Source organism: Mobula hypostoma, chromosome 6 (genome assembly GCF_963921235.1).
Source record: "Mobula hypostoma chromosome 6, sMobHyp1.1, whole genome shotgun sequence".
NCBI lineage: Eukaryota > Metazoa > Chordata > Chondrichthyes > Myliobatiformes > Myliobatidae > Mobula > Mobula hypostoma.
Window position 1 is genome coordinate 98,449,296 of NC_086102.1, and position 72,089 is coordinate 98,521,384.

The following is a 72,089-nucleotide window of genomic DNA, read 5'->3' on the forward strand; positions in this document are numbered from 1 at the left end:
GTGAGAGTGTTGCTCTGTGGGTGTGTAACTCGGTACTGTGTGTATATAGTGAAGTGACTGTGTTGTTCTGTCGGTGTGTAAGGAGGTGAATGTGTAACTCTACTGTGTGTGTATAGTGAAGTGACTATATTGCTCTGTGGGTGTGTAACTCTGTACTGTGTGTATAGTGAAGTGAGTGTGTTTCTCTGTGGGTGTGTAACACTGTACTGTGAGTGTATAGTGGTGACTGTGTTGCTCTGTGGGTGTGTAAGGAGGTGACTGTGTTGTTCTGTGGGTGTATAGTGAAGTGAGTGTGTTGCTCTGTGGGCGTGTAACTCGGTACTGTGTGTATATAGTGAAGTGACTGTGTTGCTCTGTGGGTGTGTAAGGAGATGACTGTGTTGCTCTGTGGGTGTGTAACTCTGTACTGTGTGTATAGTGAAGTGACTGTATTGCTCTGTGGGTGTGTAACTGTACTGTGTGTGTATAGTGAAGTGAGAGTGTTGCTCTGTGGGTGTGTAACTCGGTACTGTGTGTATATAGTGAAGTGAGTGTGTTGCTGTGTGGGTGTGTAAGGAGGTGACTGTGTAACTCTACTGTGTGTGTATAGTGAATTGACTATTTTGCTCTGTGGGTGTGTAACTCTGTACTGTGTGTGTCTAGTGAAGTATGTGTGTTGCTCTGTAGGTGTGTAAGGAGGTGATTGTGTTGTTCTGTGGGTGTATAGTGAAGTGAGTGTGTTGCTCTGTGGGTGTGTAACTCGGTACTGTGTGTATATAGTGAAGTGACTGTGTTGCTCTGTGGGTGTGTAAGGAGATGACTGTGTTGCTCTGTGGGTGTGTAACTCTGTACTGTGTGTATAGTGAAGTGACTGTGTTGCTCTGTGGGTGTGTAACTGTACTGTGTGTGTATAGTGAAGTGAGAGTGTTGCTCTGTGGGTGTGTAACTCGGTACTGTGTGTATATAGTGAAGTGAGTGTGTTGCTCTGTGGGTGTGTAAGGAGATGACTGTGTTGCTCTGTGGGTGTGTAACTCTGTACTGTGTGTATAGTGAAGTGACTGTGTTGCTCTGTGGGTGTGTAACTGTACTGTGTGTGTATAGTGAAGTGAGAGTGTTGCTCTGTGGGTGTGTAACTCGGTACTGTGTGTATATAGTGAAGTGAGTGTGTTGCTCTGTGGGTGTGTAAGGAGGTGACTGTGTTATTCTGTGGGTGTGTAACTCTGTACTGTGTGCGTATACTGAAGTGAGTGTGTTGCTCTGTGGGTGTGTAACTCTGTACTGTGTGCGTATACTGAAGTGAGTGTGTTGCTCTGTGGGCGTGTAACTCTGTACTGTGTGTGTATAGTGAAGTGTCTGTGTTGCTTTGTGGGTGTGTAAGGAGGTGACTGTGTTGCTCTGTGGGCGTGTAACTCTACTGTGTGTGTATAGTGAAGTGTCTGTGTTGCTTTGTGGGTGTGTAAGGAGGTGAATGTGTTGCTCTGTGGGTGTGTAACTGTACTGTGTGTGTATAGTGAAGTGTGTGGGTTGCTCTGTGGGTGTGTAACTCTGTACTGTGTGTGTATGGTGAAGTGACTGTTGCTCTGTGGGTGTGTAAGGAGGTGATCGTGTTATTCTGTGGGTGTGTAACTCTGTACTGTGTGCGTATACTGAAGTGAGTGTGTTGCTGTGGGCGTGTAACTCTACTGTGTGTGTCTAGTGAAGTATGTGTGTTGCTCTGTGGGTGTGTAACGAGGTGACTGTGTTATTCTGTGGGTGTGTAACTCTGTACTGTGTGTATAGTGAAGTGACTGTATTGCTCTGTGGGTGTGTAACTGTACTGTGTGTGTATAGTGAAGTGAGAGTGTTGCTCTGTGGGTGTGTAACTCGGTACTGTGTGTATATAGTGAAGTGAGTGTGTTGCTCTGTGGGTGTGTAACGAGGTGACTGTGTTATTCTGTGGGTGTGTAACTCTGTACTGTGTGTATAGTGAAGTGACTGTATTGCTCTGTGGGTGTGTAACTGTACTGTGTGTGTATAGTGAAGTGAGAGTGTTGCTCTGTGGGTGTGTAACTCGGTACTGTGTGTATATAGTGAAGTGAGTGTGTTGCTCTGTGGGTGTGTAACGAGGTGACTGTGTTATTCTGTGGGTGTGTAACTGTACTGTGCGCGTATACTGATGTGAGTGTGTTGCTCTGTGTGTGTGTATGGTGAAGTGAGTGTTGCTCTGTGGGTGTGTAACTGTACTGTGTGTATAGTGAAGTGACTATATTGCTCTGTGGTGTGTAAGGAGGTGACTGTGTTGCTCTGTGGGTGTGTAACTACTGTGTTGCTCTGTAGTGTGTAAGGAGATGACTGTGTTGCTCTGTGGGTGTGTCCCACGCCCGCCCCTTGAGTCGTGATGACGGCCGTGTCGGATTACCCCGGAAACTGGTGGCTCCTCCCCCGCCCCATCCAGTGTGCCGGCGGCGAGCTGATGGCGGCCAGGCTGCGGGATGGTTGGGGTCGTTTAGTGCGGCCGGTGCCCAGCTCGGGGAAACCGCATGCAGACTGGATGGGCTGCCTCCCACCGGCGCTCTGTGACTTGCCCCTCGCCAATCTGGCCGTGCCCGGTAAGTGTCCGCCCGAGGCGAGGTTCCGATATTGCCTGGTGACCGAGTCTAAACTGGGATTAAACTGGCTGTGCGCAGTGTATGTACCGTGTACAACCTGTGCAGACCAGCACCCACACAATGCATTACGTGTAACCTGTCACTATGGACACAGCAGTTACATTTGCTAATATGTATGTGCTGCGTGTTGTCTGTGTCTCTACATTATCCGGCCTGCGTTTGTACCGTCTACCCCTGCGTGCCATTGTGTATTGTAGTATATTGTATGTAGCTGTTTATTAGCTTCAGTTTATCAGCGTTAGCTGTAGGTGTTTGTCCAGTGTTAAAATGCATCTGATCAGTTCAGCTCTGTGGGGGTAAAGGTGCCTGGCAGTTGAATTGTTGCTGATTGTTACCTGCCTGTGCTGGTATTATCTGGCGAATCTTCTTTATGAATTATCCCGTGGCTCTTTCTTGTTCCAGACTGTGCAATCTACAACCATTACACCAATGTTCTATTTAGGTTTACTGCCACTTCTCTAGTTTTATTCTGCTCCGTGCTAACTTTGACAGCATTGCCTTTTTGCTGGCAGCGTTGTTTCGTGTCGCTGTTGCAAGTAAATAGTGTGTTTCTGGGGTGCACCATCTCTGACCGACTCCTTAATTCATATTAGAACTCCTTCCTCAGCAGTAGAAAATTATTGACGAGCAAAGAGCCTGTACTTTTAATACACATTTTTAATAAAGATAATGTTTCAGGTACTTACAACCTACTGTTAAATATTTTGTAAGCAAACACAAATGACAGCACAATAAGGTGACATTTTTAATTGTTAAATTTGTCTGAACTTTCGTACTGACGGTATGCGATCAACTGGAACGCGTTGCAGTATTCTTCAGGTAATTTTAGTAATTCAGGTAAGGGGCAGAGATTGTTTTTCGGTGTCGTCTGTCACAGGTATCAGTTTTACACTGATAACTAATTAGATCGCGTTAGTATTTTGTGTCCTGCTCCCTTCCGACAGATGGTCGCAGTCAGTCACCTCCTCGTTTCAACACTGATTGTCCCCCATGGAACTCATTTGAAGGAACTGTTGAGAAACAGTGGGTGTTTGTGTGCGGTTTGATCTTGTGCTCGTTAATGAATGCGGTTGGTAAACATGAGGATGTACCAGTTAATTAGAAGCCGAGTGATACGTGTGTCCTTGCAACCTGTGCAAAAGTAGGAATTCCTGCTCAGGTAAAGGCAGAAAATGCTGGAAATACTTAGCAAGTCAGGTAGTGTCTGTGGAGAGAGAGGGAAGGTTCACATTCGGATTGATGACATTTCCTAAAACTGACAACGATTAGAGGACAAGTGTAGAATATAGTACAAAACTCACAGTGTGCTGAACTCATCATTTAAATGCCTGACTAAGCTAATCCCTTCCATATCCTTCCATTCTCTGCCTGTGGCTGTCTAGAAGCCTCCTCAATGCCTCTATCACATTTGCCTTTACCACAACCACCCCTGGCAACATATTCCAGGCATCTGCCTCTCTGTGTTTTATTTAAAAAACTTGTCCCATATATCTCCTTTGAACTTGCCCTCCCTCACCTCAATACATGGCCTTAATATTTATTAATACTCATTTTAACGGGATTGAAATTCAGAAGCAACCCCGGAGGTACTAGAGCTGATTACTGAGGCCACAGGATATAATTTACAGGACCTGTGGGATCATTGGAGTATGTTTTTAGTATGCAGTGAGGGAATCTTTGTTGTAGGACCATTGTCAGTCTTTTCTCATAGAAATCATTCCAAGCAAAATAGCACTGCTGTATATTTGTAGGAACTCACAGACAACTACGCTCAGTACTCCCAAGTGTGGCCACATCGGAACCCTATACAACCCCAGCAAGAGTTAAACGGAAAATGTTGCAGATACTGGATCTGGAATTGAAAACAGAACATTCTGGAAGCAGTCAGCAGGTCAGGCAACACAATCAGAGAGAGAAATAGTTAATGTTTCATCACAACGGAGAAACATTAGAAACTGAGCATACTTTAGCAGAAAAGTGGAAACACAGAGAGAACAAACATTGTTTGTGGTGGAGTGACTGAGAGGCTGAATGACTCGGAGTGGGTGGTGATGGTGTAATTGTTAATCTGAGGGGAAGATCTGATGGTGGACAGTGTAATTGTTAATCTGAGGGGAGGATCTGATGGTGATAGTGTAATTGTTAATCTGAGGGGAGGCTCTTCTTTCAGTTAGTTCTGACGAAGGGTCTCGGCCCGAAACGTCAACTGTACCTCTTCCTAGAGATGCTGCCTGGCCTGCTGCGTTCACCAGCAACTTTAATGTGTGTTGCTTGAATTTCCAGCATCTGCAGATTTCCTCGTGTTTGCGTTTTTAAAAAAACGAGATGAAAACTCTTTTCTCAATTCTTGGACCATATTCACAAAAATGCCTGGATCTTGATCTTTACTTTTTTGAAAAGTGGGAAAATGTGCACAATTTCCTTTTTGAAGTTGACACTCCCACATTTGCAGCTTTCTTTCAAAGACCACAATGTGACCATACATCTCACGTATCAGCTGATTTTTTCCTTGAAGTTGTAAATTCAAGTTATTTAAATGAGATCTAACGTCCACAAGAAATGCCAAGGTTGCAAGCCAATCAGGATCACGAAAATGTGAAGCATCCTCATTTTTGCTTTCAAGGAATATTGCCACCTCTTCATGCAATGCAAATACTCTTTCCAGCATTGACCGTCAGCTAAGCCAGTGTACATTGCAGAAATAAGCCAGGTCCGCATATTCTGCCTCCGTATCCAACAAAATCTGCTGAAACTGGCAATGATTCAATCCATGAGATAGGATCAAATTCATTGCCTTCACAACAATGTCCATAACATCCTTTAATTTCAAAGACTTGGCCCATAATGCCTCTTGATGGATAATGCAATGAATTTTAACCAGTTTCTGTGCGATTCCAAGGTTTTCCATTTGTCTTTGCAGCAATGCGAAGATGCCTTTTTTCTGTCCCACCATTGCTGGTGCCCCATCAGTTGTGATGCCAATTAGCTTCGACACATTAAGTTTCATTTTTGACATCATTTTCAACAAAGCTTCAAAAATGTCTGCTCCAGTAACCGTGTCCTTCATAGGAATTAATTGAATAAACTCTTCAAAAATTTGAAACGTTGAGGTTACTCCTTGCACAAACACTGCAAGTTGAGCAGTGTCTCTCAAGTCTGTGCTCACATTAAGCGCAATTGAAAAAAATTGCAATTCGTTGCAGGCATCCCTTAAACAACTTTCAACTGGCCGTGTGATCGTTCTTGCTGACAGACTGATAGATGCAAATAAAGATTTCTTTTCAGGACAAGCAATATCCACCACTGCCAGTTTCTTTGACAAACTCTCCACCTGGAAAGGCTTCATCCTTTCTGCAATATGTTTTGAGACTTCGTAGCTGGTACGGGTATTTCCTTTATTTTCACTGCTTTTCTTGGCAAAAAATTACGTTTGTTTTCCGAAACTAGCTTTCATTTGCTCAACTTCATCTTTCCTTGCTTGCCTAGTAAATTTGTTTAAATTTCCACTATGGCAGGTCTTGTAATGTCGCCTGATATTCGCCACCTTCTTCACAGCAACATTTTCTAGGCACACCTGCGCATGCACAGATTGTATCTAATACATATTAATAAGGTAGTCTGCCTTCCCGTCATTCGTATATATCAGTGTTTGGTTTGGAACAAAATGGAACCTGGGGCCAGTGTAACAAGATGCCATGCATGTCCATCAGTGTGGTCGCGTGAAACACTCAGAATAAGGAAAAATCGCTCGCGGGCCAGATAAGCATAGTATCCCAATACAGTATTTGCTGGTGGGCTGGTCAAAATAACCCCGCGGGCCGTAGGTTGCTTACCCCTGTGATAGTGAATAGTGTAGTTGTTGATCTGAGGGGAAGATCTGATGGTGATAGTGTAATTGTTGATCTGAGGGGAAGATCTGATGGTGATAGTGTAATTGTTCATCTGAGGGGAAGATCTGATGGTGATAGTGTAATTGTTGATCTGAGGGGAAGATCTGATAGTGATAGTGTAATTGTTGATCTGAGGGGAAGATCTGATTGTGAATCTCCTTCAAGATGACAGAAAGGGAGCTGGTGGGGTCAAAGGTAAACTTTTTCATTGCTGGGAGGGGAAGGACAGATATCAACAAGAATGAGCCGGGAATGAATGGTTTAACTCATGAGGAGAGTTTGATGCCTCTGGGCCTATACTCATCAAATAGAACACACACACAACAGTACATCACAGTACAGGCTATTTGGCTCACAGTGATGGGCTACACCAAGGTCAATATAACCCTTCCTTTTCACCGAGCCCTCCATTTTTTATCATCCATGTTTCTAGCTAGGAGTCTTTACCTTTACCTCTACCTCCACCCCAGGTAGCACCTTATATGTACTCTCTGTGTTTCCAAAAAAACTAATCCCTCCCCCCTCCCTCCCCCTCATACTTTCCCCCAATCACATTAAAATTATGCCCTCTCTTCTTAGCCATTTCCACCCTGAGGAAAAAGTTTCTGGCTATCCACTTGATCTTCTACACTTCCATCAAGTCACGTTTCACCCTTCACTCTGGGGTGAAAAGCCCCAGCTCACTCAATCTATCCTCATATGAAATGCTCCAGGCAGCATTCAGTAAATCTCTTCTGCATCCTCTCTTAAGCTTCCACATCCTTCCTATAATGAGGCAAGCAGAACAGAACGCAATATTCCTAGTGTGGTCTGACCAGAGTTTTAGAGAGCTGCATCATTACGTTGTGACGCTTGAACTCAATCCCTGACTGACGAAGGCCAACACACCATATACCTTCTTCACCACCCTATCAACTTGTATGGCAACTTTGAGGGATCAATGGACATGGACACCGAGATGCCCTGTTCCTCCACACTGTTAAGAATCCAGCCATTAACCCTGTATCCTGCCTTCAAGTTTGACTTTCCAAAGTGAATCACTTCACATTTTTTCGTTGAACTCGTCTGCCTCTTCTCAGCCCAGCTTCATGTCCTATCAATGTCCTGTCATACAGACATCCCACCTCTCCCAGAAGTTCTGGGAGTCTCCCGCATATTAATAGTGGCTCCCTGATGCCTGCAAATTATATACAATATCACGGAAATCAATTTTTTTGAGAGTGAGTGAGAAGAGAAAGCAAGAGCGAGCGCACGAGCAAGAGAGAGAGGGAGCGCAAGAGTGACCACGAGAGAGAGAGAGAGAGAGAGAGAGCACGAGCAAGAGCGTGCCATGGCACAGTGTTCCAAAAAAAAGAAAATATAAAATGTACGTCACCCCAGACTACACTAAAGTGTACCCCTGCCTAATAGGGGTCAAAATAGTGACAGTGTTGCTCGCTGCGCTGTTTGCAACAGTGACTTTTCTATTGCCTAAATGACTGTAAGAGACATGTTGAGGTGAGTTTAACAGGTGTCATTTGTTCATTAGCATAGCTAACGTTATTTAAACCAGCTGGCTAGCTGCTAACATCTGTTGCAGACATCCCACCTCTCCCAGAAGTTCCGGGTGTCTCCTGCAAATTGATGGTGCTACATCCCTGAAATGAGTTTCTGCAGGGTGGGATGTCTGTGTCATAACATATGACGACTTTCTACACTATCCACAACACCACCAATCTGAAAACTTACTAACCCAGCCCTCTACTTCCTCATAAGGGTCATTTATAAAAATCACAAAGCACAGGGGTCTGAGAATAGATCTCTGGAATGCCACTAGTCAGTGATCTTCAAACAAATTTATTATCAAGGTGTGTATATGTCACCAAATACTAGCATGAGATTCATGTTCTTGCAGGCATTCACAGTAGAACAAAGAAATAGAACAGAATCAGCCCAAAGAGTGACAAACAACCAAAGTGTAAATAAATAAATTAATAGATAGATAAATAATACTGAGAACATGAGGTGTCACGTCCTTGGTGAGTCAGTTCAGATTTGAGGTGAGTGAGGTTATCCACTCTGGTTCAGGAGCCTGGTGGTTGCAGGGTGATAACTGTTCCTGATGTCGTGGGACCTAAGTTTCCTGTACCTCCTTCCTGATAACAGTTGTGAGAAGACAGCCTGGTCTGGGTGATCAATTTCTTGATAGATGCTGCTTTCTTGTGGCTGGGCCTCTTCTGATGTGGTCAGTGGTGTGGAGGGCTTTTCCTGTGATGTCTGGGCTATATCCACCACTTTTTGTAGGCTTTCCTGTTTTTGGTTATCAGTAGTTCCATCCCAGGCTCCACCTATTATCACCCTCTGCCTTTTGTGGGCAGTCAATCCTGAATCCACACAGCCAGGTTCCCCTGGAATCTTGGAAGCATCCTGGTAAATCTCCTCTGCACCCTCTCTAAAGCTCCCACAGCCTTTCTATAATGCAGCGACTAAAACTGAACACAATATTCCAAGTGTGGTCTAACCACGGTCTTATAGAGTTGCAACATTACCTCATGACTCAACTCAATCTCCCGATTAGTAAAAACCAACACACCATATGCATTCTTAAGCAACTTGTGCGGCAACTTTGAGGGATCCATGGACGTGGACCCCAAGATCCCTCTCTTACTCCACAGTACTGAGGATTCTGCCATTAACCTTGCATTCTGTCTTCAAATTCAACCTTTCTATGTGAATCACTAAATACTTTTCTGGGCTGAATCTCTGCCCATGTTTCGTTGTAACCTATGACAACATTATACACTATTTACAACTCTGCCAAACTTTGTGTCAGCTGCCAATTTACTAACACAGCCTCCACTTCCTCATCCAAGTCATTTATAAAAATCACAAAGAGTAGGACACCCAGAGCAGATCCTTGAGGAATACAACTGATCACTGACTTCCAGACAGAATCTAACATCACCCTTTGCTTTCTATGGAGAAGCCAATTCTCTTTTTTTGTAGTTTATTTTTTATTGAATTTCATCATCAAACAAACATTTCCATAAGATGTATTTCAGATACTGTACATATATATCATATAGTCATATTTGTCACAAATCTCCACATAATATTTATCTGAGGTATACATTTAGAGAAAGGAGAGGAAAGAAAGAACAATCGAAAGAAGAAAACTATGTACAGAGTAGGGAGTGATCTTTTTTACAACATATTCATTGACTTGTGAGAATAAGATCAGGCTTTGAGGTGTTATGTAGTTAAACCATTTTTTCCAGTATGAATAAAGTTGTTTCAACTTATGATTAACAGATGCTGTTATCTTCTGCATTTTGTAAATGTCCATTGTAATTTCCATCCATTCATTTAAAGTTGGGCTCTCCTGTGATAACCATTTCCTGGTAAGGGTCTTTTTACCAGCCATCAGCTGGTGAAATTCATTAAATATTTATCTCTTTTCAACCATTCCTGAGGGATATACCCAAAATATATGGTCTTACTCTCTAAAGGTATTTCACATTTAGAGACGTCTTGTCGGGCATTATGTATCCCACTCCAATAGTCTTTGATAATGGGGCATTTCCAGAAAATATGATAATAGTTCGCATTTTGATTTCCACAATTTCTCCAGCAAACAGGGAGGTTACTATCATAATGGAATTTCTGAGAGGGTGTAATAAAATATCTTATCAAGTTTTTCCACCCGAACTCCCTCCATTTCTGTGAACTGGTACACTTCCATTGATACCTCCATATTATTGTCCAGTCTTCCTCAAATATTATTATCCCTCCTTCCTTCTCCCATTTTGTTTTAATGTATGAAGTTGAATGTGTTTTAAGATTTGACAAACCCTTATACACGCTTGAAATTATTTTACTACCGTTGTCTGAATGAGAAGCCCATTCTTAATCCACACAGCCAATTTTCTCTGGATCGCACCTCTCCTGATTTTCTCAATGCACCTACCATGGGAAGCATTATCAAACTCCTCATTAAAATCTATATACACTACATCCACTGCCCTACCTTCATCAATATGCGTCGTCACAACCTCAAAGGCATGACCTGCCCCTCTTGAAGCTACCCCTAATCAGACTATGCTACTCCAAATGCTCATAAACCCTCTTCTAAGAATTTAATCAAATAATTTGCCCACCACTGGTCTGTAATTTCCAGGGTTATACCTATCCCCTTTATTGGACAAAGGAATAACATTTGCTCCCTCCGATCTTCCTATGACCAGTGAGAACACAAGGCTTTGGGGTTCTAATGTTTTTCTGTCATTCATTCTTTGGGGGTTTTTATTGTTTCGTGGATGTCTGTGAAGAGTAAGAATTTCAGGTTGTATTCTGTCTACATTCTCTGAATTTAAATGGAACCAATGAATCCACTGAAGATCATTGCCAAAAGTGCAGCAATCTCTTCCCTCACCTCCTGTAGTAACCTGGAGCATCTCCTATTCAGCCCTGGAATTTAGTACATTCTCCTCCTTAGCAGGAACCTGCTCTAACATATCATTTTGCTTTATGCTGTCCTCACAAATGTCAAGGTCCCTTTCAATGATGAATACTGAAGCAAGGTATTCATTACAGACTTCCACTACCATCTTTGACTCCAGGCACATTTTCTTTTTTATCCTCGATCAGTCATATCCTCACTCTAGTCATCCTTCCGTTCTTCACATACATGTAAAACATTTTGTGGTGTCCTTAATCGTACTTCTGCCCCCTTTTAGCTCTCCTTGGTGTACTCTGAAATTTCTTCCTAGCTACTTTGTAACCCCAGACCCATGGCCAATTTTTGCTTCTGAAGATTTCACCCTGTGCCTCAGTGGGACAAACCTGTCCAGAACCCTATGCGAGTCCCCTCGAAATAACCTCCCACATTTCCATTGTGAACTTTAAATGTCTGTACTTACTCCTAGTTCAGTTTGGTACCTCAAGTTAAACTCTACGAGCCAGTATCCTCCTTGAGGTTAGTCAGTTTTCTAATCTACATGTTCTACAATAATACAACTTCACAACCAAATTTGATAAATATAAGATTTTAAAAAACTGGAAATTTTCAGCAGGTGTGACAAAGAAACTGAGTTTAATTTTCAGGTCAATGGTCTTTTAACAAAACGAGAAGGGTTAGCCACAATCCTCCAGCTAATAGTTCTCAATAATTGCCAAGCCTGTCTCTGTAGGCTTTCGTCTTTGCGGTTCAGTCAATCTGAGTTGTAAACTGTCTCTCATAATTAAGACACTTACAGTACAGCCTACCAGTCAGTCATTGGTATTGGGTTACTATTGTCACACCTACCATGATACAGTGAAAAGCTGTTTGTTTGTGTTTTTTCCAGACAGACTATTCCATAAATGACACTGAGGTGGTATAAAAGGGAAGAAAACAGTATGCAGAATAGAGTGTTACTGTTACAGAGAAAATGCAGTGTAGTTAGGCAAATGAAGTGCAAGAGCCACGAGTAGGTAGATTGGCAGATGAAGTGTTCATTTTCATTGCACAGGAGTTTGAGAACAGTGGGATAGAAGCTGTCCTGAGCCAGGTGGTATGTGTTTTTGAGCTTTTGTATCTTCTGCCCAATGCAGGGGGAAGCGGAAGAGAGAATGACCTGGGTGGGGCTGATCCTTGATTATCTTGGGCAACATGAAGTGTTGTGACTGTGAGTAAGTCACTGGAGAAGCTGGTGGATATGAAAGGCTTTATTCATCACGACAAACAAACATTCTCTTGGAGACTTTCTTGATGGTTTCTCCCAAACTCAACATATATCACATTCTTATACCCTTCAGATCAAAGGTATGACAGGTGATCCAATACAATCACCATAGATACAAATTGTTCCTTTGAGGAACATATTTATAGTGGAAACATGTTGTAATCGGTAGACACCTCTGTAAATGCCTTTGTCCTGGACAAACTAATTCACACAGATATTCTTAAAAGTTCTGAGGACACAGATCCAGACTCCTGAGATTATTGTGAGGGTTGACTCTCTGAGTTCTGAAATCCCCCCAACGATTCACAGATCATAAACACAAGAGATTCTGCAGATGCTGGAAATCCAAAGCAACACACACAAAATGCTGGAGGAACTCAGCAGGTCAGGCAGTGTCTATGGACATGAATGAACAGTCAACTTTTGGGGCCAAGACCCTTCTTCAGGAACAGAAAGAAAGGGGGAAGATGCCAGAATAAAAAGGTGACGGGGAGGGGAAGGAGGATAGCTGGAAGGTAAGAGGTGAAGCCAGGTGGGTGGGAAAGGTAGAGGGCTAGAGATGAAAGAATCAAATAGGAGATGAGAATGGACCACAGGAAAAAGGGAAGCAGGAGGGGACCAAGGGGAAGGTGACAGGCAGCAGAGAAGAGGTAAGAGGCCAGATTGGGGAATAGAAGGAGGAGGGAGGGGGAGGGAAAATAATTTTACCGGTAGGAGAAATTGATATTCATGCCATCTGGTCGGAGGCTACCTGGATGGAGTATAAGGTGTTGGTCCTCCACCTGAAGGTGGGCTGACCGTGGCACAAGAGGAGGCCTTGGACGGACATGTGGCAATGGGAATAGGAATAAAAAAAGTTTGGTCACCAGAAAGTTCCACTTTTGGCAGATGGAGCATAGATGCTCGATGAAGAGATCCTCCAATTTATGATGGGTCTCACCAATCCAGATTGGGAGCACTGGATACAATAGATGATGCCAGCAGAGTCGCAGGTGAAGTATTGCCTCATCTGGAAGAACTGTCTGGGGCCCTGAATGGAAGTGAAGGAGGTTGTTGCTCTTTGGCTGCTTGCGTGGATAAGTGCCGGGAGGGAGAAAGGGGCAAGGGAATCACGGAGGAAGCAATCCCTGTGGAAAGCAGAGGGGTGGAGGGGTAAAGATGTGTTTGGTGGTAGGATCCCTTTGGAGACAACGTAAGTTGTGGAGAATGATTTGTTGAATCCGGAGACTCATGGCGTGGTAGGTGAGGGCAAGAGGAACTCAATCACCATTAAGGCAGCATGAAGATGGGGTGGGCATCCATGTTCAGGAAATGGAGGAGATGTGGGTGAGGACAGTATCAATGATGGAGGAAGGGAACCCCCGTTCTTTGAAGAAGAAGGGGATCTCTGATGCCCTGGAATGGAAGGCCGCGGCCTGGGAACAGATGCGGCAGAGTTGAATAAATTGACGAAAGAGAATGGCATTTTTACAAGAGATGGGGTGGGAAGAGATATAATCAAGATAACTGTGGGAATTGGTAGGTTTATATAAGATGTTGGATGACAGTTTGTTTTCAGAGATGGAGCCAGTGAGATCGAGAAAGGGGAGGGGGGTGTCAGAAATGGACCGAGTGAACTTAAGGGCAGGGTGGAAGTTGAAGGCAAAGTTGATGAAATTGACGAGCTCTGCATGGGTGCATGGAGCAGCACAAATGCAGTCATCAATGTAGTGGAGAAAGAGTTGGGGAGCATTACCAGGAAAGGCTTGGAACAAGGACTGTTGTACGTAGCCAGCAAAAAGGCAGACATATCTGGGGCCCATGGCTACCCTCTGAGTCTGGAGAAAGTGGGAGGAGCCAAAGGGATCCTTGTCGAGGGCGGGGACTGGTTCTGCGGTCGTTGTCGAGGGTGGGGACCGGTTCTGCGGTCGTTGTCGAGGGTGGGGACCAGTTCTGCGGTCGTTGTCAAGGGTGGGGACCGGTTCCGTGATCGTTGTCATGGATGGGGATCGGATCTGTGGTCGTTGTCGAGGGTGGGGACTGGTTCCGTGACCGTTGTCGAGGGTGGGGACCGGTTCTGCGTTCGTTGTCGAGGGTGGCGACCAGTTCTGCCAGACAGAGGAGGCTGGTGGTGGAGGGGACCCAGTTGGTTCTTTCATTGATACAGAAGCGGAGAGTTTCAAGGCCTTAATGGGGTATTCAGTGTATAGGGACTGGACATCCATGATGAAATGAGGCGGTCAGGGCCAGGGAATGGAAAGTTACTGAGGGGATCGAGAACGTGAGAAGTGTCGCGGATGTGGGTGGGAAGAGACTGAACCAAAGGGGGAACTGAACAGAATCGAGGAATGAGGACACGAGTTCAGTGGGGCAGGAGCAGGTGGAGGCAATAGGCCTACCTGGACAGTCAGGTTTGTGGATCTTGGGTAGGGGTAGAATCAGACAGTGCAGGGTAAGGGGACTACGAGTTTGGTGTCAGTGGGTAGGAGTTCTCCAGAGTTGATGAGGTCTGATATGATGGTCCGGAGAACGGTCCCCTTCGAGGGGTAGGTATGAAGAGGTGTCCAAGAGTCGCCGCCTGCCCTCAGCAAGGTAGAAGTCAGTCTGGCACACTACAACAGCTACCCCTTTGTTTATGAGATTAATAGTAAGGTTAGGATTGGTGCCGAGACAGTGAGGGCAGTATGTTCAGAGGGGGATAGGCTTGGGGGAGGAGAAAGAAGTGCTGAAGGCAAATTGGTTGATGTCTTGTTGGTCATTTGAGATGAAAAGATCCACAGCAGGCGGGGAGTCAGAGTGGAGTGTCTAAGAGGAGGAGGACTGGAGATGGGGGAAAGGATCATCAGTTTGGGGTGGGCAATTCTTGCCAAAGAAGTGGGCTTGGAGGTGCAGGCTATGGAAGAACTCAGTATCATGGCGGGCGAGGAACTCAGTAAGATGCGGGTGAAGGGGGCCAAGGGTAAGGCGCTTGGTGAGGACTGAACGTTCTGACTCAGAGAGGGGGAGAGGTGAAGAAACAGGAAGGAGTAGAGCTGGGATCAGATCAGCTATTTGATGTGCTTAGTGATAATATCAGTCTGGTCTGCAAGCTTCCTGAACTTGCTTACAATAATGCAAATAACTGCAGTTTTGCCATAAGATGGTTTCTGTGGTGCAACTGTAAAGGTTAGTGAGGGTCATTGGAGACATTCCAAATTTCCTTCACCTTCTGAGGAAGCAGAAAGACTGGCACACTTTCTTGGACATAGCATCCTTGTCGTCGGACCAGGACAATTGTAAGTGATACTTACACCTTAGAACTTGAAGATCACAACCACTTGCACCTCCGAGGCATTGATACAGACAGATGTTTACTCCTACCTGCTTCCTGAAGTTAATGACCAGTTCCCTTGGTTTGCTGACATTGAGGGAATGTGTTTTGTTTGACACCAGGTCACTGTATTCTCCAACTCCTTATTAGACAGTAACTGCAGAAAACAAGGACCAATAAAGACCAGTGAGATTGTTATTTTCTATCACATTAATTAGGCTACATTCCATTGACAAATGTAAGGTGGTGTCTGCTTGTAATATGTATGCAAAATTTCCATATGCAGCTGTAGTCATTCATCCATTATTTGTATGTGCAGTCACTTAAATCACTAATTAACGCGTCTGGACCATGGAATAATACTTATGTCTCAACCATCCACACCTGTTATGCCACATTTAGTCAGCAGGCATCTACTCCCTTTCGGAAAAAGTGTAGGATGAGTCATTCCCAATGAAGAAGGGGGAATGACTTACCTTGATGCCAGGCTCTCTCCACTCTGTCAGACCTCTGAGTCCCACTGGTCTGGTTCGACTGAACTCACAGCCTGTTTATATCAAAAGTCAGTGTGTTTTCAGTGTATTTAAACTTGAAACAATGCAATAATTTGTAGCAGGTAAACAATCATTCAAATTTCTATATTTTGTCATGTTACTCAAAATCTCTTATTTTTTTGCGTTCTGATCTTCCAATTGTTTAAAGTTGCTCTTGCATCAGGTGCCAGTTATGTTTTGTTAGCGTGTGTGTGTGTGTGTGTGTGTGTGTGCGTGTGTGTGCGTGTGTGTGCATACGCACGCGTATGAATTTCATGAGTTGTGGATCTTCCTTCCAAAGGTAGTGGAATCAGAGAGGTGCAGCATGAGAACAAGCCTTTCAGCACATCAACTCTGTGCTGACCACTCATCTTACATTCCCGTCAACTCCCTGCACACATCGGGCAGGTACATTGTTGAGTTAACCTGCATTTGGGAGGAATGCAGAACACCGTGGTTTCCTCCCACAGTCCAAAGGTGTACTGATTAGTGGGTTATTTTGTGTTGTGATTAGGTTAGATTTAAATCAGTGAGCTGCTGGGCAGCACAGCTTGGTGTAAATAATTAAATGTAATCTGTATTTTCATGTACATGTTTGTATGTTGTGGCAACTTCACACAGAATGAAGCCTCAGTTCATGTAGGTTAACACAAAGTGTGGCTGCAGTTGTTTTACATACTATTTCCATATTACCGTATTTCCATGAGGAAAATGCAGCCTGATTGTGTTCCTGGTTCCAGGCCGTGGTTTTGTAAGTCCTTTTCTGATGGCCATTCCTGTCCGTTGAAGATTTAAATCAGGGGTGCAGCCTCCCTGAGATACTCTGTCATCAAATTGCAATGATGAAAGCCTCCCTGTTCGAATAACTTTTGGCAGCATTTTTTTGACGGTTTTTACTTATTCAAATCTGCTGACCTGAAGGCTTTACTTAAGGAAATCCAATTCGTGAACGCTAAAAAGAAAATGTTATTTTCAAATACAGCAACTCCAGGAGAGTCAGTTTAATCTTAAAATCTTCTTGCAAGTGTTGCATTACCTCTTTTTACAAAGGTCGAAGCCTGTGGATTATAAAGGTTGTTGCAACTTGGATAGAAAATTGGCTGAATGAGGAGAAAAAGAGATGAGCAGTGAATGGTTGTTTTTTCAGACTGGGATTGAAAGGGGTGGGTAGGAGTGTGTTGTGGATCCCCAGGATCCAAGTTATTTCATGACTTGGGCTTGGATATTCAGAACGCTATTTTCATATTCGTCTGCAATCTCGGAAGCATATTGGAGTGTGAGAAGTATATCGACTTCAAGAGCTTAGCAGTAGATTGGTGGGTAAATGGCAGATTAACTTTATGCAAAAAATCTTCTAGTTTGTCCAGAAAGATGAGAAGTGGCAGTATAAATCTAAGTCCAGAAGAGGCCTCACAGCTCATTGGGATAATAAGGAAAGCATATGGCATGCTTGCCATTGTTGGTTGATGCACTGAGTTCAAAACTCTATAAGTTCTTTATAAAACTGGTTAGGCCACATTTGGAGTGTAGCATTCAACTCCTGACAGTTGAACTAATACAGGCAAACGTGTTATTACAGGAAGGACGTGGAGGCTTTGGGGAAGAGGTTCACCACGACGCTGCCACGACGCTGCCTGGATTAGAGGGCATTTACTATGAGGAGAGGTTGTACAAATCTGGGTTGTTTTCTCTGGGGTGGCAGAGGCTGAGGCCTGATAGAAGTTTGTAATGTGTGAGAAGCGCAGAATCCTTCGCCCAGGACACAAGTGTCTAACACTTGAAGGCATGTTCTGATAGTGAGAGAGAGAGAGAGGGAACATTAAAAAGGCAAGTATTTTTTACATAGAGAGTGGTGGGTGCCTGGAATATGCTGCCAGGGTTAGTGCTGGGGGCAGATACTCTAGAGGGATTTAAAAGTTTGCTGAATATGCACAGAATAGAGGGATGTGAGCAGATATACATGGACACTGCACAGGCAGAACAGATTAGTTCAGTTAAGCTTTTAATCACTAACTTAATTAGTTTGGCTGTAAGGCCTGTTTCTGTGTTGTACAGAACAGTTGAAAGGAGATCCACTGGACGCTACTCAATAATCAGCAGGAGTGGAATTTGGCTTTCAAAAGTGATCTAAATCAATTTCATGTTTATTGTCATGGGCATGCTTACCCAGCCGATGAACTTTTTACTGTATTGCAGCAGCACAGTGCAGTGCAAACATGTCAGACATAAGTACACACAAACTATATGTAAAGTTGTACTTATTTTTCATAGTTTACACTTATAGACAAGTGTTTGAAAGGTAAAGGAATTGCAGAGCTCTGAGGAGAGTTAGAGTAGAACTCGCTGAATTTGTCCTGACGTTTAAACTACAGGTCCGGATGAAGGGTCTCTTTGTTTCTTTCCGCAGATGCTGCCTGACCTGCTGAGTCCTTCAGCATTTTGAGGGTGTGTGTAACCTCAGGTTTTGGCTCTCTCTACATGCTACAACTTCTCCATCAGTCCGCAAGTTGCTGCATCAATGTTTTCCCACTGACCTTTGACAAATAATGTCATGTGTATTGGGGTACAGTGAAAAACTTGTCTTGAACACCATCCATCCAGATCAATTCATTACAATAGTGCATTGAGGCGTACAGTATAAAACAGTAACAGAATGCAGAATAAAGAGTTATGGTTACAGAGAAAGTGCAGTGCTAGTAGACATTAAGGTGTAACGTTGGGATGGAGGCCGGCAGTTACATGCTTTCAGACTTTTGTGCTTTCTGCCTAATGGGAGCGAGGAGAAAAGTGAATTTCCGGGGTGGTTGGAGTCAGGTGACTCTGACCAAGCGGGGTTCTGTCCAGCATCTTACTGCGGTTTGAGTCCATGTTGAGTTTTGATTTTGGGTCACAAAGAAAATGAAAGATTATTAAATTGAGACCGGGTGTTGTGTACCAAGAGTAAGCTGCATCTTCCCCGTTTCCTTCACAGGATCGCATGACTCCTTCAGCTTTTGGATTGATGAGACATCCCCTGTTGGTCTGGATCAGCCAGTTGTGGTTAGGCATCTGGCTGGAATCTTCCGCTCTCTCTGGAAGAAAACGATGAAGAAGTGGTCTGTGACGCAGAGCTTGACTTTCAGAGAGCAGCTGGAAGCCGGCATCCGCTACTTTGATCTCCGAGTCTCCACAAAACCAGGAGAAGAGGGCGAGCTTTATTTCATCCATGGGTTGTTTGGCAACAAGGTTTATGATGGACTGATAGAAATTAACAATTTTTTGAAATCTCACAGCAAGGAGGTAATCTTTCTGGATTTCAATCACCATTACGCAATGGAGGACTCAAATCATGAATACCTCATCGAAATGCTTAAAAAGATATTTGGATCCAGACTCTGCAGGGCCAGTCTGGTTCAGGAAATAACACTTCAGTATTTATGGGAACACAAGTACCAGGTTTGTCCTTGCAGCTTTTGTGTAGATTAGTAATTGTGTTTTTTTTTAATTTTCACTTGCACCAAGATGGAGTAAAAAGCTTTTGCTTGTGTTCCATCCAGCCCGATTATTCCTTACACAATAAAAGAGTGGAGAATATAGTGTTACAGAAACTGTGTAGTGCAGGTAGACAAAGTGCAAGGGTAGATTGGGAGATCAAGAATTCAACTTTATCACTTGTCAACTTGATAAAGTGTCTCAAAAGATGCCCTTGTGGTACATGTTCACAGACCTTTCTGTCTTCTGCCCGATCAGACGGTATGGTACTAAAACCTGAAATCATCCAGATATGTGTCTAGCCACACAGCAGAGTAGTGTTGAGCAATGAATAATGCAATAAAGTAGTGGAGCTGTGACACAACATGTTGTAGGTATGTAGAGACACAGAAATATGACACCGAAGCATAGCATAATTAGGCTGTTCTGCGGTCCATGTCAACATTTTTACATCGGTAGATTTCCAGTCTTTTTCCCTCAAGGTAAAGGAGGCCCAAACTAAAGCATATAGGTTTAAGGAGAGAGGGAAAGATGTAAAAGAGACTGGAAGGGCAAAGTTTTCCACACAGCCTGGTGCATACAGAGACAAACTGCTAGCGGAAATGGTTGAGGCAAGTATAATACAATGTATAAAGGACATTTAGACAAGTACACGGATAGGAAAGGTTTAGAGTAGAGGTCCACAGAGCCCAGTTAATGATACGGGTACATGGCATTAAAAAGGTTGGGAACCCCTGGTTTAGAGGGATGTCGGACAAATGCAACCTCTTGGTCAGCATGGATGTATTGAGCTGATGGGCCTGTGTCCATGCTGTATGACTATGACCCTAACCCTACTGTTGGGTATACATCTGCAGACAGATATTTGTCTAACCATACTGTTGGGTATAAATATGCAGACAGATATCTGTCTAACCCTACTATTGGGTATAAATCTGCAGACAGATATCTGTCCAACCATACTGTTGGGTATAAATCTGCAGACAGATATCTGTCCAACCATACTGTTGGGTATAAATCTGCAGACAGATATCTGTCTAACCTTACTGTTGGGTATAAATCTGTAGACAGATATCTGTCTAACCCTTCTGTCGGCTAAAAATCTGCAGACAGTTATCTGCCTAACCCTACTGTTGGGTATAAATCTGCAGACAGATATCTGTCTAACCCTAATGTTGGGTATAAATCTTCAGACAGATATCTGTCTAACCTTACTGTTGGGTAAAAATCTGCAGACAGATATCTGTCTAACCTGTCTAACCCTGGCTCTAACCCTTCTAGTGGCTAAAAATCTGCAGACAGATATCTGTCTAACCTGTCTAACCCTTCTAGTGGCTAAAAATCTGCAGACAGATATCTGTCAGACCCTACTGTTGGGTAAAATTCTGAAGACAGATATCTGGAATATGCCAAGACCAGTGGACAAAACAAATATCTTGGTTTTCGCTAGGTGGTGCAAGAAGTGGAGGCTGTCATTTCCTGAATTTACTTTTTCAGCATTGAAGCACTTGGAAGGAGGCATAACAAATTCCCTAACAATAATCTGCTAATCAGAGATCATTTCCAAATAAGAAATTATTTGTAGAAGCTCCTCGATAAGGCAGAAGAAAACAGGCTGATAAGAGGAGTTGCCTGTGTCTGTGAGTTGAAATGGCCAGAGCCTAGTGCCTGATTTGAAGAGGCTATAATTAGAGTGAAATGGTCTGATTCACTACAAAACGATGAAGAACTGGCATCAAAGATACGTGGGGAAGGGGCGCTACCTGTAGCCTTGTGCTAGAGCCAATAAGGGACTGGCTTGATGAATCAGAGTCCACAGAATCAAAGTAGAGCAATGTAGAACTAAGAAGGAAAAAGTATAATAACAGTTTTTGGAGGTGAGAACGAGTGAGAACTCTGGGGAGACCAACAATCACATGAAAGACCATAGTGCCTAGGTTAAGGAGAAAGAAAAGTTGTTGGTTGGACAAGAAGTCATCCCCTATTTGGTGTAAGTGAGTTTGGGTGAGTCTCTGTCCATGAGGAACAGTAGTATTCAGGAATTAAGCAAATATTTTAATTTGATTTGGTAAGTTGATATATTAAACTTCTGAGTAGTTTGAATTAGTTTGTGTGGTTCTTCACCTAACTTAAGTGACCAAGTTAATGGTTATCATATTTGGCATCCCTGGATGGGCTTGAAAGGAGAGATAGTCCAGCACCATGTTTGGAGTTGGTTAGCAGGTTTGGATATTAAAATAGGAAATTACTTGTATAGTTATTTAGGAAGCAGATGTGATTACAGGAAATAATGAGAAAGAGAAAACCGAATGAAATGCTGCAGGATCTATTTAGTAAAATTCAGTGTGGAGTGTAGAAAGGGAAATATGGAAGTAGAGAAATGGAAATGGTAGAGTCAGGGTTTAAGGATTGCCATGAACGTCATGCAGAGTTGGCACTGGAGTAGAGGAGAAGTGCTGACCACACCCAGTGTAATGAATAGAAAAGCAGTAAGATTGCTCTGCAGCTTAGTGAGGAGTAATATGTGCATTTGAGGAAGGACTAATGATCGATTGGGGTGATTTGGCAGACAAAGGCAACAAACTACAGTAGTGAGGATGATTAGCGTTATGGTCAGGCTCCCTCAGGGTGCCCAACACACCCCTCCCTGGCCCCAGTGGCACTTGTGATAACAGAAAGAGACACTGGTGTCAGGGAGACTGGCTGTGACATGGTACTCTACTCCTTTTGATGTGGCCCAATTAAGCACCATAGCTGTAAGAAAACCAAAACGTGGACTGGGGGACAAGCCTAGAGAACTTCATCAGCGTATTCAATAGTGCAGGTAATACATAGTCTGAATGAAGGTGAGGAGCGAACGTAACCCTTGTATAACTTCACTGCTGCATTCACTCCTGCAGAAAGAGCTGGCACAAGCCCAGGAGACTGGGTGATTTACAGGCGGTTTTGGCAGAAGCTGCAGCGGTTAATCAGGGTAACCTGGTGGAGGCTCTGCACAAGTGTAGGCAGCAAAAAGGCTGGATCCCTCAACATCTGCCGCAAGATTAAGCGTTTCTGGTCCTGGATAGAAGGAATTTGACTCAACAACAGAGTAGAATGTGGCTTAGGATCCTGGTGTTCCTAGTACTGAGGAGGCTAAGATGTGTTTGATTATACAGATCCTATGGGTCCTTAGAAGGATGGTATGGGAAAGGGAGAAAGGAAGACCGACATAAAATGGCCCTTTTGAGAGAACGACGTGTGCAGCGACAGAAAGAAGGGGTATGAGCTGCCGATCAAGGGATGCTGCCTGCCAACGTACTCAATAGCTCAACCCCTTCGAGGGGCTGTGGAGGGCATGGGTGGACTACCTATAGTTCTTCTCTTGGCTGCTGTAGTGACCAAAATCCTGTTGAATATTCTCAATGACTGTGTACCCCAGCTTGCAGGGTTAGAAAATTCTCATAGTTCTCTGTCGGATTAGTTAGATATCAACCCCTTTTCACGCCGCAGATTCTATCCCTGTTTAGTGACTAGAGTTCAGACTGGATAAACAGACTTCCCAGCATCTTCCCTTCAAATCTCAAAGAATGTTAAATATTTAAAGGGAACATTGTAATTCTTCTAAACCCCAGAGGATATTGGTCCATCTACTCAACCTTGGGTTGTGTTGTAGAAAGACCAGGGAGTCTAAAAACATGGTTCCGAGAAAATGGTGTCACGGGTGGACAGGGTGGTGAAGATCTCTTTTGGCACGCTGTTCTTCATCAGTTGGGCATTGAGTATCGCCGAGAGGATGTTATGTTACGGTTGTGCAAGGCCACACTTGGAGTTTGTGCTCAATTTTAGTCACCCTGCTCGAGGAAAAGTGCTATAAGGCTGGAAAGAGTACTGAAAATATGAGGATGTTGTCCACTCGAGGGACTGGGGTGAGCTTGCACAGCCTGGTACTTTATTCCGTGGAGCACAGGAGACTGGCGGTTGACTTGTGGAGTGTAGGAAATAATGAGAGGCATAGATAGAGTGAACGAATGCACAGTCTTTTTCCCAGGGCTGGGGAAACAAAAACTAGCAGGCAAAGGTTTCAGATCAGAGGGGAAAGATTTACTAGGAACCTGAGGGGCAACCTTTCCACACAGAGTATACGAAACATGCTGCCAGAGGAAGTGGTTGAGGCAGATATATAATTGACATTTGGTCAGGTACCTGGATAGAAACAGTTTAGAGGGGTATTGGTCAATGTGGGCAAGTGAGACCTGCTTAGTTGGGAAGCTTGGTTGACGTGAATGATTGGTCTGTTTCCATGTTCTACAACTGCACAGATGTACTTGCACCTTGCCTTTTAACAAAAGTACCACAGTTTTTGTTCTTGCTGTAATTTCACAGCAACCTTTTTCACAACTTCCATCTGCCACTTTGACATGCACAATGGCCTGTGTCTCCTTATTCTCTAAGCTGATGTAACACCCAGTTTTGTCAGTAGCTGAGGAGCTGGTCTCCTCACCGTGTTTGATGACATAGACTGTAGGCAGCAGGACTACAAGCAGTGATCCTTGTGGCATTTCAGTATTTACACCCTGCCCTCTTGAATATATCCCATTTATACCTACACCTTGTTCCTTGTGCTGCAGCCAAGATTTAATCTGCCCCAATCCTTATGAGGCTTAACTTGATCAACACTATCGAATGCCTTCTGAGTATCCAACTATACTATGTCCGCTCTTTCCCATATCTAACTCCATGAATTTGCCACATTTTCAATGTTGAAATTTTGCATAGACTTTGCCACATTTTTGGTAATAATTGCAGCTTTTTTTTTAGTTACTGTTAATGTGGAATGCTGCAAGTCGGATTCACTGATTTATGGTGGTCGGTGGGGGAGTGCCACATTTTTAGTAACTAATTGCAGCTTTTCTTAGTTACTGTCAATGTGGAATGCTGCAAGTCAGATTCACTGATTTATGGTGGTCGGTGGGCGAGCTGCGTGGTCTCGGTTGTAGAGGGGACTTGGCCTGAAGCCGCAGTGTCGCCTCTTTACAGCCACCCAGGAGAGAGGTGTTGGAGTCAGCGTGCTCTACCAGAGTATGGCACAACGTCCAAGCTGGAGTCAGTACTGCCCCCCAGTATTAAACTTGACTTTAAACTTGAACTACTGACATCAGACTAGTTTCTTCTTGATTCCATTTCCCCCTCTCCTTTCTTGAATGTTGAACATGGAGCACTTGCCACTTTCCATGGAGACTCTCCAAAATCTAGGCAATTCTGTAGCCAGTGCTTTTAAAGGCCAAGAATGTAGGTGAGGAGATCAAGGGGTTTGCCAGCTTTAAGCCCCAGTCACTCCTTTCAATGATCTACTAATATGACATACTTTTGATTCTTCCCTTTCATGAGATCCTTGCTTTACAGTCATTCCTGTCTGTCCTTTATGACCTCATTGAAGACAGATAAAAAAAAAGTTTAACCTCTTTGCTTATTCACTTTTGTAATCTCCTTTTCTGCCACGTTAATTATTACTGATTGCTTGCTTTTTATTAAGAACAGATTGCAAGAGGTTTCAGTTTACTCATTTCTCTGTTTATCAGTTTCACATGTCCTTCACATTTAGTGAATGTTCTTTAGCTTTACAAGCTCTAATCCTATTATCCACATTGTAAGCTGCTTCTTAATGCTGCCTTAATGAATCCTGTTCACCATTGCTGTGCCAATTTTGAAGTGGAGTATTTATTCCTGAAAGTAATGTATATCTTGTAAAAATAAATATATATGCTTGGCATTGCTTAGGTGTTGCAATATGCTGTCAGCTAATTGGTTATTGATTGGAGCTAATATATTGTCTATATTTAAATTGAACACTACAATATCAGGCAATACAGGTACTACAAATCACTTTCATGAGAAAGTGCAAGTCTTAGAGCCCAAAAGTGCAAACACAGGCCTTTCTGCCCTATATAACCCATTTATCAGCACATTGGCCTGGTGTTCAGTATGCCTTAGTAAGTTAAGATACATAGCGTGAAACTTTATTGATCCCACAGGATATTACAGTGTCACAGTAGCATTACAAGTGCACAGGTATAAATATTAGAAGAGAAGTAGAAAGAATAAAAAAAATAATTTACCTCAAAAAGTCTAACAGAAGAGGGTCATCACTTCCCCTGCTATAGGTTGATTCATTATAGAGCCTAATGGCTGAGGGTAAGAATGACCTCATATAGCACACTTTGGGGCAGCGCAGTTGTCTTAGTTTATTCTTAAAAGTGCTTCTTAAAACATTGTCCAGAATTGCCAGGATTTTCCGTAGGGTCCTTTGTTTTACCACAGCCTCCAGTATGTCCAGTTTGACTCCTATAACAGAGCCAGCCTTTCTAATCAGTTTATTGAGCTTGTTGGCATCACCCGTGTTGATACCATTTCCCCAGATTGTACTGGCGACAACAGACTGGTAGAACATGTGAAGGAGAGACCTGCATACTCCAAAGGACATCAGTCTCCTCAGGAAGTAGAGGCGACCCGGCCCTTCTTGTACACAGATTCTGTGTCAGTGCTCCACTTGTCTGTCATCCAGGTGCACCCCTGGTACTTGTAGGTCCTCATCACATCCACGTCCTCACCATCAATAGTAAAAGGGACAGTGCCGGCTTGGTCTTCCTAAAGTCCATCGCCATCTCCTTTGTCTTACTAATATTGAGCTGTAAATAATTCAGTTTGCACCATTTGCAAGTCCCCCATCAGGACCCTGTATTCATCCTCCCGTCCTCCCTTTATACATCTAACTATTGCTGAGTTATCAGAGAATTTCTGCAGATGACATGACTTAGTGTTGTATCTAAAGTCTGAGGTATACAGGGTAAACAGGAAGGGAGCCGATACAGTCCCCTGTGGGACCCCAGTGCTGCTTATAGCCATGTCTGACACACAGCTCTGAAGCTGCACAAACTGGTCTGCCAGTCAGGTAGTCCATTATCCAGGATACAATGGAAGTGCCAACCTGCATTGAATGAAGCTTTTCCCCCAACAATGAGGGCTGTATGAAATTGAAAGCACTTGAGAAATCAAAAAACATTTGGAGCAGCGCAGTTGTCTTAGTCTGTTACTAAAAGTGCTCCTCTGTTCAGCCAAGGTGGCATGCAGAGGGTGAGAAACATTGTCCAGAATTGCCAGAATAAGTGTTCAGCTAGATACTTCTAGGTATGTCACGGTCTCTGCCTCCACCATCCTGTTGGGCACGTGATCCAGATTTCAGTCACTTTACGGGTGGAAAATGATTCTTCCTTGGATCATTTCTAACCCTCATGCTCATTGCCTTCTAGTTTTTGGCACCTGTCCTGTGCAGAGCCTCTATCAGGCTCCTCTGCCCCAAGGAAAATAAACCCAGCTTAACTGAAACTGACCATGCCAAGAAGCATTCTGGTGAATCTCCTGTAAACCCTGGACTGTTTGAAACATCCTTCCTAAAGAGTAATACTATGTTTTGTGTACAGAACACCAGGTGCGGTATGATGACTTTTTAGAAAGTTGTAACATGATGTATTCGACGCCTTGGCAAAAGTGGGCAAGTATGCCACATCACCACCCTATGCTGCACCTTCATCGATCCCTCTGTCCCCAATACCATGGAGGGCCAAAACATTCATTGCGTGTGCTCTACTTTCATTAGTCCTCCCAGAGTACATTACTGAAAGGGATTAAATTCCATATGGCAAAATGAACCTCCTTGCAATGCTTCCAATATTTGTTTCATCTCCAGAGTTACTAACCATACCTCCTGTGTTCCTGTCATTTCCAGATCATTCATGTACATACAAACAGCAGTTAGTGGTGTACTCAGTACAATCCTGTAATACACCACTAGTCAGTCTTCCAATCATATTAAATTGTCCATTTTTAAAATTACTAATTAATCTTGCCTCAATCAAAATTTAGAGTAAAATAACCAACCATCCAAAATTCAGTTAACTTTTCGTGTTGTAAAATGCCCCCTTTCTCATGAAAGTAACTACTGGATGGTGAGGTTAGCATTAGATGTGGGCAACATTGTACTTTTAGTATCAAAGGGGAAAAAATAACATTGTTTGGACAAGTTTGTGTTCAACTGAGTAGTATGTCAATGATGTGTACAAAACTGTCATCTGCTAGCCACCTAACAACTGTACTAGCTGCATCAATTTTCTCTGATCTTTCATTGAAAAATTCAGCTGGATTGGAGAAGCACAGAGTGCAACATAAAGAGACGGTTAACACAACTGATTCTCAAGGGAGATTGAAAACCTGGCTGAGAGGTGCCATAACAACCTCTCACTCAATGTCAGCAAGACCAAGCAGCTGGTTATTGACTTCAAGAGGAGGAAAGTGGTGGTCCATGAACCAGCCCTTGTTGAGGGATCAAAAGTGGAGAGGGTTAGAAACCTTAAATTCCTCTATGTTATCAGATCAGAGGACCTGCAGTGGGTCCAGCACACATGTACAATTACAAAGAAAGCATTACAGCACTTCGACTTCCTTATGAATTTGTGAAGATTTGGCATGACATCTGAAACTTTGACAAACATCCATAGATGTGAGGTTGAGAGTATGTTGACTGGTTGCATTACAGCCTGGAATGGAAACATCAATGTCCTTGAATGGAAAATCCTACAAAAGGTAGTGGGCACAGCCCAGTCCACCACAGGTAAAGCCCTTCCCACCATTGAACACAATTACATGGAGCACTGTCATAGCAAGGAGGCATCCATCATCAAAGACCCTCACCGCCCATCAGATGCTCTCTTATTGCTGTTATCAGAACGAAGGTACAGAAGCCTCAGGACTCACACCTTAACAGTTATTACCCCTCAACCATCAGGCTCTTGTGCCAGTGGGGATAATTTCACTCAACTTTACTTGACCCATCACTGAACTGTTCTCACAACCTATGAACTTACATTCAAGGACTATTCAGCCCATTTTCTCAGTATTTATTGTTTGTTTATTTACTTATTATTATTGTTTCTTACTTTTGTGTTTGCACATTTTGTTGTCTTTTGCACACTGGTTGTTTCTCCGTCCTGTTGGGTGCGGTCTTTCATTGATTGTGTTATGGTTCTTGGATTTACTGAGTATGCCCGCAAGAAAACAAATCTCAGGGTTTTATGCTGACTTTGTGTACTTTGATAATAAATTTACTTTAAACTTTTGAACTTTAAATGAGGTCCTAGAGTCAGCTTAAATGAAAACATTGCCTTGAAGCAGAAAGTATCAAGACATGGTAAAGGGTTAAAAAATGCAGGTCCTATAAATCTTGAATCAAAGGAAATGCTGGAGATCAGGTGGCATCTGTAGAGAGAGGAACATCTAACATCTCAGGGAAATGACCTGATATACAAATTTTTTTGACTCTGCTCAGAGGCTTCCTGACCTACTCAGCAATTTCCTATTTTTATTTGCAGTAAAGGGTTAATTTTCCTGGCTGATGGATTGGGAGACAGTGGTGTTCCTCAGTGCTCCATGTTTTTCATGTACACTCAGTTGCCACGTTGTTAGCTATACCTGTACACCTGCTTGTTAATGAAAAAATCTAATCAGCCAATCATGTTCAGCAGCTCAATGCATAAAAGCACGCAGACATGGTCAAGAGGTTATGTTGTTGTTCAGGCCAAACATCAGAATGGGGAAGAAATGTGATCTAAAGTGACTTTGACTGTGGAATAATTGTTGGTGCCAGACAGGGTGAGTTGAGTATCTCAGAAACTGCTGATTACCTAGGATTTTTTGCATTCAATGTTCTCTAGAGTTTAGAGAATGGTACAGAAAAACATCCAGTGAGTGGCACCTTGTTAATGAGAGGGCAAGAGGAGAATGGCCAGACTGGTTCAAGCTGACAGGAAGGCAACAGTAACTCAAATAACCATGTGTCACAACAGTCGTGTCCGCCAGGGCATCTCTGAATGCACAACATGTTCAAACTACAGAAGATGGCACTGGGTTCCACTCGTGTACCTAATAAAGTGGCCATTGAGTGTGAATAACACCATGGACATTGGAGTGCGGTAGGAGCTTAGGAAACTTGCCGGTTACTTTGGTAATGCCGTAACCAGTGTGCATGGTATCTGGTGCAGAAGTTTGCTCTGGCTTTATTGTTACTGGAACATTGCATCCCACCTGATCACTGCTCTTTAGAACAGAAGAATTACAGATGAGATTTACCAGGTTGTCTCAGACTGTAGGGCTTCAGCTACAAGGTTTTACCGGGGACACCATTCTCCTTGGCAGTGTTGGATTTCAACAGGTTTAGATGAGATATATAGAACAGCTGTTTCCGTCAGCTGAGGGAACAGGGCCTAGAGAGCAAAGATGTAGGGAAAATGTGACAGCGCTTCTTTGCTCAGTGATGGCTACTGACCTAGAACTGTCTCTAAAGATAATGAAAAGAAACATGGTCAAAGATTGGAAAGGAAATTGAAATTAAACTAATTTGGCAGGGGAATGGGAACCGGAGTGATAGGGCTGGGAAGGAAAAAACAGAAATAAATCAAAGATAGAGTCCAACAGAGATGATAGAAAGGCCAGACAGGAGATGAGGCATAATCACAGCCAGTGGGATGAGTTGCAGGGCAATAGTGGTGTGGTGCAGTTAAAACAGAAAGCAACAAATACTGGACCGAAAGTGTTGTACAGTATTTGAATGCACACAGCATAAGAAATAAAATGGTCAATCTTGAAATTCAGCTACAGATTGGCAAGTGTGACATTGTGGCCATCTCTGAAACTTGGCTAAAGGGCGACTGCCATTGGGAGCTGAACATCCAAGGGCATACAGTGTATTGGAAAGATAGGTTAGTAGCAGAGGAGGTGGTGTGGCCCTGTGTATAAGAAATAATATTGAATCATTTAGAAAGGAATGACACAGGATTGGAAGGTGTAGAGTCTCTATGGGTTGAGTGAAGTAATGGCAAGGGTAAATGGCAGTTGTATACAGGCCTCCAAACAGCAGCTGGGATGTGGATTACAAATTACAGCAGGAGGTAGAAAAGGCATGTCAGAAGGGCAATGTCATGATAATCGTTTGTGGATTTTAACATTAGATTGGGAAAACCAGGCCAGTACTGGACCTCAAAAGAGAGAATTTGTAGAATGTCTCAGGGATGGCTTTTTAGAACAGCTTAGTGTTGACCCACTAGGGGATCGGCTGTGCTGGATTGGGTGTTGCGCAATGATCCGGAAGTGATAAGAGAGCTTAAGGTTAAGGAACCCACAGGGAACAGTGATCACAATATGATTGAGTTCACTTTGAAATTTGAGAAGAAGAAACTAAATTCTAATGCGTCGGTATTTCAGTGGAATAAAGGAAATTACAATGGCATGAGAGGGGAACTGGCCGGGGTTGACTGGAAAGGGACGCTAGCAGGAAGGACAGCAGAGCAGCAATGGCTGGAGTTTCTGTGAAAAATGAGGGAAGTGCAAGACAGATATATTCCAAATAAGAAGAAATTTTCGAATAGAAGGACACTACCATTGCTGACAAGTGAAGTCAGAGCCAAAGTAAAAGCTAAAGAGAAGGCATACAAGGAAGCCAAAGCTAGTGGCAAGATAGAGGATTGGGAAGCTTTTAAAAACTTGCAGAAGAAAACTAAGAAGGTCATTAGGAAGGAAAAGATGGATTATGAAAGGAAGCTGGTGACTAATATCAAAGAAGATACTAACAACTTTTTAAGTATATACAGGGTAAAAGAGAGTTGAGGGTAGATATAGGACCAATAGAAAATGACGTTGGAAATATTGTAATCAGAGACACAGAGATGGCAGAGGAACTGAATGTGTATTTTGCATCAGTCTTCACAGTGGAAGACATCTGCAGTATACCGGACATTCAAGAGTGTCAGGGAAATGAAATATGTGCAGTGAAAATTACGATTGAGAAGGTGCTCAGGAAGCTTAATGGTCTGAGGGTGGATAAATCTCCTGGACCTGATGGAATGCACCCTCGGGTTCTGAAGGAAGTAGCTGGAGAGATTGCAGAGGCATTAACAATGATCTTTCAAGAATCACAAGATTCTGGCGTTGTACCGGATGACTAGAAAATTGCAATTGTTACTCCGCAATTTAAGAAGGGTGAGAGGCAGCAGAAAAGAAACTGTAGACCTGTTAGCCTGATATCAGTGGTTGGGAAGTTGTTGGAATCGATCATTAGGGATGAGATTACGGAGTTCCTGGAGGCACATGACAAGATAGGCCAAAGCCAGCATGACTTCCTGAAAGGAAAATCCTGACTGACTAACCTACTGCAATTTTTTGAGGAAATAACAAGCAGTGTAGACAAAGGAGATGCAGTGGATGTGGTGTACAGTCATCCCTCGGTATCAGCGGGGGATTGGTTCCAGGACCCTCCGCGGATATTAAATTCCGAGGATGCTCAAGTCTCTTATATAAAATGGCGTGAATGTCCAGAAAGTGTGTATGATATTAAAATGGGTGATAACGTAGACAATGAAGAAGATCATTAAGTATTACACTCTTCATTAAAGACCCCTCACACCCTCTCCATGAACTGTTTGTTCTTCTGCCATCAGGCAAACATTACAGGAGCATCAAAACTGAAACTACAAGGCTACTAAACAGCTTCCTCCCACAGGCAGTCAGACTGCTAAATAGCTGCTCTACTTGACTCTGCTTTGGACATTTTTAACTTGCACTGGACACTTATAACTTGATTTTAACTGACATGTGGCTGTTGTGTTTTACTATTTATTGTTATGTTTATCATTTAGTGTTGTGTTTGTTATGTTATGATTGCACTGCTCCTGGGAAACGCTGTCTCATTCTGCCTGCAGAGCTGATGTACGGTTAGAATGACAATAAAGTTTTTTGAATCTTGAATCTTGATCAGCTAGGTAAGGGTGTAAATGTGCTACAATTTGAACAAGTGTGAAATGGTGCATTTTGGAAAGTCGGACCGGGGTAGGAGTTTGAGAGTGAATTGTAGGGGCCTGGGGGAACATTGTGGAACTGAGGATAAAGGTGTTCAAGTGCATTGAAAATAGCATCACAGAAAAATGGGCTGGTGAAGAAGGCACTTAGCACGCTAGCCTTCATCAGTGATGGCAATGAGTGTAAGGGTTGGGACATTATGCTGCAGTTATACAAGATGTTGGTGAGACCATATTTGGAGTATTGGGTATGGTTTTGGTCATGCAAATTCCATGAGGGCATGACTCAGTTTTACTTGTATTTTTTGGGCTCAGAAAGGGGAGTTGGAGGGGTCAGATTTGTGTTTCAGGAATGTGGGGGAATTAGACGCCAGAATTAGTGTTTCTTGGGCATGGGTGAGTTAGAGGGTCAGTTTAGGTTTTAGAATCAGGAATGTGGGGGAATTAGAAGGCAGGATTAGTGTATCTTGGGCTCGGGGGAGTTGGGACGCGTTTCTGGACACATTTCTGCAAGGGGGGGTGGTGAGCAGCCGTAGTACTTTTTGGTACCAATGACATAGGAAGAAAAAGGGAGGCCGTCCTGAGAAAACAATAGAGGGAGTTAGGAAGGAAGCTGAGAAGCAGGACCTCAAAGATAGTAATATCCGGATTGCTGTCTGTGCCATGCAATGCTGAAGATAGGAGCAGAATGAGGTGGCAGATAAAAGTATGGGTGAAGGATTGGAACGGGGGACAGGGATTCAGTGGGCAGGTTTACTAGAGTTTGAATTAATATGGCAGGGGAACCAGTGTGATAGAGCTGAGGATGAGCCAGCAGGTTTACTAGTACATGATGGGTGTAACATGAATATAAGGAAGGACAAGCCAAACATTGGGTACAAATGTAGATGGAGCAAGGAGTTAAATTGTACCATAGAGGCAAAATTCAAAAGGGCGAAGAATGCAGGACTGACTTGCTGTATTTAAATGCATGTAGTATTCAGAATAAGGTGGATGAACTTGTGGCGTAGGGTCAGAGAATGTTGAATCTTTGTGGGTGGAGTTAAGAAATTGCAAGGGTAAAAAAAACTATGGAAATCGTTTATAGGCCTCCAAATAGTAGCCAGGATGTGGGGTTGAGATTGCAAAGAGAGCTGGAAAACGTATGTAATAAGGGTAATGACACCATTGTAATGGGGACTTCAATGTGCAAGCGTTGGCTGCCAGTGACTAGTGGTGTTCCTCAGGAGTCAGTATTGGGACTGCTACTTTTCACATTGTCAATGATTTAGATAATGGAATTGATGGCTTTGTGGCAAAGTTTGTGGATGATACAAAGATAGGTGGAGGGGTAGATAGTGCTGAGGAACCAATGTGATTACAGCAGGGCTTAGACAAATTGGAAGAATTGGCAAAAAAGTGGCAGATGGAATATAGTGTTGAGAAATGTATGATTTAAACATACATGTAGAAGGTTTAAACATCAGAGGTGCAAAGGGACTTAGAAGTCCTGTGCAAGACGCCCAGAAGGTTAATTTATAGAATTGAGTCTGTGGTAAAGAAGGCAAATGCAATGTTGGCATTTATTTCAAGGGAAATAGAATATAAAAGCAAGCAGATAATGCTGAGCTTTTATAAGACGCTAGTCAGGCCACACTTGAAGTATTGACAACAGTTTTGGGCCCCATATCTCAGAAAGGATGTGTTGTCATTGGAGAGAGTCCAGAGGAAGCCCACAAGGATGATTCCGGGAATGAAAAGGTTAACATGAGGAGTGTTTGGCAGCTTTGGGCCTGTACTCACTGGAATTTTAGAAGAACTCGTGGGGATCTCATTGAAACCTACCGAAATGTAGAAAGGACTAGATAGGGTGGATGTGGAGAGGATGTTTCCTATGGTGGGGGTATCCAGAAGTAGAGAGCACAGACTCAAAATTGAGTGGTGACCGTTAAGAATAAAGGGAAGGAGGAATTTTTTTAGCCAGAGAGTAGTGAATCTGTTGGATGCTCTGTCACAGACTGTGGTGGAGGCCAAGCCTGTGGGTATATTTAAGGTGGAAATTGATTGTTTACTGATCGGTCAGGGCATCAAAGGATACCTCAATGGACTGAATGGCCTAACTCTGCTATATATATGTGTACGTGTATATGTATGTATTGTATGTGTAAAAAATGTAGTTAGTGTTCATGGGTTCATTGTCTGGACATAAATCCGATGGCAGAGGGGAGAAGCTGTTCTGAAAACATTGAGTATGTGTCTTCAGGCTCCTGTACCACCTCCTTGATAGTGGAAATGAGAAGTGGACATGTCCTGAGTGATGGGGGTCCTTAGTGACAGATGCTGCCTTTCTGAAGATGTCCTTGATGCTAGGGAGGCTAGTGCCCATAATGGATCTGGCTGTGTTTGCAACTTTCTGCAGCTTTTTCCAATCCTGTGTAACAGCCCCTCCATAACAGACAGTGATGCAACCAGTCAGGATGCTCTCCATAGTGCATTGAGCATGTCTTTGGTGACATACCAAGCCTCCTCAAACTCCTAATGAAATACGACTGCTGTCATGCCATGTTTGTAATTGCGTCAATATGTTGAGCCCAGGAGAGACCTTCAGAGATGTTGACACCCAGGAACTTGAAACTGCTCACACTTTCCATTGCTGATCCGTCAGTGAAGACTGGTGTGTGTTCCTCAACTGCTCCTTCCTCAAGTCCATAATTAATTCCTTAGTCCTGCATCTGTGCTGCTCAACTCTGACTCTTAAGAAGTTCAAGTTAAATTATCTGGAAACAAATCTCTCAACACTCTGCCAGCTGTTTTGAGATATGTAGAGGGAGGCAAGTATTGCTTCACCCAGTCTTAGAGATGATGACACCATTCCCAAATGTTCTGTTTCAGAGATGGGGCAAGTATTCCTTCACCCAGTCTTAGAGATGGTGACACCGTTCCTAAATGTTCTGTTTTAGAGATATGGGGGCAAGTATTGCTTCACCCAGTCTTAGAGATGGTGACACCATTCCCAAATGTTCTGTTTTAGAGCTATGGGGGCAAGTATTGCTTCACCCAGTCTTAGAGATGGTGACACCATTCCCAAATGTTCTGTTTTAGAGCTATGGGGGCAAGTATTGCTTCACCCAATCTTAGAGATGGTGACACCATTCCCAAATGTTCTGTTTTAGAGATGGGGCAAGTATTCCTTCACCCAGTCTTAGAAATGATGACACCATTCCCAAATGTTCTGTTTTGGTAACTCCCCTGTTTTCTTTTGCACAATAACTTCCAGGTGCTGGTGTTTTATCACCACCCGATGGCTTACGACTTCCCCTTCCTCTGGCCTGGACATCATATCCCAGCACCCTGGGCAAATACCACCGATGCTCAGAAACTGGTGCAGTTCCTGGAGACGACCCTGAGTGAGCGAGCAAAGCGCGGGACCTTCCACGTCTCACAGGCCATCTTGACTCCACAAGCCAAAACTGTCATCCGGGGATTGATTGTTGGACTGCGGGACTCTCTGGTTGTGAGGTTGGCTTTAATTGTCTTTTTGGTGCTCACATTAATCGTTTTGTTCTGTATTACAAGGAAAAATAAGCATCGTATAGTAGTGATGCAAGTCTTTCAACCCACTGTCTCTATGCTGACTATCAGTTTCTGATCTGCACTAAACAAATTTCCCAGCTCTCAACCCTCAGCCTTCTGTCCCTTGGTAATTCAATGCTTGTCGAAATGCTTCACAGATCTCGGATGCACCCCTCTCCTCCGCCATTCGGCAGTGCTTCCCACATTGCAACCTTTCACTGGGTATAAAGAATCCTCCTCAGTTTTCCTCCAAACATCTTTACTCTTAGCCCAAACCCCCTCTCTCTGGTTTCGGACACCTCTGCCATGGGGTAAAGTCTCCAAACATCCATAGAATTCATGCCTTAAATCATTTTGAACTCTGTTCAGTCTCCCTTTAGTCTCCTTTGTTCCAAGGAAAATATATCTAGTCTCTACTCGTAACTGAAATTTTCCATCACAGGCAACATCCTGGAGAATCTCCTCTGCATCTTCTCCAGTACAACCACATCCTCCTAGTGGTTTGGTGACCAGAAATGCACACAATATTTCATCTGTTTCCTCATCTGTTGTATGATAATGTCTGTCTCTCTTGTATTCTGTACCTCAGCTAATTAATGCAAATATTTTTCATCACCTTAAATACCCATGTTATTATTTTCAAAGAAATTGGGACCAGTCCATCAAAGTCTCTCTATTCCTCAGTATTCCCGATGGTCTGACCATTCATAGTGTATATTCTACCCTCATTAGCACAGTCAAATGCATAACCTCACACAGGGTATAGGGAGTGAGCTACCAAAAGAAAGTATTGAGGTGGGTACAATTACATCATTTCAAAGACCTGTGGATAGGTACATTGATAGGAAAGGTTCAGAGAGGTAATGAACAAACTCAGGCAAATGGGACGAGCTTCGTTAGGCAACCTGGAAAGACTTGGAGGGATAAACTATTGCTCTACCCAACATCATCCTCTAACCTTAGACAATCCTCATCACTAACAACATCACCACCACCACCATTTTCATACCACCTGAAAAGTGACTGTGGATATTGCTTATTTCATATCCTAAGTATGAATGTACATAACAATAATAAGCATCATTCCCTGTGGTACACCTCTGGTCACAAGCTTCCAATCACAGAAGCACCCTCTAAGTCCTATTACAAAGGCAATTTTGGGTCCCATTTGACAAGTCGCCCTGTGTCCCATCAGCTCTAACCTGTTAGACCCTGTGGGACCTTGTCAAAGGCTTTACTAAGTCCATGTAGGCTATATCTACCGCACTGCCCTCATCAATAGACATTGCTACCTTTCTGGAAAAAATTTGTCAAATAGAAAATCCCTCTGACAAAGCCATGCTAACTGTTCCTAATTAACCTTTGGCTCTTAAAGTGCACATTGATGAAGCATCAACATCAATTTCTCCAATTTCCAGTAGCCGCTCCCCTCTGTTCCCTGCTCTCCTTGCCTTTGTTTTCCCTTATTCCTCCTGCCCCTTACTCCTTCTCTTGCCCTCACCCTGCCCTCAAAACTTGCCAAATGTTTACCCCTTCCATCTGCTACCCCACATCTTTCCTTTCATTTCACGATCCACTATCCTCTCTTGCCTCTTCCACCTCTCGCTTTGTTTCTCACATCATTCCCTTTCTCATCCTTTGCCACCATCCAGCCTTCCTCCTTCACCTGGATCCAGCTATCACTTACCAGCTCGTGCTCTTCCCTATTCCCGCACCCTTTTATTCTGACTTCTAACTGCTTCCTTTCTCGTCCTGATGAAGAGTCTTGGCCCACAAAAATTGGCCCTTCATTTCCCTCTGCAGATGCTGCTGAGTTCCTCCAACAGTTTGTGTGTTCCAGATTTCTAGCATCTATAGAATCTCTTGTGTTTTCTCTTTGGCCGTTAGTTCTTCCTGTATCCATTAGATAGAATGCAAGCTATTAATAAAACAAGATTGGAAAATAAAGGATCCAAAGTCTTTCAGATGCCTTCACCATCTGTAACAGGAGGAGGTCATGCACTGTTTGCGGCCATTCTGTGGTGCAGACGGGCACAGCTGATCCGGTGGAGAGGGAGACAGAAACAATCCTGTGTAGGAAATATTGTGACACTGATATGTCGAAGCAGGAGTGCATTCTCAAGCTCATCACTGAGTGACGTTATGTTGATATTTTGTAAATACTATAAATATATATCAGGATATATATTTATGTGAAGAGCAAGAAGATAGGACGTGAAAGAATAAGACCTATCAAGTGTGACAGTGAGAAAGTGTGTATGGAAATGGAGGAAATAGCAGAGATACTTAATGAATACTTTACTTCAGTATTCACCATGGAAAAGGATCTTGGTGATTGTAGTGATGACTTGCAGTGGACTGAAAAGCTTGAGCATGTAGATATTAAGGCTACTATGGGAGGCGAGGGAGGAGATTGCTGAGCCTCTGGCGATGATCCTTGCATCATCAATGGGGACGGGAGAGGTTCTGGAAGATTGGAGGGTTGCGGATTTTGTTCCCTATTCAAGAAAGGGAGTAGAGATAGCTCAGGAAATTATAGGCCAGTGAGACTTACTTCAGTGGTTGGTAAATTGATGCAGAAGATCCTGAGAGGCAGGATTTATGAACATTTGGAGAGGTATAATATGATTAGGAATAGTCAGCATGGCTTTGTCAAGGGAAGGTCATGCCTTACGGGCCTGATTGAAGATCTTGAGGATGTGACTAAACAAATTGATGAAGGAAGAGCAGTAGGTGTAGTGTATATGGATTTCAGCAAGGCATTTGATAAGGTACCCCATGCCAGGCTTATTGAGAAAGTAAGAAAGCATGGATTCCAAGGAGACATTGCTTTGTGGATCCAGAATTGGCTTGCCCACAGAAGGCAAAGAGTGGTTGTAGACAGGTCATAGTCTGCATGGAGGTTGGTCACCAGTGGAGTGCCTTAGGGATCTGTTCTGGGACCCTTACTCTTCGTGATTTTTATAAATGACTTTGATGAGGAAGTGGAGGGATGGGTTAGTAAGTTTGCTGATGACACAAAGGTTGGAGGTGTTGTGGATAGTGTGGAGGGCTGTCAAAGGTTACTGCGGGACATTGATAGGATGCAAAACTGGGCTGAGAAATGGCAGATGGAGTTCAACCCAAATAAGTATGAAGCGGTTCATTTTGATAGGTCAAATATGATGGCAGAATATAGTATTTTGATAAGACTCTTGGCAGTATGGAGGATCAGAGGGATCTTGGGGTCCGAGTCCATAGGACTCTCAAAGCAGCTGCGCAGGTTGACTCTGTGGTTAAGAAGGCATACAGTGTATTGGCCTTCATCAATTGTAGAATGGAATTTAGGAGCCGAGAGGTAATGTTGCAGCTATATGGGACGCCAGTCAGACCCCACTTGGGAGTACTGTGCTCAGTTCTGGTCGTCTCATTACAGGAAGGATGTGGAAACCATAGAAAGGGAGCAGAGGAGATTTACAAGTATGTTGCCTGGATTGGGGAGCATGCCTTATGAAAACAGGTTGAGTGAACTCGACCTTTTCTCCTTGGAGCGACGGAGGATGAGAGGTGACCTGATAGAGGTGTATAAGATGATGAGAAGCACTGATCGCGTGGATAGTCAGAGGCTTTTTTCCAGGGCTAAAATGGTTGCCACAAAAGGGCACAGTTTTAAGGTGCTTGGGAGTAGTTACAGTGGAGATGTTGGGTAAGTTTTTTACGCAGAGTGTGGTGAGTGCGTGGAATGGGCTGCTGGTAATGGTGGTGGAGGCGGATACGATAGGATTTTTTAAGAGACTTTTGGATAGGTCCATGGAGCTTAGAAAAATAGAGGGCTATGGGTCACCATAGTAATTTCTAAGGTAGGGACATGTTCAGCACAACTTTGTGGGCTGAAGGGCCTGTATTGTGCTGTAGGTTTTCTATGTTTCTATGTTTCTATGATATGTTGGATTCGATTAATGGTCATTTCCAGGATTGTTTTATTTCAAATTTTCTGAGTAATACATGGAAAAGTACAGCACAGGAACAGGCCTGGCCGTTCAGCCTTTGCTGTCTCTGCCAAACAACAAGCTGAATTGAAGTAAATCTCTTCTTTCTGTGCATGATCCTGTATTGGGTCTGTCTAAAAGCCCATGGTAGTGCAAAGCATTCAGAGCGTCACGATACTGTGGTAGTGCAGGTTGAGTCAGGAACTGAATAGTTGAGGGGAAGCAGTTGTCTTTGAACGTGGTGGTATGGGATTGCAAGTTTCTGTACCTTCTGCCCAGTGGTTCCCATGAGAAGATGGCATGGCTCAGAAGGTGGGCATCTTTTATTGTCATAAGGGGGCGATGAAGCGAACCCAAGTGCAAGACACAGACACTGAAGTACTAGGAACAGGACTAGGTTTATCGAGATAGCAAGGGAAGTTGGGAAGAAACGACGCTGGACATGGACACAGGCCCTGGACAAGACAAGGACACCGGGCCTGGGCTGGGACTAAGACTAGGAAAGCGGGACCGGGACAAGGAACTTGGAACTAGAAGCCTGGGCTAGGAACACGGAACTCTGGAACCAGAGCCTAGACAAGGACCTGGAACCTGAGTCTTGGTTAGGAATCGGAACCTGGGTCTTGACTCAGAACCAGAACCCGGGTCTAGGCTGGGACTTGGATCTTGGCAAGGACAGTACGAGGAATCTCCAGCATTGGGCAGGGCAAGGAACCGGACTAGATGAGGACGTGAAGCTCAGATTTGGATAGGGCTGGAACACAGTGCCTGGACTTGGTCTTGGAACACAGGAACACAGAGCCTTGGACGTGGACTGGACAAGGTACTCCAGGGCAGAATGAGGCTCTTGGACTAGGTTTGGCTCGGCTCTTGGACTCAGCTTGGTTAGGCTCTTGGGTACAGAGCCGGGACTCCTCCTTGAAGCGCAGGGCTGGGACCCTTTCTAAGATGCAGGGCCAGGATGACTGCCAAGGGAACTGCCGAGGTAAACTGCTGAGGAACTCCTGGACCGGATGAGGGACTACTGGACAGGACGAGAACACGAAGCCTTGACTCGGACAGGACTGGAACACAGCGCCTGGAACTTGGAACACAGGAACACAGGAACACAGAACCAGGACCCCTCCTTGGCAACAGGACTTAGGGCCGGGGCTTTACACAGAGTCAGGACCCCTCCTTGTGAACAGGATCTAAGGCCGGGACTCTTCTTTGACACGGACACTAAACACAGGGACACAAAGAGATAGTTCCAAACTCAACGACAGATAGTTCCTTATCTTGGCAGGGCAAGGTTCTGGTCTCACTCCAGCGGTTGAACTGGATGGGGATGCAGGCGTGGCTTCATAAGGCAGGGGAAGGAACAGTCCAGCAGGGAATCCTTGGTTTGTGAGGTATTTATGTGCCAGCCCAAAACGAAAATCAGGTGCCTCAATTAAGGCCAATGGAACAAGGGAAAACTGGAACACCAAGGAGTCAACGGACTGGACCGTGAACCGGAATGCGGATTTCACGGACCGGATCATGACATTTATAGATGTTGCCTTCTTGAAGAGTTATCAACTTCGCTCAAGTCTATGACTCTCTACAGAAATCACCTAAGTTCGTCCAATCTCTCCTTAAGCTGAAACCCTCTAACCCTGACAACATCGTGGTAAACCTCCTCAGCACCCTCTCCACTTCCTTCCTGTAATGGGGATGACCGGAACCGCACATAACACTCCAAGTGCAGTCTGAGCAAAGTTTTACACAGCAGAATCGACTTTGTGACCCTTACACTCAGAGGGCTGACCGGTGAAGGCAGGCATGCTGTATGTTGTCTCTATTACCCTGTCTACCTGTGTGACCACTTTCAGTGAGCTACAGACAGGGACCCCAGTATCCGAAATAAAACATTCCATCTACAACCACCCTCTGTGTTCTGTAGACAAGCCATTTCTGAATCCACACAGACAAGTTTCCCTGGATCTGATGCCTCCTGACCTTCCACGTGAGCCTACCATGGGGAACTTTATCAGATGCTTTACTAATATTTTTATATATATATATTCACACACACACACACACACACACACACACGTGTCCCCCGTTTTTCAAACATTCGCTTTACGAAACCTCACTGTTACGAAAGACCTACATTAGTTCCGGGTTTTCGCTAACAGAAGGTGTTTTCACTGTTACGATAAAAGGCAGCGCGCGCCCCGAGCAGCCGCTCTCCCCCGGATTCGGAATGGCATTCTTGCCGGCATTGCTTAAACACGTGCCTGTGAGCAGCCGTTAGCAAGATGGTATTGGAAAAGCCTGAAAGAGCTCGTAAGGGTGTTACACTTAGCATAAAACTAGACATAATTAAGCGTTTCGATCACGGTGAACGAAGTCAGGACAAAGTGAGTTTGGCTTGTGGAAGTTGACGAAGATGATGTTGAAGAGGTTTAGCATCCCATGACCAAGAACTGATAGATGAAGAGCTGATGCAATTGAAAGAGGAAAGGATAACAATCGAAACCGAATGGACCGAAAGTGAAGTTGTCCAGGAACTGAACGTAAAGCAACTGTATGAGATTTTTGCTGCAATGATAAAGTACGACTTTAATTTTGAAAGGGTACATCGGTTCAGGACATATTTGCAAGATGGTTTGAGTGCTTACAAAGAACTGTATGATAGAAAAATGTGCGAGGCTCAGCAGTCAAGCATACTGTCATTTTTCAAGCCTTCCACATCAGCCACAGCAAACGACGGACTTCGACCTCGACATCGAGGCAGGCAGACATCGAAGAAGAAGACCTGCCTGCCCTGATCGACGAAGAGATGACACCCCCGTGTCCCACCACCTCAATGGTCCCAATCCCCGGGCCGCGGACAGATACCTATTCGTGGAGAATGCAGCGGTAGCCGGGAAGCATCTACCACGTCTTTAAGAAAAAAGCAGAAATAAACAAGCTAATTAGGTGCCGTCCGGCACGTAAATGTCAGCCCAGATCAGAGGTGATTGCCAATTGCATCACCTCTGATCTGGGCCGACATTTACGTGCCAGGCGGAACCTAATTAATTAGCTTGTTTATTTGGGCTTTTTTCTTAAAGATGTACTGGGTGCCTCCCGGCTACCGCTGTACCCCTGCATGCTTCGCGGATCAGTATCGGTTCGCTGTCCGGAGGGTGGGGGCCACTGCACCACCCCAACCTCCGACGACTCAGCCGAACACACCAGCATCAGTGTGCTCTGCGCTATCTTCCCGATTCCCGTGATACTACACTGTACAGACATTATTTCTACTTTATATCGGCCGTGTATTTTCACGTGTTACTTGGTATGATTTGGCAGCTTCATAGCTTAAAGGTTACTGGAGAGCGCTTGCGCCATGTTTTTGCCGACGGCGCTTGCGTCGTGCTTTTGCCAAGAGCGTGAGATTTTCACTGCTGTGGACAGTGCGGCAATAATTGTGGAAAAGTATTTCTACTTTATATAGGCTGTGTATTTATCATATCATTCCTGCTTTTACCATATGTTACTGTTATTTTAGGTTTTATGTGTTATTTGGCATGATTTGGTAGGTTATTTTTGGGTCTGCGAATGCTCACAAATTTTTCCCATATAAATAAATGGTAATTGCTTCTTCACTTTACGACATTCCGGCTTACGAACCATTTCATGGGAATGCTCTACCTTCAGATGGCGGGGGAAACCTGTGTGTGTGTGTGTGTGTGTGTGTGTGTGTGTGTGTGTATTATATATGTATGTATGTATGTATGTATATGTATGCATATGTTTAAAATATATGTACAACACATCTACTGCTCTACCTTCATCATTGTGCTTTGTCAGATCCTCAAAGAATTCAATCAGGCTTGAGCATAACCTGCCCCTCACCAAACCATGTTAACTATTTCTGTAATCTCTCTCTAAGAATACTGTCCCATAATTTCCCCACCACTGAAGTAAGACTTAAACATAGAGTATAGAACAAAGAACAGTACAGGCCCTTCGGCCCACATTGTTGTGCCGACCCTCAAACCCTGCCTCCCATATAACCCCCATCTTAAATTCCTCCATATACCTGTCTAGTAGTCTCTTAAATTTCACTATTGTACCTGCCTCCACCACTGACTCAGGCAGTGTATTCCACGCACCAACCACTCTCTGAGTAAAAAACCTTCCTCTAATATCCCCCTTGAACTTCCCACCCCTTACGTTAAAGCCATGTCCCCTTGTATTGAGCAGTGGTGCCCTGGGGAAGAGGCGCTGGCTGGCCACTCTATCTATTCCTCTTAGTATCTTGTATACCTCTATCATGTCTCCTTTCATCCTCCTTCTCTCCAAAGAGTAAAGCCCTAGCTCCCTTAATCTCTGATCATAATCCATACTCTCTAAACCAATCAGCATCCTGGTAAATCTCCTCTGTACCCTTTCCAGTGCTTCCACATCCTTCCTATAGTGAGGCGACCAGAACTAGACACAGTACTCCAAGTGTGGCCTAACCGGAGTTTTATAAGCGGCATCATTACCTCGCGATTCTTAAACCCTATCCCTCGATTTATGAAAGCTAACACCCCATAAGCTTTCTTAACTACCCTATCTACCTGTGAGGCAACTTTCAGGGACCTGTGGACATGTACCCCCAGATCCCTCTGCTCTTCCACACTACCAAGTATCCTGCCATTTACTCTGTACTCTGCCTTGGAGTTTGTCCTTCCAAAATGTACCACCTCACACTTCTCCGGGTTGAACTCCATCTGCCACTTCTCAGCCCACTTCTGCAACCTTTCAATGTCTCTCTGCAATCTTCGACATTCCTCTACACTATCTACAACACCACCAACCTTTGTGTCGTCTGAAAACTTGCCAACCCACCCTTCTGCCCCCACATCCAGGCCGCTAATAAAAATCACAAAAAGTAGAGGACCCAGAACCGATCCTTGTGGAACACCACTTGTCACAACCCTCCAATCTGAATGTACTCCCTCCACCACAACCCTCTGCCTTCTGTAGGCAAGCCAATTCTGAATCCACCTGGCCAAACCTTCCTGGATCCCATGCCTTCTGACTTTCTGAATAAACCTACCGTGTGGAACCTTGTCAAATGCCTTACTAAAATCCATATAGATCACATCCACTGCACTACCCTCATCTATATGCCTAGTCACCTCCTCAAAGAACTCTATCAGGCTTGTTAGACACGATCTGCCCTTCACAAAGCCATGCTAATTGTCCCTGATCAGACCATGATTCTCTAAATGCCCATAGATCCCATCTCTAAGAATCTTTTCCAACAGCTTTCCCACCACAGACGTAAGGCTCACTGGTCTATAATTACCTGGACTATCCCTTCTACCTTTTTTGAACAAGGGGACAACACTCACCTCCCTCCAATCCTCCGGTACCATTCCCATAGACAACGAGGACATAAAGATTCTAGCCAGAGGCTCAGCAATCTCTTCCCTCGCCTCGTGGAGCAGCCTGGGGGATATTCCGTCAGGCCCCGGGGACTTACCTATCTGAATGTATTTTAATAACTCCAACACCTCCTCTCCCTTAATATCAACATGCTCCAGAACATCAACCTCACTCATATTGTCCTCACCATCATCAAGTTCCCTCTCATTGGTGAATAGGGAAAAGAAGTATTCATTGAGGACCTCGCTCACTTCCACAGCCTCCAGGCACTTTTATCTCTAATCGGTCCTACCTTCACTCCTGTCATCCTTTCGTTCTTCACATAATTGAAGAATGCCTTGGGGTTTTCCTTTACCCTACTGGCCAAGACTTTCTCATGCCCCCTTCTTGCTCTTCTCAGCCCCTTCTTAAGCTCCTTTCTTGCTTCCCTATATTCCTCAATAGACCCATCTGATCCTTGCTTCCTGAACCTCATGTATGCTGCCTTCTTCCACCTGACTAGATTTTCCACCTCACTTGTCACCCATGGTTCCTTCACCCTACCATTCTTTATCTTCCTCACCGGGACAAATTTATCCCTATCAACCTGCAAGAGATCTCTAAACATCAATCGCATGTCCATAGTACATTTCCCTGCAAAAACATCATCCCAATTCACACCCTCAAGTTCTAGCCTTATAGCCTCATAATTTGCCCTTCTCCAATTAAAAATATTCCTGTCCTCTCTGATTCTATACTTTTCCATGATAATGCTGAAGGCCAGGGAGTGGTGGTCACTGTCCCCCAGATGCTCACCCACTGAGAGATCTGTGACCTGACCTGGGTCGTCACCTAATACTAGATCTAGTATGGCATTCCCCCTAGTTGACCAGTCAACATACTGGAACAAGAATCCGTCCTGGACACACTTAACAAACTCTGCCCCATGTAAACCATTGGAACTAATCATAACAACCCTGTTATTTTTGCACCTTTCCAAAATCTGCCTCCCAATCTGCTCCTTGGTATCTCGACTGCTACCAGGGCGCCTATAGAGTACTCCCAATAGAGTAACTGCTCCCTTCCTGTTCCAGACTTCCACCCATACTGACTCAAAAGAGGATCCTGCTACATTGCCCACCCTTTCTGTAGCTGTAATAGTATCCGTGACCAGTAATGCCACCCCTCCTCCCCTTTTTCCCCCCTCTCTATCCCTTTTAAAGCACTGAAATCCAGGAATATTGAGAATCCATTCCTGCCCTGGTGCCAGCCAAGTCTCTGTAATGGTCTATAATCAGACTTACTGATCTATAATCCCCAGAGTTATCGCTCTTCCCTTTCTTGCACAAAGGGGTAATGTTTGCAAGCCACCTGTGGCTAGTGAGGATGCAAAACGTCATTGCCAAAGGCTCAGCAATCTCTTCCTTCGCTTCAGTCATTTCCTGGGATCCCTTCAGCCCTGCAATCCTATCAATGCTAATGCCCTCTTGTCCTAGACTCTCCTACTACTGCAAGCATTCTCTCCATGTCCTCTCTTTCCAGGCCTTTCAATATTGTGGGGAGTTTCCCTGAGCTGACTGTCTTTATCCTTGGCAGCATACCTCACTGCCAGATCTTACAAATGTCACGGCCTTGCCTGAGTGGTGATGAGAAGAGCTGTCCCAGTCAGATTTAAAAAGCAAAAAACAATTCCAATTGAAGTTAGAGACGGCATTGGATGCACCTTAGCTCTGGCAGGGTTTGCAGGCCATTACTTCCCACAAAGAAAACCTAACGTCATGAATGACTATGATGTTTCTCTCCCAGATGAGTGCAATGCCTTTTATGCACACTTTGAAAAGGAGAGTGAAACTACATCTCTGCAAAATTCCCAGAAGCATCTGGTGACCCTGTGGTCTCTGTCTCGGGGGCCAACGTCAGAAGTCTTTCAAAAGAGCGAACCCTCGTAAGATGAAAGCCCCCACTGGTGTACCTGCTTGGCTCAAAACCTGTGGCAACCAACTGGCGAGAGTGTTCAGGGACATCTTCAATCTCTCACTGCTGCAGTCGGGGGTTCCCAGCTGCTTCAAAAGGGTGTCAGTCAAACCAGTGCCAAGAAGAGTAGTGTGAGCTGTCTCAACGACTGTCGCCCAAGATCATTCATATCTACTGCAATGAAGTGCTTTGAGAGTTTGGTCATGGCCAGTATTAACTCCTGCCTGAAGAAGGACCTGGACCCACTGCAATTTGCCTACCACCACAATAGGTCTACAGCAGATGCAATCTAACTGGCTCTCCACTTGGCTAGGACAATAGCAATACCTACATCAGGCTGCTGTTTATTGATGAACACCATCACACCCCTAATGCTATTCAAAATGTTTTAAAACCTGGGCCTCCATAACTGCATCTGCAACTGGATCCTGAAATTCCTCATTGGGAGACCACAATCAGTGCAAGTTAGAAATAACATCTCCACCTCACTGACAATCAACATTAGTGCTCCTCAATGAGGTGCTTAACCCACTGTTCTACTCCATCTACACCCACGACTGCGTGGCTACACACAGCTTTGACGCTATTTATAAATAACCGATGACAGAACTGTTGTTGACAGAATCTCAGACCGGGACAAAGAGGTGTACAGGAGTGGGACAGATCAGCTGGTGGAGTGGTGTAACAACAACCTTCCACCCATTGTCAGTAAGACCAAGGGATTGATTGTTGACTTCGGAAAGGGGAAATCGAGGGGTCTTCATCAAGCAATTAGCAATGGAAAAATAAATAGTTTCAAGTTCCTGGGTGCCAACATCTCTGATGATCTATCCTGGGCCCAAAATGTTGATGCCATTATGAAGAGTGCACACCAGCAGTTATAGTTCATTAGGAGTTTGAGGAGATTTGGTAGGTCACCAAAAACCTAGGAAGTTTCTACAGATGTACCACAGAGAGCATTTTAACTGGTTGCAGCTCCAGCTAATATGGAGGGCCCTCCACACAGGATTGGAAAAAGCAGCAGAGGGTTGCAAACTCGGCCAGATCCATCACAGCCTTCGAGCATCGAGTACATATTCAAAAGGTGGTGCTTCAAAAAGGCAGCATCCATCAGTAAGGACCCCTGTCACCCAGGGCACGCACTTGATGTTTTAGGAACAGCTTCTTCCCCTCTGCCTTCAGATTTCAGAATGGACATTGAACCCATGAACACAACTTCTTCATTTTTGCTTTTTGGCAACAGTCTTCTCTGCCAACTAAGCACATAATGTCCCAAATAAACGAAGGGAATCCCAGCTATTTTCTTGATTAGTTTTTGTTCTTTACGAATTGTCCCAAATAACTGGCTGTCCCAATTAACCAGAATCCACTGTATATAAATATAGGTTTCTTTAGTTATGATTTTTTACTTATTGCCCTGAACTGACTCTGATTACATTGGTGGCAAAGGAAGGATTTGTGAATGTGAATGTTATGATTAAGGTATATCATTAAAATTAATTTATTATTATTACATGCCAAGATACAGTGAAAAGCTTCATTTTGCATAAGTTCCTTACAGATTATTTTCAAACATCAGTAAATCGAGATTGGATTGTTCCAGCTGCTACCATCTAGGAAACGGTACCACAGCATAAAAGCCAGGACCAACAGGCTCTGGGACAGCTTCTTCCACCAGGCCATCAGACTGACTCAACTGTATTTCTGTTATATTGACCTGTTGTTCTGTATATAATGTTTATTATAAATTACCATAATTTCACTTTTGAACAGAGATGGAACGTAAAGGTTTTTACTGTTCATGTATGTGAAGGATGTAAGTTATAAAGTCAATTCAATCCAATTGTACAAAGGGAAAAGCAAGAACGGAATGCAGAATAGAGTGTTGCAGTTTTGGGGAAAGTGCAGTGAATTTTGAAAGAAATTGCAAGAGCCATGATGGGGTAGACTGAGAGCATGAGTTCATCTCTCATATACAAGATCCCTGTTCAATAGTTTTATAAGCTTTTATATAAGTGGCAGAGAAGCTGTTCTTCAGCAGGTGGTACATGTTTTCAAGTGTTTGTATCCTCTGCCTGCTGGGGGGGGGGAGAAAAGAGAAAGTCTGGAGTGGGAGGGGTGTGCTTCTTTTCTGAGGCAGTGAGAAGTGTGGGCGTAGTCTATGGAGAGTGGTCATGATGGATTGAGCTGTGACAAAGACTCTCTCTCTCAGCAGAGCAGTTGTCATGCCAAGCTGAGATGCACCCAGGTATGATGTTTTCCATGGTCTGTCAGCTGTGTAACATGGTGAGGGTCAGCGTGCTAAATTCCCTTAGCCATTCCACTGTTTTGGTGAAGATCTGTGAATTAAATGATGACAAACATTCACATAATTGATTCTGTTCTTACAGAAACCTTCCTGTGATAATGAACTGGGTGAAATGTCAGAAGCCGGGCATCAATGGTGTCAATATCATCACCTCAGACTTTGTGGAACTTGTGGATTTTGCTACAACTGTGATTAAGCTCAATTATCTGCTCCTGCACGACAAGTCGAAACAGGAGCCTGTTTAGCATCCTCTCTTGTGATAGTGGCTGTTGAAGTAACAAAGTCAGCCATCGTCTGGTTTTCAGATGTAGTGGCATTAGAGGGTGTGGTATGTTGGGCCAGTGTGTGCAGATGTACTTCAGTCTCCATTGCCCTTGCACTTTGCTTGTGCAAACTCATCAAACCACATTAAATTCCAGACCATAAGACAGTAGCGACCACACTGTGACAAATCTGAAATAAATTCAAAAGTGATGGAAATACCCAGCTGTAAGAGAGTTAGAGATGATTATTTCTGTTTTCTGCAGAGCACAGACTCGTTCAGCAATGGAAACAGGCCTTTCAGCCCATCTGGTCGATGCTGACCCAGATGCTGATCTAAGCTAGTCCCATCTCTCCATATTTTCCCTATATCCCTCTAAACCTTTCCTGGCCAAGTGTCTTTCAAATATTGTCATTGGATCTGCTTCACGCACTTCCTCTGGCAGTTCGTTCCATTTACAGACCACCTTCTGGGTGAGAAAGCTGTCCCTTTAGTTCCTATTAAATATTATCCCTCTCACCCTTAACCTACGTGTTCTTGATTCCACAACCCTAGAAGAAAGAATGTGTGCATTCACCCTGTCTATGTTCTTCATGATTTACTACACCTCTATACAGGCATCCAGTGAATGAAGTCTGAGCCTGCTCAAACTAACTCTACAACACAGGGCCTTGAGTTCTGGCAATAACATTGCCTTGCACACCTTTTCTATCCTCCTACTATAGAATGTGTAACTCCATTTTTATGATGGAATCCAATTGTGTAAATTTGTCACCAAATTCTCTCTCTACAGGTGTTTCAATAGTGTTTGTTTTTATTTCAGATTTCCATCATCTGCAGATTTTTGTTCTATTTTCATGAATGTTTTTGGAACGTTAATAATGTTTTTTAAATATTGGTTTATATTAGACCTAAGAAATAATGTAGGACCAAAATTAGGCCATCTGATCCATCGAATTGCTCTATTTTCTATGCTTCTATCATTTCATCATGAATGAGTAATTTTGCCTTTCAACCCCATTCTCCTGCCCTCTCCCCGTAACCTTTGACGTCCTTAACTAATCAAGATGCAGGTAAATTATCTGGCAACAGGTAAAAAAAAATCAAAAAAATGCTAAAAATCTGAAATAAATGCATCAAAAGCTGGAGAAGACATTCCAAATTTATTCCAATTTATCAGAGAATATAGAATATAGTCAAAATACCAATGACTAAGTAGGAGCAAATCGAATACCTCATCTCAGATATCTTTAGTTGACACATTTTCTTCCAAGTTCTGTATTAAAATTAAATGCAAATCAGAGATACAGAAGTCCTATAAAATATTTAAATCAGAACAGCACAGTGACTGATCAAAGCAAATTACATTTGATAAAAATGTTGTACATATGTTCTCAGGGTCTAGTTTGTTCAGCTGGTGTTCAGCTACACTGGGATTACGTACAAGGCAACGAGTGAAAATAATTAATATCTACCTCCATAGGTGTATGTAAACTGACCCATCCCTACATAGTACATCAAGAAAGTAACTGTGTCATACTGTATATTGTGCTTGAAGAAGCACGCAGTGTTTGAATTGTTTTAAGCATCGTTTTAGCTTTTTCTGGGGAAATTAGGATTTCTGTTCCACATCAGGGGAGTAAAGTGACTGAGCTTTGCCTGTGGTTTCATTAGGAAGATTGTTCTCCTGGTAAAGTACTTGGGCCAAGTTTTCTTTTGATACTGTTTTCATGAGGATGATGATGGGGTCTTTGGCCTCCACTGTTTTATTTTGTTGTGATTTGTCTGGTTTTATTATTTAGCAAAACTGAAAAGTAGAATTTTTTGTTTCTGAGAAACTTCTCGGTGCAGCAACTTTAGTCTCTCAAGTGTGATTAAATTAGGATGGGTAAGAATAATCAGTGCAGATTAGTAGCACAATCATTTCTATGTGGAGTTCATTAGTCCACTTTCATTGGGCACTTTTACTCTTCAGTCTTTTCCACCATTGGAGAGAGATGGTAATCCAAAGGCATTATCACTGGCCCATCTTAGATCACTAATTTCAAATCAGAATGTCAGTACATAGTCAATGAACCAATTAATTGATATCCTTCATCTTACAACGGAGAGAAGTCAATTTTGATCAGCGATGAAGAACCGACCATTCTTCTGTTTTAATTGTTTGTTTCCTAAGTTTTTTTCTGGTGACTGCAACACTTGAAGAAAGAAATGATTGTATCTGAATGAAAATTATCATTAAGAAATTTTTCCAAGTATAGTTTTTCATGTATTTTTATGGACATGAAATGGTTGTTCCCATTCATAGTGAAATTTTCTATAAACTTTTTCTGATTTTATAAATAAAATTTCAAAAATTAAAAATATTATTTAAAAGGCAATGAGAGAAATCTTTGATGACTCCTCATCTTTGTTTGCATATTCATTTCTCCTTCCAGTAAAATAAAATTTCCCTCCCCCTCCACACTTCTATTCTCCACTCTGGCCTCTTACCTCTTCTCACCCACCTATCAACTCCCCCAGGGTCCCCTCCTTCTTGCCCTTCTCCTATGGTCCACTGTCCTCTTCTATCAGATTCATTCATCTCCAGCCCTTTACCTTTCCCACCCATCTGGCTTCACCTATCACTTTCTAGCTATCCTCCTTGCCCTCCCCCCCCCCCACTTTTATTGTGGCATCTCCCTCCTTCCTTTAAGTCCCAATGAAGGCCTGGGCTCGAAATGTCGACTGTTTATTCATTTCCATAGATGCTCCAGCATCTTGTGTTTGTTGCTTTGGGTTTCAAGGATCTGCAGAATTTCTCGGTATTTATCATTGTCACATGTACCAAGATATAGTGAGAAGTTTTTGTTTTGTGTTCCACCCAGATGATTGGTCCATACATAAGCATAGTCAGATAGTTGTATTAAAACAGAATGCAGAATTGTGTGTTGCAGTTACAGAGAAGGTGCACTGTAGATACACAACAAAAGTGCAAGGACCACCTTCGGAGATGAAGAGTTCATCCACTGGCATTTGAGAGATCCATTAAAGAGTCTGTAAGATCGAAGCTGTCCTTGAACCTTGTATCTCGGGCTTTTGTATCTTCTGCCTGATAGGAGGGGGAGAGAAGAGAGCATGAGTGTGTTGGGAGAGCTGGCTGCTTTGCTGACGTCGTGTGAAGTAGAAAAGGAGTCAAAGGAGGGGAGGCTGATTTTCATGATGGACTGGGCTGTGTTCACAACTCTCTCTATTTTCTTGCACAGAACAGTTACTATACCAAGCTGTGAGCATCCCGATTGGATGCTCTCTGTGGTACAGAATTGGCTTGAGGACAGTTCTCAGGAAGGGAACTCTAACAACCCTGGTACCACCTACACTCTTATCTTGGGATGTTACTCCCTCACTCTGGTATATTTGACAGTTTTGTTCCTCCAAACTGTTTAAAATATCGTTTGAAACAAGTGCTGGGGAAGTATTTTGAACTGATATGAAGCTCTGCTCCTGGTGATTGACTGCCGGGGAAAGTTCCCATTTATTTCCACCAACATTTGCAACATACAGATAATGATGTCTGTGATAACAAACCCTTTGGATCAAAGGCATCCGACTCAAAACTGTGACTGAGAGAGGGTTTCCCAGAGGTAGATGAAGAATCTCAGCAACTGGAAGAGTAAGATTTGAGAAAAATGAGGATGTATTTTACAGACGCAAACACGAGGAATTCTGCAGATGCTGGAAATTCAAGCAACACAGATCAAATTTGCTGGTGAATGCAGCAGGCCAGGCAGCATCTCTAGGAAGAGGTACAGTCGATGTTTCAGGCCAAGTCCTGACGAAGGGTCTCGGCCCGAAACATCGACTGTACCTCTTCCTAGAGATGCTGCCTGGCCTGCCGTGTTCACCAGCAAATTTGATGTGTGTTGCATGTATTTTACGGAGTTCACTTGATTTCACTGGTGTTCTTCATGGCAATGCTGAGTTACAGATCTGACCCAGCCAGTCTTCATGGTGTTCTTCATGGCAATGCTGAGTTATGGATTTGACCTGGCCAGACTTCGTGGTGTTCTTGTCTGGAGTTTGCAATAGCAACTAAAACGGCCAGCAGTGGGACACACTCCACATGCCCAGATGAGTGAAGCTCCAACTACTTTTTAAAGCTAAATGCCATCTGGCTCATTTGATTGGCATCCCAACCACCAATCTAAACAACACACACAAAATACTGAGGAACTCAGTAGGCAAGGCAGCATCTATGGAAAAGAGTACAGTTGACGTGTCAGGCCAAGATGTCAGTCTGTACCATCTACAAAATGCACTTCCGTTACTCACACATACTACTCCAGTAGTAGTCCCTAAACCTGTAACCTCTACACCGAGTGGGACAGGGCCAAAAGGACCATAACTACACAACCATCTACAGGTTGCCCTCCAATCCTCATGTGGAAATACATCACTGTTCCTTTGTCAGCACTAGCTCGAAACTCCTGGAACTCTCTCCCTAAGTTCATTGCATAAACATCACTGAGGATCTGACGTGGTCCGTACATACCGGCAGTGTGGTGAAAAAGGCATTAACACTGCCTCTTTCACTTCAGACGGTTGAACAAGTTTGGTATGGCCCCCCAAATTCTAAGAACTTTCTATAGGAGCACAATTGAGAGCATCCTGACTGGCTGCATCACTGTCTGGTACAGGAACTGTACTTCCTTCAATTGCAGGACTCTGCAGAGAATGGTACGGACAGCCCAGCACGACTATCGATGTGAACTTCCCACTATTCAGGATATTTATAAAGACAGGTGTGTAAAAAGAGCCCGAAGGATCATTGGAGACCTGAGTCACCCCAACCACAATCTATTCCAGCTGCTACTATCCGGGAAACGATACCACAGCATAAAAGTGAGGACCAACAGGCTCTAGGCCATCAGACTCTTAATTCATGCTGACGCAACTGTATTTCTATGTTATATTGACTATCTTGTACATAATTATTATAAATTACTATAATTGCACATTTGAACAGAGACGTAACAAAGATTTTTACTCCTCACGTATATGAAGGATGTGTAATAAAGTCAATTCAACTCAATCCTTCATCGAGACAGCAGCAGTTCAAAATGGTGCTGATTAGGGATGGGCAGTAAACACTGGACTTGCCAGCAATAAAAATGGCTGCAGATGCTAGAAAAGGAGAGTACAGCACAGGAAGAAGCCCTTCAGCCCCAGAGGTCTGTACCAAACATGATGTCGAATTAATTTAAATCCCAACTGCCTGAACATTATCCATATCTCTTTATTCAAGCATTTTATGTAACCATGAGTCACAGGAACAGAATTAGGCCACTTGGCCCATCAAATCTGCTCTGCCATTCGAACATGTCTGATTTAATTTTGCTCTCAACCCCATTCTCCAGCCCTCTCCCCATAACCTTTGATTCCTTACTGTTTAAGAACCATACACCTCTGCTCTAAATATACCAAATGCCTTGGCCTCCACAACCACAGCAGCACTACCATCTGACTAAAGAAATTTCTCCTCATCTCTGTTCTAAAGGATATCTTCGCATTTTGAGGCTGCACCTTCTGGTCCTAGACTCTCCCACCATTGGAAACATGCTCTCCACGTCTGTTCTAACTCGGCCTTTCAATATTTGATAGAGTTCAATAAGATCCCCCATTATTCTTCTAAACTCCAGTGAGTAGAGGCCCAAAGCCTTCCAATGCTTCTTTCATCAGCCCTTTCATTCCTGGAATAATGATTGTGAACCCTGGACCTTCTCTAATGTCAACACTTCTTAGATAAGGGGCCCAAAACTGATCACAATACTCCGAGTGGTCTGACAATTGCCCAGTGTTGGGACAATTTAAACTCTGGCCCAAATAGATTGGAACGACAGGGTGGCGGGACTGGAGGCGAGGGTCAGGCTGATTTCACCCCTCTCCCGCATTGTTTTCTCTCTCCACGGTGCTGAGTCTGTGAGACTGTCCTGGCTCCATGTCTGAGCTTTGCGGCCAGTTGCCCTGCTAATATGATGAAGTGAGACCAAGGCTTTGGGCCCACTCCACTGCTCTGGGGATTTGGATCTAAGGACTCAATTTGGTTCAGAATGCTGTTGCTTGCATATTTTGTGTTTTTTTTCTCTTTTGCTGCACTTTGGATGTTGGTCTTTCTTTTTTTTAAATTGGATTCCTACAGGTTTCTTGCTTTGTGGCTGCCTGTAAGCAGACAAATCTCAGGGTTGTATAATTTATACATTCTTTGATAGTAAATGTACTTTTACTTTGACCGATGCCTTATAAAGCCTCAGTAGTATATCCTACTCTTATATTTTAGTCCTCTCAAAATGAATGTTAACATTGCATTTGTCTTTCTTACCACCAACTCAACCTGCAAATTAACCTTTAGGAAATCCAGCACAAGGACTCACAAGTCCCTTTGATTTCTGAATATTCTCCCCATTTAGAAAATAGTCTACACCTTTATTACTTCTACCAAAGTGCCTAACTATACATTTCCTGACACTGTATTTTATTTGCCACCTTTTGCCCCTTCTCCTAATCTCATAGAGTCTTAAAGAAGTACAGCACAGAAACAAGCCCTTTGTCCCATCCAGTCCATGCCAAAAACATTTAAACTGCTGTGACCAAATGACCAAGTTATCAGAAGATTGATGCCGATAAGAGAGATAAGAGAGAGACAAATGGGGGAAACATTCAAAATGCTAATAAGAGAGAGATGAGAGAGATTAACGAAAAGAGACACAGTTCCGAGTATTGTTTAGACCGGTTGCTTTGAACCTGAACTGTTTGAAGTTTGATGGACAGGCGATACCCCAACAGGGGGATAAAAGGAACAGGTTCGCTAAGGCAAGGGACACCACGACACGACGAGGTAACGAGACCCTGGAAGTGCGGTGCCCCCCCCCCCCACAAGTTGGTGGGGGTTTTGGAGGTCTGGTCGCGGGACCGACCATAGACGCACAGGGTGAAAAGGTACGATCGGCGGGAATCTGGTGTGTGTGTCCGCCCTTGCCTGGGTGCCGGGTTCACTGCAGAAGATCGATTGTATCCGGAACGGAGGGGTCACAGTCAGTGACCTCAGAAGACATTAAAAAGGGCTCGCACCAAAAGCTAACTGCGAAGAACAAAGGTCGGTCTGAATCCGATTTGCATATTCAGTCTCTCTCCCCAACGGCACAACAGCGATTACTGCGAACTGAACTAAACTGAACTGAACTCTGTGTCACTTGAGTCTGATCATTTTACCCCTAGACTGCGATAGAGCTTGATTGATCCTATTATCCTAGTTCTGTGTACATGTGTGTTTTACCATTGCTAACCTGTTGCATTCATATTCTTATGATTAGAGTACTGTGTTGATTATTTCTTTAATAAAACTTTCTTAGTTCCAGTAATCTAGACTCCAACTAAGTGATCCATTTCTGCTGGTTTGGCAACCCAGTTACGGGGTACGTAACACTGCCTATTCCCATCGACCTGCACCAGGACCATAGCCCTCCATACCCCTACCATCCATGTACCATTCTAAAATTCTTTTAAATGTCGACATTGAGCTCATCACTTGTTCTGGCAGCTCATTTCACACTTTCATGACCCTCTGAGTGAAGAAGTTACCCTTAAACTTATGTCCCCCTTTTCTCCCATAACCCATGACCTCTGGTTGTAGTCCCACCCAACCTCAGTGGAAAACATCTTCTTCCATTTACCCAATCCATACCCTTCATAATTTTGTATATCTCTATCAAATCTCCCCTCAGTCTTCTACGTTCCAAGGAAAAGGCCCTAACCTATTCAGTCTTTCCTTCTAACTCAGGTCCTTCAGACCCAGCAACATCCTTGTAAATTTTCTCTGCACTCTTTCAACCTTGTTTACATGTTTCCTGTAGGTAGGTAACCAAAACTGCACACAATACACCAAATTAGGCTTCCACAATGTCTTATACAACCTCAACATAACATCCTATCTCTTGTACTCAATACGTTGAATTACGAAAGCCAATATGCCAGAAGTTTTCTTTATAAACCCATCTACCTGTGACGCCACCTTCTTTTTTTTGGTAATTTATTTTTTATTGAAGTTCATCAGCAAACAAACATTTCCATAAGATGTATTTCAGGTACTGTACATATAATATAGTCATATTTGTCACAAATCTCCACATAATATTTATCTGAGGTATACACTTATGGATAGGAGAGGAAAGAAAGAACAATCGAAAGAAGAAAACTATGTACAGAGTAGGGAGTGATCTTTTTTTACAACATATTCATTGACTTGTGAGAATAAAATCAGGCCTATGAGGTGTTATGTAGTTAAACCATTTTTCCCAGTATGAATCAAATTGTTCCAACTTATGATTAACAGATGCTGTTATCTTCTCCATTTTGTAAATGTCCATTGTAATTTCCATCCATACATTTAAAGTTGGGCTCTCCTGTGATAATCATTTCCTGGTAAGGGTCTTTTTACCAGCCACCAGCAGTATATTCATTAAATATTTATCTCTTTTCAACCATTCTTGAGGTATATACCAAAATATATGGTCTTACTTTCTAAGGGTATTTCACATTTAAAGATGTCTTGTAGGGCATTGTGTATTCCACTCCAATAGTCTTTGATAACAGGGCATTTCCAGAAAATATGATAATGGTTTGCATTTTGATTTCCACAATTTCTCCAGCAAACAGGGAGGTTACTATCATAATGGGATTTCTGAGATGGTGTAATAAAATATCTTACAAAGTTTTTCCACCTGAACTCCCTCCATTTCTGTGAACTGGTACACTTTCATTGATACCTCCATATTATTGTCCATTCTTCCTCAGATCCCTCCTTCCTTCTCCCATTTTGTTTTAATGTATGAAGTCGAATGTGTTTTAAGATTTGACAAACCCTTATACACGCTTGAAATTATTCTACTACCATTATCTGAGTTATATACTTTTCTAAATAGCTCTTTCAAATGTGTACTTGCCTTGGTTACATTTTTAACTGTCCTATTGACATACTGTCGCATCTGTAAATATCGATAAAAGTCTTGTTTTTCTAATAAGTGTTTTTCTTTGAGCATTTCAAAACTGAACAGTGTTCCTTCTTTCATTATATTGCAAATAGCTGTTATTCATTTAGCTGTCCAGTCCTTAAATCTAGCATCCAGTTTGTTTGGCATAAAATCCGAGTCATATGCACACCATTTAAGGATTACAATGTCCCTCTCTGGTTTATATTCTTTTATAATAGTTTTTCATATTTTAAGAGTCCATTTCACCCATGGGTTGTCAATATTATTTATGTAACTTTGTAGGTTGCCATCAGCCAAAATTGCCTGTATGGGGATGGAAAGTATCCTCTCCTCAATGTTTTTCCATTAAGCGTCATATGATAGGTTGCACCAACATATCACAGCATTCAACTATGCTGCAAAATAGTAATCTTTAAGAGAAGGTAGACCCCATCCCCCCTTTTCCTTGGCTAATTGCAAAGTTTTGAGACGAACTCTAGGCCTTTTACCTTTGTGACTCCACTTTCAATGAATTATGGAGCTGTATTCCCAGATCACGTTGTTCTACCACACTCCTTAGTGCGCTAGCACTCTCCCTGGTTGCTGCTACCAAAGTGCAAAACCTCACACTTGTCTGCATTAAACTCCAGCTGCCATTTTCAGCCCATTTTTCTAGCTGATGCAGATCTCTCTGCAAGCCATAACCTGTCCAAATTCCTCTGCAGTCTCTCTGCTTTCTCAACACTACCTGCCCCTCCACCCATCTTTGCATCATCCGCAAACTTGGCCACAAAGCCAACAGTTCCATCATTCAGCTCATTGGAATATAATCTGAAAAGAAATCGTCCCAAAGCAGATCCCTACGGAACCCCACTGGTCACCAGCAGCCAACAAGGAAAGGCCACATTTATTCCCCTTCTTTGTCTCCTGCCAATCAGCCAATCTTTTATCCATGCTCGTATCTTTCCTGTAATACCATGGACTCTTGTTCAGCAGCTTCATTTGTGGCTCCTTGTCAAAGGCCTTCTGAAAATCCATGAACTTATCCAACAGTTTCTTACAGTATCTGGTCCCACCACTACCTGGCAGCTCATTCTAGGCACCCACTACTCTGTATAAAAAAAATTCCCTGCACGAGACCTTCAGATCTTCCCCCACTCACCTTAAATACATGTACTTTAGTTTTTGATATTTCTACCCTTGGAAAAAAAATTCTGTCAACCTGATCTATGTCTGTCATAACTTTTAAACCTTCTATCAGGTCTGTCATCAGCCTCTGACACTCCAAAGAAAACACCTCAAGTTTGCCTGACCTCCTTGTAGCTCATACCCTGTAATCCAGGCAGTCCCTGGTAAACTGTGCCAAAACCTCCACATACTACCTGCAGTGTGGTGACCAGAATCATACACAATACTCTGAATGTAGCCTAACAAATGATTTATTTAGCTGCAATGTGACTTCCCCACTCTGATACTCAATACCTCAACCAAGGAAAGCAAACATGCCTTCTTTACCATCCTATCTGCTTGTGTTGCCACCGAGAGCTTCGGTCTTGGACACAAAATCCCCGTTTACCAATGCGGTTCAGGTTCCTAACGCTCACTGTGTACTTTTCCTTTACATTTGTGCTCCCACACTTGGCCAGATTAAACGTAATCTACCATTTCTCCACCCGTATCTGTAACTGATCAATATCCTGATATGGAATCAGATTAACAAGGAGCTTGGGGCAAGGCCAGGATTGATCACTCATTGATTTCACATGACAGGTAGACCTGAGCTGCCTCAGAATCCGAATCCAAATCCAAATTGGAAATAGAATCAGGTTTAATATCACTGGCATATGTTGTGAGATTTATTGTGCAAAACAAAATAATCTGTGTGTATGTATATATAAATAAAATAGTTAAATAAGTGATGCAAAAAAAAGTAGTGAGGTAGTGTTAATGGGTTCAATGTCCATTCAGAAATCAGGTGGCAGAGGGGAAGAAGCTGTTCCTGAATCGCCGAGTGTGTGTCTTCAGGCTTCTGTATCTCCTCCCTGATGGTAACAATGAGGTGGACATGTCCTGGGTGCTGGGGGTCCTTAATGATGGACGCTGCCTTTTTGAGCTATCACTCCCTGCAGGTGTCCTGGTTTCTGGGGAGCTAGAGCCTGTGATGGCGCTGACTGAGTTTACGACTTTCTGCAGCTTATTTCAATTCTGTGCAGTGTCCCCACCCCCCATAGCAGATGGTGCAGCCAGTTGGAATGTTCTCCACAGTACATCTGTAGAAATTTGAAAATATCTTTGATGATATACCAATTCTTCTCAAACTCCTAATGAAATATAGCCACTGTCACACCTTCTTTGTAATTGCATCTATATCTTCAGAGACATTTAACACCCAGGAATTTGAAATTGTTCACCTTTAAACACTGGTGTGTGTTCCCTCATCTTACCCTTTCTGAAGTCCACTGACATTCTTCAGTCTTACTGACATTGAGAGCAAGGTTGTTTTCTGCGACACCACTCAACCAGCTGATTTATCTCACTCCTGGATGCCTTCTTGTCACCATCTGAAATTCTGCCAACAATAGCTGTGTCATCAGCAAATTGATAGATGGCATTTGATCTGTGCCTAGCCACATAGTCGTGGGTGTAGAGAGATTAGAGCAGAGGGCTAAGCACACATCTCTGAGGTGTGTCAGTGAGGTGGAGATGTTATTACTGATCTGCACTGACTGTGGTCCTCCAGTGAGGATGTCAAAGATCCAGTTGCAGAGGGAGGTACTGAGGCCCAGGTTTTGGAGCTTTTCGATGAGTACTGTAGGAATGATTGTGTTAAACACCAAACTGTAGTCAATAAACATCAGCCTGACAGAAGAATTACTATTGTCCAAGTGCTCCAAGGCCACGTGACAAGTCAATGAGATCACTGAAGTTGTTCTGGAGAAGGTGATCGCACAGTGCCTTTTGGGAAGCAGTTCCAGGATTTAGTCTGAGTGATGATGGACTGTGTTTGGGAGGTGCTGTTGGTGAGTAACTGTGGTGTATATTGTAGATGGTACACAGTGAATGGCTGCTTTGTCCTGAGGAGTGTTGAGTACAGTTGGAGCTGCACTCACTGTAGGCAAGTGGAGAGAGTGCCATTGCAGTCCTGGATTGGGCATTGCAGATGGAGGAAAGGAGGAAAGATGTCAGACACTCTCCAGGGGATACCCAACCTCTGACCTGTTATTGTAACCATGGTATTTCTGAAGCAGAGCAGATGCAACCAAGTTTATTATCATGACAGAGTTCCTGCAGTAGCTTGTTAGGGACAACAGAGGAGTTTTGCTCTCAGTTTAATGTAAGGGATGTGCTCATTTACATTGACATTTGTCGTTGGGAGCGTAAAGCATTACATTCTTCATCCCTGTCGTGGAAATTTGACCTTATTCAGGTGAAAAGAATGCTTGACTGCTGAGTCTCATTTCGGGATCTTTATTTTACTTTACCAAGGAGAGAGAGAGAACTGGTCTCCACCAGCACCCGACTCTGCTCCCTTGTTACAGTAGTGTCTTTTTATACAGTTCAGTACAGTAACAGAATACTTAGTATAATATATCCAATCATTGTATAGAAACATTACCACACTAGCAATGTTACCATTCACTAAAAACAACTTAAAGGAGCAGTTACATGATAAACTACCTTGCAGAGCTCAGCACATAAGTTCCTGTTGCTGTGGTTGCAGCAGATTAGACTCATACCTTATCTTGCAAGAGCTAGCACTTACTGTTTTCTATTTGCACACAAGGGTCTTTGCTTTAGTCTACAATGTCCCCAGTCACGTAGCTTATTAGCCCTTTTCTTCCACAAATCCCTCCTTGTTGATCTTCTAGATCAACAGTCATATCGTTTGCCCTGTTCACATTTTTCTCTCAATGATCTACCTCTGGGAAAGGGGCCTCGTCCCTCAGGAAAGAGACTGTAGTGTTCTGGTGCAGTGTGTTGAAACTCTGACTAAACACCAAGTTAAACCGGAGCCAACGAAGACAGAGTCGTAGTAAGGTTAACCATTTACTGTTCACACTTCCACATTAGCATTGTATGGTGAAAACTGTTGATAGAAACACAAACACATACAGCGTCTGTTTCATTCTGGAGACCAGGCGCGCTCTCTTCTTTTAGCGAGCGTCTCCAGCCACCCCGAGTAGCGGGCGAGGGGGTCGCGTCAAACCGCCGCCGGGCCCGAGCCCACCCCGCGTTTGAAATTGAAAAGCGCGCCGCCCCAACCGCCGCTTCCCTAACAGAAACCGCGTAATATTTTTACTTCAAATACATTCTTATGAACTTACGGCGTTGCTTCTATAACGTTTCTTTGTGGGTGGAGACGGCGCTCCTCATGCTCATGCCGCACGCACGGCGCCCACCTTCACACCTTCCCGAACCGGAAGTTACACCAAGACGCGGCGAAACCGGAGGTGACGTCATCACACGCCGCGATATACCATAGACAATGAATTTACCTTTGTTATACTGTAACATAATTATAAACTTTAACTAGAAAATAGTTACTTACAAATCATTTAAAGCGTAGACCCAACAAAGGCAAATAAATGCCTTAAGGGCAACACAGAGGCGTATTTTCAGACATTCCTCCTCATCATGGCTATCACTACTACCCTCTTCCTCCTCCCCTTCCATCTAACCCCTTTGCTGTTGCATTCGCCAGTTTCTCGAGGGAAGCGGCCATGTCGATCAATTCCCTGGCCACCTTCACGACCCCATAGAAGGAACTGCTGTCATTCAAAATCGCTCCATTTCGGAGATTGGCCTCTTCCTGTTTCTGCTTTTCCCCTCCCCCAATGTGGGTGGTTTCTTAAAGAGGGGCACTTCCTAACCGGGGGTATTACAAACCCGGGGTAACAACAACCGTACCAGTCATTCTTTAGCCATGGGTAAGCTCGCTCCCCACAGATCCAAAAGGTGCTGTTTGGCAGAGGGGGAGGGGGAAGGGCAGTACAAAAATGGCGGGTCCAATTATTCCTTTTCTCAGTACACTTACTCCATCCCGCCTTCCATCGCCCATTCTCCTCACACCAACAGGAGTCTCCTCTTTGTGCACTTACTCCATCCGGCCTTCCATCGCCCATTCTCCTCACACCAACAGGTGTCTCCTCTTCGTACACTTACTCCATCCTGTGTTCCATCGCCCATTCTCCTCACACTAACAGGAGTCTCCTCTTCGTGCACTTACTCCATCTGGCCTTCCATCGCCCATTCTCCTCACACCAACAGGTGTCTCCTCTTCGTACACTTACTCCATCCTGTCTTCCATCGCCCATTTTCCTCACACCAACAGGTGTCTCCTCTTCGTACACTTACTCCATCCTGTCTTCCATTGCCCATTCTCCTCACACCAACAGGAGTCTCCTCTTTGTGCACTTACTCCATCCCGCCTTCCATCGCCCATTCTCCTCACACCAACAGGTGTCTCCTCTTCGTACACTTACTCCATCCGGCCTTTCATCGCCCATTCTCCTCACACCAACAGCAGTCTCCTCTGTCTGTTTACTACCACTGGGGGGTGAGTCTGAAATGTCAGGGTAACATGGGAAGTAGGATCCCTTTTGCAGACCCGTTAGTCTCCTCAGTCCCATTCCCCATTCCCCGTTCCCCTGTGCCCTTGCTGCCTAGCCGACACGGTGTCCATCCTTCAGGGCCGCTGTGGGTGGTACCGCTGTGGGTAAAATTGTATCCCCTCAACACAGGGCCTGCTCCTCCCATCCAATTCCTATCAGTCTTCCCCTCCTCTTTCTTGGCGAAGGGTATAGCTACTAAGTGCATCTTTCCTCCTCCTCCGGTATGCATCAGTATCACCATAAAGACCCAACAGCTTGTATTGGTAATGCTATTCACAGAATCATATGCCAACTGGAGGAAGGTATTCTTGTATTCAACACCGATCCCTCTGATTACAATGGTAATAGTGCAGTTATTAACAGTGAGTGGGACCACATGGTGGTGTGGCTCCATTCACTCTACTCAGCAGCTGAACTCAAGTCTATTGTTCCTCTCCTTTCTCGAGTGGCGTGTATCCAGTTGGGTTTTCCTTCTACCTTCACTCCAGTCCGATTGACCAACCGGACTTGATAGGGTCCTTTCCACCTAGGAGAGAAAGAACCTTTTATCATAGCTCGAACATATACCCAGTCCCGTGGTTTGAAGGGGTGCACATTTCCTTTGGTCAGGGGAATTTGGGCATCCCTCACTTGGCCATGTAGCTTTTCCACCTCCTTGACACAGTGTTTGCGCATATTTTAGGGGTTTTTCATCATTCCAGATCAAAGCTACTCTCTCCGATGGCATCGGGGGCTTCAGCCCTGTTGTGATTGATCTACCCATCAATATTTCATGTGGGGTGAGCTCCGTACTCCTATTCTTCCGGTTTCACTAAGCATACATTACCGGAGACAAAGCCTCTGGCCATTTAAGGTCATTCTGCTGACACACTTTGCCAAGTGCATTCCTTATTTCTCCGTTTACCCTTTCCACCATTCCTGAGGATTAGGGTTGATAGGGGATGTGTAACTTCCACTGAAATCCCAGGGCATCTTTCAGCCCTTGCACTAACCTGTTGGTAAAATGAGACCCCCTATCACTATTAATGCACAATGGAATCCCAAATCTTGGTATGATTTCATTCATTGGGGCATTCACTACTGTCCTAGCGTCATCCTTCCTGGCCGGGAATGCCTCCACCCACAGAGAGAACACATCTATTACCACCACTAAACTTGTAGCCTTTCTCCACTGGCATATGCACAAAGTCTATCTACCAGTTTTCAAACGACATTTCTGGCTGGGGCCAGTGGTCATACTTGGGGGAGTCTTCCCTTTATTGTTCTGCTGACATATCAAGCATGTCCGTGCTACCCTTTCCATTGTGGCAGTCATCCCAGGTGCATACCATTGTTGGCTGATCGCATGCTGCATACCCCCTTTGCCCATGGGACCCTGGCCATGGACCAGGCGAGCCAAAGGCGGAAACAAGCTGTGGGGACAAACAGGGGACACCACAAGCCCGCTAGTGGGCGGCAAGCAGCTTTTGCCCACGTGCGCTTTTCCTGCTGTGTGGCAAGATGTCGGGCTTGCCGCAATCTGTCCATACTGATGGCAATGAGGAGCTCTCCCCCTCCCCTGTTTCCACCGGCTGCTGCTGGAGCGCCACCTGCTTCGCTTTGGAGATAGTCTCCGCCGAGGTACAGTATGTGCCTTGCATTTAATTATGACTAACTGGATGACCACTAACAAGTTAATAACCAGTGGAGAATGTTTAGCAGGTTTTCCGGAGGAGGTAATGGATCCTCTGTTCTTCCAGAGCTGTTCAAACTCCAAAGGCATAGCGGGAATGAGTGTAAATGTTCGCGGTCTAGCCCGAGGCCAAAGAGTGCGGCCGAAAAGCTCTACTGTCTGCGCGGACGCTCCGTTTGGCAAAGCGTAGCCTCCACAACCTCATGGGGGAAAATGCTGGCTGGCGGCGGGATTGAGGAGCAGGGTCACGGCATGGGGTACCAACACAGTGATCGAGCACTATGGGGATGGATTTTTCCACGATCACCGCTGGGGCTGCCGCCGTTCGCAAACAGGAGGGCATTCCCTTTACTACAGCGGGGTAATAGGCTTACCACCCCCGTATTTTTCACACAGCACTCCGGCAGCGAATCCTTGCTTCTCGTTAACGTACAGCAGGAAAGGCCCAGGGCAGGAGCTTCACCAAGGGCATCTTTTAGGGCTGTGACTGCCCGATCCCTCTCGTCAGTCGACCGCACAGTTGCTGGCTGATCCTGCAGGGTGTCCGTCCGGAGTACAGCATCCATTTCCCCACACTCCGGTATCCACTGCCGACAATACCCAACCATTCCCAGGAAGGAAAGAATTTCCTTCTTTGTCTTTGGTATTGGGATGTGCTGGACAGCCAATACACGGTCTTTTCCCAGTCCTTTCTTTCCCTCGTCAGTTCGAACCCGAGACACTATACTGTGTCCTGGCAACATTGCAACTTTCCCCCTGTCAGCCAGATGCTGAAACACCCTAAATGTACCAGCTCGGCAGTGACTGCCCGTGTCCGAAGCTATCGGGATACCGTCAGCATATTGGATAAGTGTGGAATGACCGGACAAGGCGCTCTCATGCGGGTCATGCTTTACGCCGCCGCACACACTGCTGGGCTCTCCGTGTATCCTCGCGGCAATCGGGTCCAAGTGGTTCTTGTAGGTGAAAGCGAATAGATAGATACTGGCTGTCAGCATGCAGAGGTAAAGAGAAAAACGCCGAACACTAGTCGTATGACGGTGAAGGTACCGGCGCAGGCGGGTATGGAAGTGAGGATGATATTGGTATCGGGGGCCAGTGGGGCAATGGGCATAACGATCTTATTTACTGTTCTAGGTCCTGCACGCATCACCATTCGTTCTTCCTTCCTGGTTTTGGAATCGAAAGGATGAGGGGGGGTTGCAGGAGCTTTGTGCACCCCCTGTTGCAGGGCGACTGTATTACCGGCATGATGCCTTCCTCTGCCTGAGCTGTCAGGGCAGGAGGGATCCCTTCGTGAGGGTCACCCCCTGTTCTGGTGCCGTGCGCACCATGCCGACATGGTTCTTGTGTTGGGCCCACAGTCCCATGTTAACGCCGGGGAGAGCTTTCGGGTAAAGCAGGGGCCCTGGTTGGGGCGGACACTGTCGCTGGAATAATGCCCTTAACATGATAGGTTTTACGGCAATCCCTCCCCTCTGCCTATCAAGGATCTCCCTGTGTGAGCATAGCCGCGTCCGGGATTAGAACAGAATTGTATGAGCTGGGCGCGAAATTGTGACAGACGGTGCTTCATAGGTTCAATGTGCTTTGGTCTGGTGGGCGGGGGTGGGGGCTTACGGTCACTGTGAGGTGGGAGCCCCCAGGTCCCCTGTGAGTGAGCCCCTCTGTTTTCCATCGGCCCGCTGTTGGTTGTTTAGATCTACTGCTACCCCCAGCACTTCGGGGCCGAAGAACAGACGGGCCCGGATCTCAGGCTCTCCGTACCTCCAACATAAGGGGCTGCCTGCTCATCATAGGTGGGAACTGCGCCCAGCTCGTAGAAAGCTGTGCAGTGAATCACCTTGCCCTCTCGGCTGGTTTCGAGGTGGTAATGCAAACACTGTCCTTGCAAATCAGATGAATCCCCCAGGGCTGTGCACAGTTGTTGTACGGGCGGGAAATAAGGGTTGCAATCCGGTTGCCAGCAGTACAATATGGAGTATCACGACAATCATCCACTCCTCTAACACCTGCGGGACCCGAATTTGCGGAAGATCCATGTAAATGCCATCAAGTCGACAGTACAGGGTCGCACCTAACTTACAGAGAGTCTGTCTAACAAGGGGAGGGGGACTGTCTTTAGAAATTATAAAGGTATCAGTAACATCCACGTTATCTATTGTTAGCCAGGTAGGTGCCGAAAGGGGTTCCGTCATCGGGACACCGGCTATACCGATGGTGCTAATCAACTGTCCGTTAGCTTGCGCGTCCGCGGAGGGGAGCACCGCAGACAGGGTAGCGCGGGTATCGATCAGACAAGACACCTCACTATCTCCTATTTTTACAACCATCATGGACTCTTCTCTCATACTTCTGGACAGCCTGATAGCTGCTTCCTGCACCACCAGTTCTCCGCGGCACCCCTATTGCTGAGGTAAGGGATGAGTAAGAGAGAAAGTGGGCGACTGTCGATCCTCTGAAGCCCGGAGAGGGGGACGGGAAGGTGGAGGGGTGGGGGGGAATGCGCCAGTTCCGGGCCCAAAGGCCCTTTCCCCGCAATTTCGGCAAGTAATTGGGCAGCCACGGCCCAGTACCCCTTCCCACCAAAACTATAGCACTGGTCGCTTGGGGAATCAGGAGGATTTCTTCGGAACCCCGAATTCCCTCCCCTTCCCCGCCCTCGTCCCTGAGATGGGCGCCCTTCGCCCGCGAAGTACTAGCCTATTGGCATTTCCCTCTCTCGTCTGTTTTCTGAGAAACGAATCCCTCCCGCAACAAAGCCGTCATTGTCTGCACCCACGTTTGATTTTGCCAGTTCAAATCCCGTAGTTTATATACTTGGGCTTGCTGCGGCCACATGCAGTTCAGCAAAGTCTGGGTCGCCAAGGAGCCGTTCCCTTCTAGGGGTATCCCCGCTCTCTCTTCCCACTTATTAAAACAGCCGATCATATAATCCGTATCCCAGTCCGATCCCCATCCCCCATTTCCACAGTCTCTTTCCAATCCCTCATTTTACGCAAGTTAAATGTTCCGCCATAGGGCCAACCTGCCTGCGACACCCGACTACCCCGTATCGATCATCCCTTGTTTCACGTATTACTGTATCGACCGGCGATCCGGGCGGTACCGGGGGACCCCAATTAATTTTCGATGCTCTCTTACCATTTTGATGTTCTTCTCCATCTTTTTACTTACTTTCAAGGTCCCTTTATTAGCAGGACCAGCATTACCTGACCAGCTGCTGCCGTTTCCCAGCCTTCTTGCCTTTAGAGAGGGCGGAAAAGGGGGAGGAGGGGTGGTATTACTGGTCAGGGATACTATTACAGCTACAGAAAGGGTGGGTAATATAGCAGGATCCTCTTTTGAGTCAATATGGGTGGAAGTCAGGAACAGGAAGGGAGCAGTTACTCTACTGGGGGTATTCTATAGGCCCCCTGGTAGCAGCAGAGATACAGAGGAGCAGATTGGGAGGCAGATTTTGGAAAGGTGCAAAAAATAACAGGGTTATTATCATGGGTGACTTTAACTTCCCTAATATTGATTGGCACCTGATTAGTTCCAAGGCTTTAGATGGGGCAGAATTTGTTAAGTGTGTCTAGGATAGATTCCTGTCACAGTATGTGGACAGGCCAACCAGGGGGAATGCCATACTAGATCTAGTACTAGGTAATGAACCGGGTCAGGTCACAGATCTCTCAGTGGGTGAGCATCTGGGGGACAGTGACCACCGCTCCCTGGCCTTTATAATTATCATGGAAAAGGATAGAATCAAAGAGGACAGGAAAATTTTTAATTGGGGAAAGGCAAGTTATGAGGCTATAAGGCTAGAACTTGCGGGTGTGAATTGGGATGATGTTTTTGCGGGGAAATGTACTATGGACATGTGGTCGATGTTTAGAGATCTCTTGCGGGATGTAAGGGATAAATTTGTCCCAGTGAGGAAAATAAAGAATGGTAGGGTGAAGGAACCATGGGTGACAAGTGAGGTGGAAAATCTAGTCAGGAGGAAGAAGGCAGCATACATGAGGTTTAGGAAGCAAGGATCAGCTGGGTCTATTGAGGAATATAGGGAAGCAAGAAAGGAGCTTAAGAAGGGGGCATGAGAAGGCCTTGGCGAGTAGGGTAAAGGAAAACCCCAAGGCATTCTTCAATTATGTGAAGAAAAAAAGGATGACAGGAGTGAAGGTAGGACGGATTAGAGATAAAGGTGGGAAGATGTGCCTGGAGGCTGTGGAAGTGAGCGAGGTCCTCAATGAATACTTCTCTTCGGTATTCACCAATGAGAGGGAACTTGATGATGGTGAGGACAATATGAGTGAGGTTGATGTTCTGGAACATGCTGATATTAAGGGAGAGGAGGTGTTGGAGTTGTTAAAATACATTAGGACAGATAAGTCCCTGGGGCCTGACGGAATATTCCCCAGGCTGCTCCATGAGGCGAGGGAAGGATTGCTGAGCCGCTGGCTGGGATCTTTATGTCCTCGTTGTCCACGGGAATGGTACCGGAGGATTGGAGGGAGGCGAATGTTGTTCCCTTGTTCAAAAAAGGTAGTAGGGATAGTCCGGGTAATTATAGACCAGTGAGCCTTATGTCTGTGGTGGGAAAGCTGTTGGAAAAGCTTCTTAGAGATAGGATCTATGGGCATTTAGAGAATCATGGTCTGATCAGGGACAGTAAGCATGGCTTTGTGAAGGGCAGATCATGTCTAACAAGCCTGATAGAGTTCTTTGAGGAGGTGACCAGGCATATAGATGAGGATAGTGCAGTGGATAAGATCTATATGGATTTCAGTAAGGCATTTGACAAGGTTCCACACGGTAGGCTTATTCAGAAAGTTAGAAGGCATGGGATCCAGGGAAGTTTGGCCAGGTGGATTCAGAATTGGCTTGCCTGCAGAAGGCAGAGGATGGTGGTGGAGGGAGTACATTCAGATTGGAGGATTGTGACTAGTGGTGTCCCACAAGGATCTGTTCTGGGACCTCTACTTTATGTGATTTTTATTAACGACCTGGATGTGGGGGTAGAAGGGTGGGTTGGCAAGTTTGCAGATGACACAAAGGTTGGTGGTGTTGTAGATAGTGTAGAGGATTGTCAAAGATTGTAGAGAGACATTGATAGGATGCAGAAGTGGGCTGAGAAGTGGCAGATGGAGTTCAACCAGGAGAAGTGTGAGGTGGTACTCTTTGGAAGGACAAACTCCAAGGCAGAGTACAAAGTACATGGCAGGATACTTGGTAGGGTGGAGGAGCAGAGGGATTTCAGGGTCCACAGATCCCTGAAAGTTGCCTCACAGGTGGATAGGGTAGTTAAGAAAGCTTATGGGGTGTTAGCTTTCATAAGTCGAGGGATAGAGTTTAAGAGTCGTGATGCAGCTCTATAAAACTCTGGTTAGGCCACACTTGGAGTATTGTGTCCAGTTCTGGTCACCTCACTATAGGAAGGATGTGGAAGCATTGGAAAGGGTACAGAGGAGATTTACCAGGATGCTGCCTGGCTTAGAAAGTATGCATTATGATCAGAGATTAAGGGAGCTAGGGCTTTACTCTTCGGAGAGAAGGAGGATGAGAGGAGACATGATAGAGGTGTACAAGATAATAACAGGAATAGATAGAGTGGATAGCCAGCGTCTCTTCCCCAGGGCACCACTGCTCAATACAAGAGGACATGGCTTTAAGCTAAGGGGTGGGAAGTTCAAGGGGGATATTAGAGGAAGGTTTTTAACTCAGAGAGTGGTTGGTGCGTGGAATGTACTGCCTGAGTCAGTGGTGGAGGCAGATACACTAGTGAAGTTTAAGAGACTACTAGACAGGTATATGGAGGAATCTGAGGTGGGGGCTTATATGGGAGGTAGGGTTTGAGGGTCGGCACAACATTGTGGGCCGAAGGGCCTGTACTGTGCTGAACTATTCTATGTTTTCCTGTGAACGGAGCAGTTTAATTTCCACTCCCCCCAAACCTCAGTTTCCCTCTGAGCGCTCACCGGTTCCCAT

At 44.3% G+C, this 72,089-nt stretch overlaps 1 protein-coding gene across 2 annotated transcripts; it reads left to right on the top strand.

Annotated features, from left to right (window-relative positions):
- The first annotated feature begins 2,423 nt into the window (after window positions 1–2,423).
- plcxd2 (phosphatidylinositol-specific phospholipase C, X domain containing 2) lies at window positions 2,424–52,201 on the top strand. Of its 2 annotated transcripts, XM_063051312.1 has the most exons (5): window positions 2,429–2,567; window positions 17,621–17,706; window positions 19,013–19,476; window positions 35,650–35,891; window positions 49,648–52,201. In XM_063051312.1, exons 2-5 carry the CDS (start codon window positions 17,697–17,699, stop codon window positions 49,808–49,810), a joined length of 879 nt encoding a protein of 292 aa, XP_062907382.1. In that variant the 5' UTR covers window positions 2,429–2,567; window positions 17,621–17,696; the 3' UTR covers window positions 49,811–52,201. The 2 variants fall into 2 exon arrangements, with proteins under 2 accessions (XP_062907381.1, XP_062907382.1); XM_063051311.1 differs by lacking the exon at window positions 17,621–17,706 and having other exon boundaries at window positions 2,424–2,567.
- Window positions 52,202–72,089: the final 19,888 nt, after the last annotated feature.

Coding starts and splice junctions, on each gene's coding strand:
- plcxd2 (XM_063051311.1), top strand. CDS start 2,432: ATGGCGGCCAGGCTGCGGGATGGTTGGGGTCGTTTAGTGCGGCCGGTG. Junction 19,477..35,649: donor TATGGGAACACAAGTACCAG/GTTTGTCCTTGC, acceptor AATAACTTCCAG/GTGCTGGTGTTTTATCACCA. Junction 35,892..49,647: donor CGGGACTCTCTGGTTGTGAG/GTTGGCTTTAAT, acceptor CTGTTCTTACAG/AAACCTTCCTGTGATAATGA.